General features: G+C 37.7%; 6 protein-coding genes and 1 pseudogene across 16 annotated transcripts; 1 reads left to right on the top strand and 6 right to left on the bottom strand.

Annotated features, from left to right (window-relative positions):
- The window catches only part of LOC104732961, an 11,588-nt pseudogene extending 6,894 nt beyond the window's left edge, over positions 1-4,694 (bottom strand).
- LOC104734039 (uncharacterized protein K02A2.6-like) lies at positions 19,858-21,917 on the bottom strand. Its single transcript, XM_010453550.2, has 4 exons — positions 21,447-21,917; positions 20,630-21,343; positions 20,495-20,575; positions 19,858-20,355 (listed from the first exon to the last, which is right to left on the bottom strand). The coding sequence occupies exons 1-4, from the start codon at positions 21,915-21,917 to the stop codon at positions 19,858-19,860; spliced, it is 1,764 nt and encodes a 587-aa protein (XP_010451852.2).
- LOC104732962 lies at positions 21,335-32,638 on the bottom strand. Of its 7 annotated transcripts, XM_019234209.1 has the most exons (7): positions 32,031-32,638; positions 31,748-31,922; positions 31,602-31,680; positions 31,444-31,494; positions 31,299-31,349; positions 31,100-31,186; positions 21,335-25,143 (listed from the first exon to the last, which is right to left on the bottom strand). In XM_019234209.1, the coding sequence occupies exon 7, from the start codon at positions 23,836-23,838 to the stop codon at positions 22,741-22,743; it is 1,098 nt and encodes a 365-aa protein (XP_019089754.1). In that variant the 5' UTR covers positions 23,839-25,143; positions 31,100-31,186; positions 31,299-31,349; positions 31,444-31,494; positions 31,602-31,680; positions 31,748-31,922; positions 32,031-32,638; the 3' UTR covers positions 21,335-22,740. The 7 variants fall into 7 exon arrangements, 5 of the variants coding, with proteins under 5 accessions (XP_019089754.1, XP_010450869.1, XP_010450868.1 ...); XM_010452567.2 differs by having other exon boundaries at positions 31,602-31,922; XM_010452566.2 differs by having other exon boundaries at positions 31,602-31,945.
- On the bottom strand, positions 38,510-39,094 carry LOC109128104 (protein GLUTAMINE DUMPER 7-like). Its single transcript, XM_019233890.1, has one exon. It carries the CDS (start codon positions 39,047-39,049, stop codon positions 38,747-38,749), a length of 303 nt encoding a protein of 100 aa, XP_019089435.1. The 5' UTR covers positions 39,050-39,094; the 3' UTR covers positions 38,510-38,746.
- Positions 39,871-40,624, bottom strand: LOC109128117 (late embryogenesis abundant protein 2-like). Its single transcript, XM_019233911.1, has 3 exons — positions 40,505-40,624; positions 40,297-40,365; positions 39,871-40,184 (listed from the first exon to the last, which is right to left on the bottom strand). Exons 1-3 carry the CDS (start codon positions 40,559-40,561, stop codon positions 40,110-40,112), a joined length of 201 nt encoding a protein of 66 aa, XP_019089456.1. The 5' UTR covers positions 40,562-40,624; the 3' UTR covers positions 39,871-40,109.
- Positions 40,988-42,953, bottom strand: LOC104732963 (pentatricopeptide repeat-containing protein At5g38730). Its single transcript, XM_010452571.2, has one exon. It carries the CDS (start codon positions 42,894-42,896, stop codon positions 41,106-41,108), a length of 1,791 nt encoding a protein of 596 aa, XP_010450873.1. The 5' UTR covers positions 42,897-42,953; the 3' UTR covers positions 40,988-41,105.
- LOC104732964 (ribosomal RNA-processing protein 7 homolog) lies at positions 43,299-45,660 on the top strand. 5 transcript variants are annotated; one of them, XM_010452572.2, is made up of 8 exons: positions 43,299-43,421; positions 43,709-43,858; positions 43,952-44,107; positions 44,203-44,319; positions 44,594-44,722; positions 44,838-44,935; positions 45,029-45,242; positions 45,415-45,660. In XM_010452572.2, the coding sequence occupies exons 1-8, from the start codon at positions 43,379-43,381 to the stop codon at positions 45,498-45,500; spliced, it is 993 nt and encodes a 330-aa protein (XP_010450874.1). In that variant the 5' UTR covers positions 43,299-43,378; the 3' UTR covers positions 45,501-45,660. The 5 variants fall into 5 exon arrangements, with proteins under 5 accessions (XP_010450874.1, XP_010450877.1, XP_010450878.1 ...); XM_010452575.2 differs by having other exon boundaries at positions 43,709-43,834; XM_010452576.2 differs by having other exon boundaries at positions 43,730-43,834.

Genomic DNA, 62,810 nt, shown 5'->3' on the forward strand with positions numbered 1-62,810 from the left:
GACGTGGCCATGATCTAAACCATACACATGGCCAAAAAGCAAAAGCAAAGATAAAGCAAAGCAAAGACCAATCTAACGGTCATAGAGGGATCTAGAAGAAATTCAAAAGAAAAGAAGGGAAGGGGATAGGGTGGCCACGTCATTGGCTGAACGTGGATAGGATCTTCACTTCCTTGGCTCCTAAGTCTCTCTTTAAGTGTTTCAAGATCACGAGCCAAGTGGGAACGAAGTGGAGATGCACTAGAGTCGCTGCCTCGTTAAAACCTCTTTGGTAAAACCCAATGGGACAAACCCAAAGTAGGAAAAAGAGTACAGCTCCTTCTAATGGCTTAGGGGTGTCTTCACACTGGTGTGACTGTGAAGACACGCGAATCAAGCTTCCCAAAGCTGGTCAAGACTCAAGGCTCTTCATTGGTGATGCTAGCCATGAGCCATGGGGGGGGGGGGGCTTAGGTTTAAATGTCCATTGGTGGCTTGTCTTGCTCCGCCTTGATGATCCTGGGGGGGTGAATGATGCCTCGTTAGTCGCCTACGCTAGCTCCTGGTCGCCAGTACAGGTTGTCCGAGAGTTTGAGAGGCGTCCGAGTGGTGGCCGGGTAGTGTCCGAGGGCTGCGAGTGTTCTTGGCCGAAGGACCGATCCCGTGATCACATCAGATGGTGTCTAGCACAATACCCGACCATGTCTCATACATGGCCACATCATCGGGAAAACATTCTCCTAACGCAATCATCAGTCCTTCAGGCACAAGTTCTTCAGCTCTAGCTTTAAGAAATACGCTCATGTCTTTTGTGAACTGGACCTTGTATAAGCCTTGGTAACTTCTTCTAACAAATTATTACAATGAATATAATTTTTGTTCCAAGCTGGAGATTTCTTGTCACATATGTTTTCGGGAACTTTGGAAAGCCAGTGAGTCGTGTATGAAGTATGCCCTATGTGGATGCTATTTCTTGGTAACACTTGGCCATAGAAAGAGACGGGAACCCCGACCAAGAATTATTTTTGCTCAAATGAACGAGGTAGAGTTCTAAAGAGTGTGTTGAAGTCATTGTTGGGTAGATCGTTGAAGCAAACTTGGAAGTCGAGAGGCACACACTACAAAAAAACATGGAATTGTNAAATCTAATAACCGACCCAAAATAACCCGATTATCGAATAACCCGAACCAAATTTTTAGAAAACCAAAATTTTGAAAAATCGAATAACTGAACCAAATAACCCGAAATAACCGAATGCCCAGAGCTACAAAACAGTAATNTAATTTGAGACTGATGCATAATGTCGCAGTGTAGTCGCCAATTTGGGACTAATTTGGAGACCAGTTTGACAGTCGCTAAAAATTGTGACTAAAAAGCTACTATTTAGCGACTGCTTTAATTAATTTGGGCCTTAACAAAATTTGGGCCGTAACAAAACATGAAAACCCATTTCTTATTGTTAATAGGCGCACCATATAAAATGAAAAAACCCTAGTTCTAACATTTTCTAATCTCTTTTTTTTCCTCCTCCTTCTATGTTCCCTTTTCTCATTCTCCTATGTTGTTAGTTTCATCTTCCCCACCTTTTTTATGTATCTTCTTTTCCTCTGTCGCGATATTATTTTTCACTTGTCCTCAAGAGAGAGTTGAAACGTTGTTGGCCTTGTCACCCTAATCCATAGTCATAAAAAATCCATTCCCTCCGACTACGAATCTGTGGTTAAGATTCGAAGTTTCTTGATCGTTTATCGCTGGATTCTCTATTAGTAGTTTTCTCATCACCAAACTCACGGTCAGATCTACTCGATTATTATTTTTTGTTTGTTGTTGATATCCTATTTTTCAGTTTTAGATGAGGAATTGCATGTTGTTTGTTTTGATTATTGTAGGTGATCTCGACAGGTTTCTTCACTGGGAGATCTTACTATCGGATGCCATTATCAATGCTACCGTCGCAGATCCGGCGGCTTTGGAAGAGAGCAGCGACGTGGAGTCCATGAACCCTAATTATTGATGGACTTGGTTTTTTTGTTATCTAATTTAGGCACTTGTATTGTATAGGGCCCATGATTTATTGGGTTGTAATTGTAATTTTCAAAGGTCCATTATCATAAATTGTTCTAATTCGATTCGAATAAACCGAATTAGAAAAAATTAGGTTTATTTCGGAATTGATTTTAAATCTAATAACCGACCCAAAATAACCCGATTATCGAATAACCCGAACCGAATTTTTAGAAAACCAAAATTTTGAAAAATCGAATAACTGAACCAAATAACCCGAAATAACCGAATGCCCAGAGCTACAAAACAGTAATCAAAACAGTCGCAAATGAGTAACCAGATCAGTCGCTAAAGCGTTGCAAATTCAGTCGCAACTTTAGCGACTGTTTGGCGAGGGAAGAACGACCACAATTATCAGTCGCCAATTAGTAGCTCCGTCTCGACTGTTTGGCGACTGATTATTTTAGCGACGCACGGTTTAGCGACTACGTATTTCAGTCGCCAATCAGTCGTAACTAAGTAGTTTGCGACTGTTTAGTGACTGTTTTTGTAGTCGGCATATCCATGTTTTCTTGTAGTGACATGAGTACTAATTCCTTGGCTTTCTTTCAGGTGTTTAAGTTTCACAATATCAATGATATTTTGAACAGCATGAAACGTGTTAGGGCCAATAGAACAACCAAAATCTGCAATCGTAAAAGTACTAAGATCGGGATTTAGATTCAGGAGATCAAATTTTTCTTGTATTGCCTTGCCTTTTCTTCAACCCCATCTATAACTGCTTTCTGTACGTACAACACATGTATATTAGCTATTACGTGTGCTAGATTTTTATATATATATATATATATATATATATATATATATATATATATATACTAAGATTTAACCCGCGGTACACCGCGGAATAATATTTTTAATTTTAAAAATTTTAAATTTATATTACATTTATTTGTTATTTTATTATTGTTTTATTAATTTAAAAATATATAATTTTTTACAGGTATTTGATATAAGTATTCAAAGTATACGATTTTTGTAGTGTTTTTAAGGTTTTAACCCGTGTGGTATATGTATGGTCTAGTAATACATTTATCTACTGCTACACATCTAAAAGTGTTTTAAAAAAAACAATTCCACTTAACTCCCTATATAGGATTAATGTCAACCCGTCTCACCAAAATCAAAATAAGTTTTTGTGTAAAAAAAGTTAATCAAAATAAGTTTTTTTTATTAAGTTTAATTATGTTAATTGTTTTACCAAATTAGCATATTTCTATAGTTTATAATTTTTCCATGTCAATATATATATTTTATGATAATTAATAGAATTTTATTTTTTTTGGTAATACCTCAAAAAATAAAAAATAAACCAAATTATATAGGGGATTTTCGACATATTTAATGTGACATCTATAAATTTATAAATGCAGTATCAACCCCAATCTGCTTAAGCTCACTCAACGCATGAACCTTAGCTTGACCTTTACCTTTCTTCAAAGTCCCCAAAACCTCAATAGCTCGTCCTTGAACATCCTCGGAGCGTTTCTTCATCAACACATACTTCTGAGAGAACCAAGTGTAGATGAGATGGTGAAGAGTTTTGTTAGGAGTAACCGTATCATCCCAAAGCTCCTGCATTGTAGTGGGACAAGTCAAGTGACCTAGGTTGAACCATTTGTGAATGTTGGACCTTTCGTAGGTTTGACCAGTACACAAGGTCACAGGATCTTGCATCGGCTCTAAGGAGATGGGAAAAATGAAAACAGAAGGTATATCTTGTAAATCTAGCTCTTTTACCATAGTCTTCAGATCCAATTTCTCATCAACAACACCACCACCACCATTAACACCACCCAGAACTCCATCTTTCACAGCAGTATCCAGATCTAAGACTTGCCCATCACCACCACTTTCAAATCCAATTAACCCTTCTCTCTTTAACGGCTGAAACATCCGCATTTTAGAAAAGAATCTAAAGAAACAAACAAAAAAGACTCAATTTTTCTTGTTTTTTACAGACTCTCAAAACTCACAACATTTGGGGAAACAATACCACAAAGAAAAAGCTTAAAAAAGAAACGCATGTCTTTTATAAGATCGTCGGCGGTGGTTTTGGGCAACGACGACGACGAAGAATGGGAACTAGGGTTTCGGCGAGAGAGACGAGGAGAGAGAGAGTTTTTTTTTTTTGGTTATGAACTGTGGAAACTGTTTGATTTCCCTCTTTGACATAAACAAGAAAAATTCAAGTGTTGATTCTGAAAAAAACTGTTTAGTGACATGAAAAATCGAAAATGATGTGTATTTTAATTTGCTGATGTGTATTTTTTTTTATTTTTTTACTCAAAATCGAAAAACAAAATCCAAGGAGTAAATTGTAATTACCCCAAGGCACTAAACATTTGAGTAATTTTCGAAAGATTTATAGATATGAATAATAAACCAACTTTTAGATAACATCTGAGTAATTCTTTATATATATATATATATATTTCACAAAAACTACATGATATGGTACTTACATTGTAGGAATAAAAAAATCATCATAGTTAAAATATGTATAACATATAAAGATTACAATACATACTTGGTATGAAGAATTATGAATGTAACTGTGCTGATCGTCACCGCCGCTCATCGGGTACGATTGAGAAGATGTTGACATGACTCTGTTTGTTTTGTGGAGATATGTTTTCGACCTTGAATCTCTTAAAATGTTGGCAGTCTTAGTTTCAATATTTATAAAGAAAGAGATGATAGTAAATTGCTTAATGTGCATATTTAAGCAAGGTTGGAACAGGTCAGCGGTTAATATGATAATTATTATGCGCTGGAAGTGGGAGAAAAATGTTAGTTTAAATGTTACGTACACTTCGTATAAAGAGCTTTTATAATGACAAAAGTTGACCAACTGAGTAAAGTTGCTAAACAAATCGAGAAAGAGGAAGTCTAGGGTCATCAATCACGTTGGAGACCGTGAGATCAAGGCGATAATCTAAAGAAGAAGATCTAGGGTTTCGTTTCTATGTTTTGTCGTTATTTTATTGTATAGTTGAATTGCTGGTTGCATGTTAAATTTGTTGGTATTGTTTAGTTTAACTTAGATAATTTAATTATGATAAATTGAATTTGACATTGGTAAATAATTCGTAATATTGGTTTTGACGTGTTTTCAGTTGTAGGAATTATGATTGGGAAAATAAAAAACGAGTACAATCGCTTCATTAAATTATTTTTATTTTAGTAGGTTTATAGTAATATAATTTTTAAGGTACCTATGATTATGTTCTAGGAAGTTTCAAGAAACGGCATAATGAATAATGATGAGTTAGCTAGAATATTGAGATGGACGGACCACGTTACTTTCGTACTGTATAGGTCCGAACTCGTTTTCTTTAAGCCTTGCGACTCACTTAATCTATCTCTTGTAACTCATATATATATGTGTCCAGGTAATGTTACATCAAAAATAAACAGAAAATCAATTTAATAATTTCTTTGAATTTAAAATAACTGTTTGGTTTGGAAAATATATGAATAATTTAATTATACTACACGTCTGAAAAATGCCGACCATAGACATTCACTTGTTTTATCACATATTAACATAGTATATAACTACATATTCATATCTCTTTGCCAGAATTTATCCTTATGTTGTTGGAGAGGTTTATAACAAAATATATTCTTCTCAGCAAACTGAACACGGAAAATAATAACTGTAGTGCCAAGTAAATTTTTTATAAAATCATTTAAATATTATTATACTATAATTATTGACATACAAATTAATCTTAACTAGATTCAGACCCGCACATACGTGCGGGGTTGATTTTAAAAACTAAATTTACTAACACATTTATAATTTATTACGTACATGCGGATTATGTTTGTAAACATATTTTTAATAAATGTTATTAACATTCATAATCCAAACTTTTTTTGTATCAGTTTAGTATTTGATTTATTTTTAATTCGGTTTAGACAAAAAAATGATCAAATTTGTTTTTGTTATCAGTAAAAACAATTATATTAAAAAATAGTAACAGAAATATGGTATGTCTAATTCAGGACATAAAATCCATCATGTCCTGTACCCCGCACATAACTATGGTTGACTTTTTTTTTTATCTATTATAGAACATAGTTTAATGTTTTTTCTTTTTCTTTTGAATATTTTTTTGACATTTTTGTGTTAGATAAATTGGAAAATATGTTACATAATATATTGGAAGCATTAATTTATTTTAATTCTAACATGATCCTGAATTTTGATTTTTGAAAATTTTTAATCTCATCTTATTCCTCCTTCCATCCCGTTTCCGTCCCATTATTCTTTTCTCATTTCCTCAAAATCATGTTCCTACATATTTAGCACACAAACACGTAATAGTTTGATTCAAAACAAAATAAAGTATTTGATGAAGAAAAATAATTTCTTTGAAACATTCAGTTAATAGAATCACACATACATGCCGTGTCAGTTAACATTCTTTTATCTCTTGTTTTGTACATGCTTATGCTAGATAAGCTGAAGAAAAAAAAACATATTTAAAATACTGTTGTTTTACTTTAGTTGTAACATGTTTTCGGATCCGCACATTTATGCATTGATAAAATGATAAGTTATAAGTAGTTTCAAACGTATGTATATCTTAATTCAGTATCCAAGATTTAAACATACTGTATATATGTAATACATATGTTTGAAATCATAATATAAAATCATAAATATTGTTTACAGATATCTCACAATATATAACCAAATTATATTTTTATACATATATACAATTTTGTATTTAATTGCTCGATTTTAATAGATACCGATTTAAATTATTTCTATAAACATTTAGATGATTTTGTATATTAGGTAACATCATAATTTCTTGTTTCCGGATATATCTCAAAATATAAAATCAAATTAAATAAGTTTACATATATACAATTTCGAAATTAATTGCCCAAATTAAACATATACATAAATATCAAAATTATTGTTTCCTTAAATTGTTTACGCAAAACTACTTACTTTTTTTGAATTTTATTGCAGAGATGCTTGTTTCGATTCTGTTTGGATACGGGAGTATGAAAAACAGCTCTGAACAGTTAATACATGATCCGAACAGAATTAATCCAGGGCATATAGGATCCGTGCATTTTTATTATCAAATTTACTTTAATGTCCCTTTTGTATTGTATGCTTTTTAATTTATTCAAGATCATTTTATGTCATATATTTCAGGATTCATTTTGCCTTGTAAATAATGCTTCCCTTTTAATAGTATAGATAGATTACATTTGGGCCACTCGTGGTACCATATATATACTATTAGTAATTATAGTAGTGCCGAGACTTTGTTTGTTTATATCTACTATTACTAATATTCTGACTCCGGATAAATTAAACATGATCCGAATTAGTTACACCCGGGTCAGAGAAGGATCCTGCGATTTTTACATTCCAAATTTACTTCTATGTCCTTCTTATCTTCTATGCTTTTTAATTTATACATGGTCATTTTATGTCATATATTTTAATGTTTCATTTTTGCCTTGAAATAGTGCTTCCCTTTTAATAGTATAGATTAGTTAGATCCAAATATACTATCTATACTATTAAAGCACAAGTACTTTCTAGAGTAAAAATGGACCATGACTTGGTTTTGGTAGGTTTTTCATTAAAAATGATTAGAAAATCACAAAATTTAATCTAATTAACCTATAGTTTTGATTTCATTAAATGACGAAAATACCCTCGGTCGATTACTTAAAAAATTGCCGGGTCGGGACGCGGATCCTTACATATCCGACTACAGAAGGAAAAAAACCGCAGATCTGTTTGTACTCCAGAATAATATTTTTCGGATCCAGTATATTATTTCATTCAAGATTAGTTATTTAAGATCCCAAACAGAGTTATTCGTTATAGGCAAACACTCTGATTTCATTTTCCTTTAAGGTATTTAAATGAAAACCATAAATTTTAATTACCAAAAATTCGGATATTTCCTTAATTACCGAGATTAATCTTAACATATAATCTTTTAAAAGGAATATTTAGTGATTCAGTTAAAATCTTTAAAAATGAATATTCAAGTTACCAAATCTGACTAAATTGCTTGATTTCCGATATTATAATATTTCCTTAACAAAATTTTAGTAATTAATTGTGAGTAGTATAGATAGAAAGAATTAAAAACGCAGAAATTATATATATGTAAAGTTGTAAACTAATTTACAGAAAATGTGTATATCCCACATCGACTAAATATTATGGAATATGGTTCATAATCACTATAAATATGTGACTAAAATGTTTTGAGTACAAATGAGCAGGAAGCTTGATTTATCAGGTATCCAAATTTAACAGTTTAATTTGGTTCTATATTTGAAAATATTTAAACTTTTAAAAAGTAAACATATTATAATATATTTACGTTTTTAAAAAAAGTTTAAGATATTATAAATATTTAAATTTTTTATACAATGTTTAAATTATTATAAATATTTGAACTCCGTCGAAAGTTTAAAATATTATAATATATTTAAAGTCTATAAAATATTTAAGTAATATTAATATTTTAATTCTTAAAAATTTAAAATATAAAATTTTTTTGAGTTAAATCCGTTAAAACATGTATTTTTATCAAACTATAAATTAAGCCATGGAAGCAGGGTGTGTCTATCCTCTTACAAAACTACTATCCGATATTGCGGAGTGTCTATTCTCTTACAAAACTACATACTATCTACTATTGTGGTGTGTCTGTTTCCGTGAAAAACTACATTTTACAAACTACTTACTCTATTAGGATTTCCAATTTACTGTATAACCCTAAATATACAAATAAATACTATATAAACAAAGAAAATAAATTAAAATAGAAAACTATATTACAAAAATACAAATTACAAAAAAATAACTAACAAAATATATAATCCCGTGCTGTAGCACGGGTATCACCTAGTTAACTATTAAAAATAAAGAGTAGAACGTGAAATTGTTCAACCCAATCATAGTAATTAAAAATTTGAGAAACAAAAGTGAAAATTTTAATAATACAAACACTTAATAAAAAACCAAAATATCATTGAATCTTACGGACGAAACATGGACATCTCCACTTGCAAAAACAATTCGCACTGTTTCTATTTCAGGATTTGATGATTGAACAAAATTTTCATATGTACATGGTTGTGCCACATATATGACACGTATTGGTTGAAATAAAAGAAATGAATCAAAGAGTTTATCCTTAGAGTGAACTTAAGTATTTTACAAAATAAAATAAGAAATAATAAATAAATTATTTTATTAGTGTAGTAATTTATGCTTTTTTTGTAACGTAGTAATTTATGTTTTATAAATGATAAATGATAAATGATAAATGTTTTATGTTCCACGGACTTTAACGGGTTATCGGTGTTATGTTGATGGCTCGTGGAAGGACTCTGATGTTTTTTCAGGTGCAGGATGGTGTTGTTTCTCGTCACAAGACACCTCTCTGGTGTTTGGAGCGACCAATTTCCGGCGAAGTTTATCCCCGTTGCATGCTGAAGTTGAAGCTTTCCTCTGGGCGATCCGCTGTATGATTGGCCACGACTTCAGGGATGTGGTTTTCCTTACTGACTGCTCAGACTTGGTGAAGATGGTGTCTTCCCCTACTGATTGGCCAGCATTTGCAGCATATCTCGATGACATCCAGACGGACAAGGAGGAATTCTCATCCTTTTCTTTGCTCTACGTTCCACGACGACAAAATGTACGCGCAGACTCCTTAGCACGCCAGGCGCGTGTGTCTCCGCATCATGTTTTATTTGTAGACGTTTTACCTCAAAATTGGCTCGTTTGAGCTGATTTTCTTTTGTTGACAAAAAAAAAAAAAATGATAAATGATATGCTGCTACCAGTAAAACCTTTATAAATTAATACTCTATAAATTAATAAATATTATAAATTAATAAATTTTGTTGATCCCAAATCGAACCAGTGTAAAAATTAACAAAATTCGATAAGATAATAAGATAATAATATTTTTGAAATCCCCATATAAATATGGTTCCAATAATATTATAAATTAATAATTATATACATATATATACTGATATAATAATGTATGTTTCTCCTAAACCTCATTTCTATAGAACAATTGTAATGTTGTATTTTCAAACTATAACTATATCTCTAAAATATTCTATGACATGTCATAAAAAATCAAATTTTTTAAGTTTTCAATTTTTAGATATTCATTAATTACAATTTGATAATTTGACAAAATATTAAAATAGGACAATTGATATTATTATTCATAAATTTGAATTTATGTATGTCATTTATATAAGTCATTTGTCTATAGTATTTGTAATTAATTGTCAATAATGTTTTATAAATATTACAATGATCAATAGGTCAATTAAAACCTAATGTGCACTTAACCACGATCTAGTGGTGTCGTCGTAACACTTTAGGATCGAATCCACAGAGACCAAACAATGCACAATGAAATTATATAGACCAAATATAGCTAAGGCAAAAGAAAGTTTGTGTTTCAAGTAATCAATTAAAAATCGGAAAATAAACAAAGGTTTTGAAATCAAAGAAAGATATTGGGTGTATGGAATCAGTTAGGGGATACAACCATGAAATTAGATGATAGATTAGAATGCATTAGGAACCGTTCTTGAACTCAAATCACAATTATAAAGCTAACCTACTTCCGCAGCATTAGCTAACTTTGCAAAGAAATAACTAGAGCCTAAACTTCCGTTTGAACCTAGATAAACAAACAAGCATTAAAGTTCAAGTTTGATTTGTTCACAAGGTGCCTCAACTTCAACTTCCGTCGGCTAAGGTCCACCTTTCTCACCTATGTTTCTTTCAAGCAACTCAACAACACTTTCGGTGCCACGATGAATTAAACTTAAGAGCTTAATCTAGGTGATCAATCTAGTTTAAGCATTAAGAACAACAATAGATGAAGAACAATAATATCAATCCCAAATCTAACAACCTAAGTTTAGATAATCATAAACCCCCTTTTTGAAACCCAAAACCCAATAGTAAAACTACTCAACATAGAAGTAAAAGAACAGCAAATCAAAGATGAGGGAAACATGTTTGAATTGCAAAAAGAAATAAAAGGGTTCAGAATTCTTTTCCAAAGGGTTAGAAAGGATAAGAGATCTTCTCCCAAAGCTTACAAGTACTCAAAAGCTGCGTAGAATAAAACTTATCTTTCTAGAGGCCAAGCCTCGTGCTTAAATACTAAAATAAAACCCTAAAAGTTAGTTTAAAACATAAAAGGAAAAGTTGCTTCGGGTACGGGACTGGTCGATCCTAAATGTGGATCAGCCGATCTCGGATGCTTTTCTGTGTTTGCTCCATCTGCTTGCTAGTCCGATCGGTCTTCAACCAACTTTAGCTCCAGATGCTTATTTTCATCCCAAAACACTCAGTTTCCTTCCAAAGTAGCCTAGAACCTGTACAGACTCACAAAAAGCTAAAAGGACTCTAAAAGCACACTTGGACCTAACAAAAGACTCAAGACAAGTGTAAAAACTATGGTTAAAATCCTATAAAATGCAGATACATCAATTCCCCCGGACTTGAATTTTTGCTTGTTCTCAAGCAAGAACAGACAAATTCTCAAGAACATAGAAAATGTTTGAAAGTAGAAACTCACAAATGCTTGGGAACCATTGCTTTGCACTCGTCATCAAATCAAATTAAGAACTACTTTTTGTACTCTGCCCATGATTAGGATCAACACTCCCTACTCTGAACTCCACAACCTTAAAGAACCTTCAGCATCCCCAATGTTGTCTCCTTACATCAGATTAGTGAAAATGTGTGGTCTCGCTGAGGGAATATCGATCACTGAACTTATTGACTCCTTCAACCTTTTATTGCCCAAGACTTCCTACATATGCTTCCTTTCCTCTCTCTCTTTTCTCACTTCCAAAGGATTGATTTCTCCCTAATTTTCTAGGGTATCATTGTACTTTTTTTATCAATCTCTTGCTCTTTTCTTGCGGACCGGTTTCCATGAGTTCTGAAGGATGCATGGATTTACGCACAACCTTCGGTTCACTTCTTTATTACCTATATCCACTTCTTCGTCTTTCTTTTTTCTTGTTATGTATGATTTAGTGGATGCCCATTAAGGCCCATTAATAGTCTATTAGGTTATAACCTAATGCTTGTTCACCAAGTTATATCCCCTATATATACTTTATTATATCTAATGAATGAGACAAGTTTTCCCCTTACTTTAACATATTATCAGTACGAATCTTTAATATTGACCATTTTAAGAAAAAAAAAAAAAACCCTAGTCGCCGAGTTGAATAGCAGCCGTCACCGCCTCGGACGTCTCTAGTGTCTTGTCTCTCCAGATCTCGAACGTTTCTCATCTCTTGTCTCTGGTACACATGCTCTGATCTTATATACACAATTAATTATTTAATTAGTCAATGATTACGGCTCGTTTGCTATACATATCGCAACATAGGATGCTTTACTATAATACTGCATCTTATGTTCGTGATTTTATTATATGTGTTCGTGACCTTACGTTCTCTATATTGTTTATTTAATCACTAGTATTACTCACCTATATGATACATGATATAACTTGTTTTTACAAAATTACTTATGCATATCATTATTTTTATTTGGTACCTGTGCTCGTACGTACTCATACATATTATTATTATGTAATACATGCACTCATATTACGTAATCTCATATATACATTATTATATGATATATAATATCTTACATGCACTAGCATATGTAGATACATGCACACGTTCATATGCTTATATTATAATCATATACAGTATATTTTATAATTTGAGTTATGATTGATTATTTAAAATTTTTGAGTGATCATACGCTTCATCATTATTCTATTACATAAGTTGATTTAAACTACTATGTATAATTATAGATGTATGCATAATACTTGTACGTATTATAATATAAATACATGCATGCAACTTTAGTATATGTTATTATTATTTAAATACAGGCCCGGCTCAAATATCAACTAGACCCAGTACTACTTTCTGAAAACCCCCTAAATATATACTATTCTCTTCAAAAAAGAAAAAATTACATTTAAAATTTTTTTTTTGGACCCTTGGATCCGGTGCCCTTGTACCTCTCGCACATGTCCTAAGCCGGCACTGTTTAAATAACACGTACGTATATAATAAATATATGTACGCATATTATATGTACGTATACCATATAAGATAGTAAACTGTAAATACATGCATATAAGTGTACCATATAATATAAGAAATACATGTATGCAAATTTATTATTTTTGCTATGTTCTGTCTCGAACTTATAATTATTTTTGTTCTGTATTTAGAATAACGATGAATGATGAGGATATATGCTTGGTTGATAGCGTAATAAACCACACCATTCTAAAGCATAAGAGATATTTTTCTCATCTGATTATGAAAGAGGCCCGTGTGAGCACTATTTCGGGTAATGCAAATATAATTGAAGGCTCTGGAAAAGTATATGTGTTATTGACTATGGGAACGCAACTTGAAATAGTTGATGCGTTATACTCTCCCAAGTCTAAGAAAAATCTCTTGAGTTTTAAAGATATCCAGAAGAATGGATATCATGTTGAGACTATGAATGAAGGAAATGATGAATACCTTCAGATCATAAGCATTACCCATGGCATGGCTCTAAGAAAACTGTAGAGAGATTACCCACATTCTCTATTGGTTTGTATTGTACTAAGATTAGTACAATTGAGGCAAATACTATAGTAAACCAGAAGTTTACTGAAAGTCTCAATGTTTGGCACGACCGGTTAGGCTATCTCGGTTTGATAATGATGCGAAAGATAATAATGAATTCGTGTGGACATTCATTACAGAATCAGAGGGTTCTCCCTAATGATTTCTCATGCGATGCATGTTCACAAGGAAAGCTAATCATAAGGCCTTCACCAGCCAAGATAAATTCTGAATTGATAAATTTTCTCGAACGGATACATGGAGATATTTGTGGGCCGATTCACCCACCGTGTGGAACCTTTAGATATTTTATGGTTCTAATTGACGTATCGACTAGATGGTCATATGTATCTTTGTTATCAACCCGCAACTTGGCGTTTGCGAGGTTACTTGCTCAATTGATTCGCTTAAGAGCACATTTTCCAGATTTTCCTTTAAAGACAATTCGTCTTGATAATGCTGGTGAATTCACATCCCAAACTTTTAATGATTATTGTATGTTCATTGGGATAAGTGTTGAACATCCTGTAGCATATGTTCATACACAAAATGGTTTAGCTGAATCATTGATTAAGCGGCTCCAATTGATTGCTCGACCATTACTTATGAAATCAAAACTCCCAATTTCTGCTTGGGGACATGCTATTTTGCATGCGACAGAATTAATTCGCATCAGGCCAACGAGTAATCATAAATACTCCCCCTAACAGTTGCTTTTGGGTCATGAGCCTAATATTTCCCATCTTAAAGTTTTTGGATGTGCTGTATATGTTCCAATTGCTCCACCACAGCGATCTAAGATGGGACCTCAAAGGAGGTTAGGGATATATGTTGGATATGACTCCCCATCGATAATCAAATATTTAGAGCCATCCACGGGTGATTTGTTTAAGTCCCGTTTTGCAGATTGTCATTTCAATGAATCTGTATATTCAACATTGGGGGGAGAAAATAATAAGCTGGTAGAAGAAATTCGTTGGAATGAATTATCATTATCTTATCATGATCCTCGGACTAGAGAATGTGAATCAGAAGTCCAAAAGATAATTCATTTATAGAGCTTAGCAAATCAGTTGCCAGACTCTTTCGCTGACCCAAATAGAGTGACTAAGTAACATATTCCAGCTGTTAATGCTCCAGTTAGAATTGATGTCCAAGAAGGACTGAATCAAGCTGCTACTGAGTCTAAGGCACGTTTAAAACGTGGTAGACCAATTGGTTCCAAAGATAAGCATCCTCGGAAAAGGAAAGGAGCAGAAATTGGCAATAATGTTACCAAGGATGTAAAGAATTCTGAAGGATTCTTAGAAGAGACATTAGACATGACAAAGAAGGATTCAGGTACCTGATAATGATGAGATCTCAATTAATCATGTCATGTCTGGGATAACATGGAACCGAAAGCAAATCGACGTCGATGATAATTTTGCATGCAATGTGGCACTTGATGTTATGGATGACAATGAGGATCATGAACCAAAGTCTATTATAGAGTGTACACTACGAAATGATTGGCCAAAATGGAAAGAGGCAATAGACGCTGAATTGAAATCACTCTCTGAACGAGAAGTGTTTGGACCGGTAGTCCGTAAACCTAATGGTGTTAAACCGGTGGGACATAAATGGGTCTTTGTGTGGAAAAGAAATGAAAATGGTGAAGTTGTGAGATACAAAGCACAGTTAGTTGCACAAGGTTTCTCACAAAGACCTGGAATCGATTATGAGGAGACATACTCCCATGTGGTGGATGCAACTACTTTTATATTCCTAATTACTCTGGCAGTAAAGGAAGGGCTTGACTTACGCTTGATGGACGTAGTCACAGCATACTTGTATGGTCCCCTGGACAATGAAATTTATATGAGAGTCCCAGAAGGATTTGAAATGCCACCGGCAGCAGAATCTAGTTCTCGAGAACATTATTGCATAAAGTTGAATAAATCTCTTTATGGGCTTAAACAATCAGGGCGTATGTGGTATAACCGCTTGAGTGGTTATTTACTAAGAAAAGGTTATAAGAATGACCCTATCAGCCCATGTATATTCATTAAGAGATATGCTAAAGGATTTGTTATTATTGTAGTATATGTAGATGATTTGAATATCATTGGAACTTCTGGAGAGATTTCCCATATATTGGAATACTTAAAGAAAGAATTTGAGATGAAAGATCTTGGAAAAACGAGATTCTGTCTATGATTACAGATAGAGCACCTTGCAAAAGGAATCCTTGTGCATCAAGCAACTTACACAGAAAAAGTGCTTAAACGGTTTTCTATGGATCAAGCACATCCATTGAGTAGTCCGATGGTTGTAAGGTCACTTGATGTAGACAAGGACCCATTCGGCCCTAAGAAGGATAATGAAGAAATCATTGGACCAAAAGTGCCATATTTAAGTGCAATAGGGGCATTGATGTATCTTACTAGTCATACAAGACCTGATATATCTTTTGCAGTAAATTTATTGGCATGGTTTAGCTCATGCCCAACTAAGAGGCACTGGAATGAGATTAAACATATACTTCGTTACCTCAAAGGAACGAAAGACATGGGTTTATTTTTCTCTAATCAAGCCAAAGGAGATTTGATTGGTTTTACAGATGCAGGGTACTTATCCGATCCTCATAATGCTCGATCACAGACGGGATATGTTTTCACATGTGGTGGTACAGCTATCTCCTGGAGATGTATGAAGCAAACCATTGCAGCTACTTCCTCTAACCATGCAGAGATTCTAGCTATTCATGAAGCCAGTCGTGAGTGTGTATGGTTACGGTCTGTCGTTCAACATATACGGAGAGATTGTGGGATCCTTGAAGAGAAAGAAGCTCCAATGATCATGTATGAAGACAATGCTGCATGCATCGCACAACTGAAGGAAGGATACATTAAAGGTGATAGAACGAAGCACATCCTACCAAAGTTCTTTTTCACACATGAGCTCCAGAAGAATGGAGATGTTATTGTCTTGAAGATTCCTTCGAGTGATAATCTGGCTGAGTTATTCACCAAGGCGCTTCGAACTGCTACTTTCAAGAAATTAGTTTCTCTCCTTGGACTACACCGTCTCAAGGATCTTGACGGATGCACTCATCAGGGAGAGTAAATGTGTGCTGCACTCTTTTTCTCTTAACCATGGTTTTTCCCATTGGGTTTTCCTGGTAAGGTTTTTAATGAGGCAGCATCTTACGCGCATTTACATCTATGCAATTATAATGGACATCCAAGGGGAAGTGTTATGTATGATTTAGTGGATGCCCATTAAGGCCCATTAATAGTCTATTAGGTTATAACCTAATGCTTGTTCACCAAGTTGTATCCCCTATATATACTCTATTATATCTAATGAATGAGACAAGCTTTCCCCTTACTTTAACTCTTCTTTACTTTTCTCTTTTTTTTTTATTGAGTAATGAAGGGAAGAGAGAGGTGAAGCATACTTTGTGAGGAGATGCATATCTTGTATTGCTTAAGGGAGGAGTCTTGTTCGATGTATACCAAGTCCCAAGGCAAGAAGTTAAATCCGGTTAAATCCTTTCAAAGCTAGAGACAGTCATCAGTTCAGCTTAGTGTTCTCCTTGGTGAGGGTCTTTTGGGGCGTGTTGAGACTGCTCATGTTCATTCCAAGCTTCATTCAAAAATCAAAAGTACTAAAGCAATCATAAGAGTGTTAGTTCAAAGCAAAAGATTCCTAGAAATGATCATAGTTTCCCAATTTTTCGTTATTTTTTAGATTCGACAAAATGACTCAAATAAAAGAAAAACCAAAAGAAAACAACCAAAGAAAACGACATTAGTAACTTGGAGACATCCCTTCCTCGGACTTACTTCACACCGTCAAGGTATGAAAGCAAAGCCAAGAAATAGGAACCTCCAACAACAAAAAGAGAAATAGAAAAATCCTAGAAATAGGATAACCCGTGGTGAAGTAGCAGTCTAGCGAGAAGGCGAGGAGGTCACGGAATGGTCAGAACAAAGAGGCTTAGTAGTTGTGTCATCGTCGTCACTGGCAGCAGTGGGATCCGACGGTGGGGGTGCAAAACAGGACGGAGCAAGCCCCTGAAGCCAAGTAGCCAGTCGCGTGAGAAGCAGGTTGTTCTTCCCCTGGGTGTCGTAAACCCACCTCTCGAATTCAGATTGAGATGCTTGTGTAGGCGAGTCAGCAGCGAAATGGCTCACATCGAAGGAAGGAAACGGTGGAAAGGAGCGAGCTGGATGTGAGGACTCTACGGCAGCTGCCGGCTGTGTGCTACGTGTGGGCTTGCGGGAAGCATAGCCACCCTCCTCCATCCAAACCACCTCGTCAAGGTCGCATAGTGCTAATTCAGGAGGCTCAAAGGCAATTCTCCGTCTTGCGAAGTGAAGTGCAGGATGGCATAAGGATCCGCATGTACGGAAAGTTACCAGCCTTGTCCTAAAATCTGTAGACAAAATTTTGACGCACAAGAATCTCACTGGTGAACATGTATTTGAGGTCAAGGAGCTTCTTCTTCTGGACTGAAATGGATGAAGCAATGCCACAATATTCGATGATGGGGGTCACCAAGCTACCGATGAGTATCCTCTTATTCTTTGCTTTGGCCATGTCTTTTCAGACCTGCTCAAACTCCTTAGAAAGCAAGAATCCAAAGTTAACGTCATGAGTTTGATGGTGGATCGGAGAAGTCAGAGGATGCAGGAACCGACGAAGACCGTGAAAGAACATCCACAACTCAGGTAGCTGCAATGTGCTAGTTTCAGCCCTAGCATAAATGGTGTTGCTCAAGAATTTAGTAGTGATCCGAAGGACTGGGTTGCGAATGCGGGATTGCCTGGCTCCGCGTTAGACATAGTTCCCAGCTCCAATCAGGTTCCAAACATTTGACCTATTTTCGAGCTTCTCCATCTTGCATTGCTTGTTTCGAGGGAAACCAAAAATGTTGCAGAGATCGAACATGGTGATGGTGTAATGCTTCTTGAGCAGAAAGAAACTGATCGAACAATGTTCAGCCAACGTGTCAGGACCGTCAGGCATATTCACCCTCACAGTGGCCAGAAGATCTCTTGCAAGCCGCTCATGTAAGTCTCATGCCTTCTCAGCAGAAGAACCAAACCACATGGTCTTTACCAACTCATCGAAATCAGCAAGCATGGCCATCCTCCCAAAAAGCTCTCGGTCAGGAAACCGAGTCGGCTTCATCTTACATTGACCCATAAATTTTAACCCCTTCGCATCCTCATCATTCCAAACTCGGGTTGATTGCTCGTTGGTAGGAGTTGCAGGTTCTTTACCACTGCGGCGTCTTTTAGGCATTTTCTGCAAAAGAAGAGAATTCCAATATGAGGGATTGAAATTACCTGAAAGTTCTCCTAATCAACCAACATAATTGGCAAGCCTATCGCTAAATTCAAGCCACAGCAGCCTAAATCTAGTTCCGAAATTTCCCTAGAACTATTCAACCATCAATTCGCAGCTCAATTAGGTAGGAGAATTGAAAGAATTATGGACAACCAAAATTGAACCTAGAGATTGCCGAAAATCGAACAAAAGAATGGGAAAAAGAAAAACTTACCTTGTTCGATTTTGAGTTTAACTGTGGGAATATGAAAAAGGGTGTAATCCGAGTGGATTGAATCCAAACCTCAACAAAATAAAGAAAAATCGAGAGGGAGAGAGGTGGATGTCCAAATCGGGGTCGCGAGAGGGAAGAAAAGAAGGAAGAAGATGAAATTAGGTTTAAAAATTCCGGCATTGGGCACGAATCCGGTTTAACCCGGTTCAATTTAAGTCCGATAACCAGAATAAACCAATTTCATTCTTCTTTTCTCTTTTTCCCTCGAATTCACTTACCTGGGACGGGGATCGGCTGATCCAAAATCAGATTGGCCGATCCGTAATGGTTGGGGGACGTTCTTTGATGAGAATTCGCATCTTCTCCATTTTGAACTTGTCCCATGAAGACTCAAAACCAAAACCAGCGGGTGACTCCTAAAAGAAAAACAAAACAAAATAAAAATCCTAAGGAAAACATGAAAAGATAGGGGAAAACAAAACAATCCCCACTGGGTTGCCTCCTATTAGCGCTTGTTTAAAGTCATGAGCCTGACTTTTCTTGCTGCTCATGCAGCGTGGAGATCCATCAGAGGGATGGTAGATTCCTCAGTTGGATCATGATCAGCGAGATATGGCTTTAGGCGTTGACCGTTGACAGTAAACTCTTTACCATCATGGTTCCATAGAACAATGGCTCCATAGGGCATAACCTCTTTGATGCGGAAAGGTCCAGACCAGCGAGAACGTAGCTTGCCAGGAAAGATCTTCAATCGAGAGTTGAAGAGTAGAACCAAGTCATAAGCAGCAAAATTCTTAGGAACAATTTTCTTGTCATGCATTTCTTTAGTGCGTTCCTTGTAGATTTTGGTGCTCTCATATGCATTCATGCGGATCTCATCAAGCTCATTTAGCTGAATCAGGCGTCGTTCAGCCGCGGTCTTGACGTTGAATTTCATCTGCTTTGTCGCCCAAAGTGAATTGTACTCGAACTCGACAGGTAGATGGCAGGACTTTCCATAGACCAACTTGAATGGTGTGGTGCCAATAGGTGTATTATAAGCGGTCTAATAGGCCCAAAAAGCATCATCGAGTTTAGTAGACCAATCCTTCCTTGTTGAGTTTACCATTCTCCAAGATGCTTTTAATTTCACGGTTTGAGATCTCAACTTGCCCACTAGTTTGAGGGTGATATGATGTAGCGACCTTGTGTGTTACTCCATGCTTCTTCAGAAGATTCTCAAAGAGTTTGTTGATAAAGTGAGTCCCACCATCGCTTATTACCACCTGTGGAACACCAAACTGTGGAAAAATTATATGCTTGAACATCTTAAAAACAACCTTTGAATCATTGGTGGGGCTTGCTAATGCTTCGACCCATTTGGAGACGTAATCTATTGCGACAAGTATGTATAGATTCCCATAGGAAGGTGGAAAGGGTCCCATGAAATTGATCCCCCAACAATGAAACACTTCGATGTCCAAGATAAAATTATGTGGCATCTCATTCCTTTTGCTTATGTTCCCACGTCGCTGGCAAGCATCACATCGGGAGACAAAATCATGTGCATCACGAGACAGAGTGGGCCACCAGAGGCCTGCTTGAAGTACTTTGGTCGCAGTTTTAAACGTAGCGAAGTAACCTGCGTAGTTGGATCTATGATAGTGAAAAAGAATTCCTGAAACTTCTGATTCTGGAACACATCTTATGTAAAGGCCATCGGCACAATGCTTGTAAAGGTACGGCTCATTCCAGAAGTAGCGCTGCACATCCCGCAAAAACTTCTTCTTCGCATAACCAGTAAAGTTGGGGGGATCCTCTGCAGCACACAAATAGTTTGCGATGTCAGCATACCATGGGGAGTCATCGCTGATTTGCTGGAGGACCTTAGCGTCGGCCTCATCCTTGAAACATTCCTCATATGCTGCATCTACATAGACATTCTCCTCAGGGAGCCAGTCATCGATAGGAATCTCGGCATCGATCCTCAGCCTAAAAAGGTGATCTGCCACTCCATTTGATGTCCTTGCATAACAGTTGGGTGAGTGGTCTAGCTATTTTGGAGAAATCCTTTATGAACCGTCGATAAAATCCAGCATGTCCAAGGAAGCTGTGTATATCTTTTACGGTTTTAGGCAGTTGCAGACTGGACATCACCTCGATCTTGGCCTTATCAACCTCTATCCCCTTCTCAGAAATTTGATGACCAAGGACAATCCCATCGGAGACCATGAAATGGCATTTTTCCCAATTAAGAACAAGGTGTTTGTCCACACAGCATTGAAGAACTTTGCACAGGTTAGACAAACACGAAGAGAAGGATGAGCCATAAACCGAAAAATCATCCATAAATACCTCCATAATATCCTCTATCAAGTCAGAGAAGATCGACATCATGCAACGTTGGAAGGTAGCTAGGGCATTGCATAACCCAAAAGGCATTCGTCGGTAAGCGAATGTGCCAGCGAATGTGCCGTAAGGGCAAGTGAAAGTCATTTTCTCCTGATCATCCGGGTGGATCGGAATTTGAAAGAAGCCAGAGTAACCATCTAGGAAGCAGTAATAGGGGTGATTCGCTAAAGGCTCAAGCATTTGGTCAATGAATGGAAGGGGGAAGTGATCCTTCATGGTGGCTGCATTGAGCTTGCGGTAGTCGATGCACATTCGATGTCCTGTTACTGTTCTGGTGGAGATCAACTCATTTTTTCATTTGCGACTACTGTCACCCCTCCTTTCTTTGGTACCACATGGACCGGACTCACCCAGGTGCTATCGGAGATTGGAAAAATAACTCCAGCTCCCAACAATTTCAGAATCTCCTATTTCACCACTTCCTTGAGGTTTGGATTTAGCCTTCATTGGTGTTCTATAGAAGATTTCGAAGGATCTTCAAGGTGGATGCGGTGAGAGCATAACTCCGGTGAAATACCTAAATGACATCCAAGGAATAGCCCAATGTCTTCCTATATTTTCTCAACTCGCAGAGCAAGAGTACGGTCTGAACATTATTCAGGCTAGAGTAAATAATTACTAGATATGTGGAGTTTGGTCCAAGATAAGCATACATGAGCCCTTCTGGGAGTGGCTTTAAATCCAATTTCGGAGCCTTGAAGTCGCTCCAGTTCTCCTGGTTATCTGTGGCCTCAGAGCAGAGTTCGGGATCAACTGATCCAGAAATAGGAATGGTCGTTCCACTACGTTTGTTTGTGATTTCCGCAGAGAGAGCCAGATTGGTCAATCTGATATCAGGATCGGTCAGTCCAGTTTGCAAATTGATAAAAAGGATTTCGCATTCCGAATTTGCTGCATCATCGAGTCTTTCTGCCATCCTCACAGTCTCTTCATACAAGTATCCCAACTCTAGTTCCTTCTTTGTTAATGCCACGGCCAGGTGATCACTCGAACATACTTCCTCATAGATCTCATCAGCTATTTCTCCTATGGTGTCAATCTAGAAGGTTTGGCCATCGATTGTAGGTTTCTTAGCCACTTTCTCCAGGTTGAATCTCAAAACCAAATCATCCATGTGCAAATCAATTTTTCCCTCTTGGACGTTTATCATTGCACCAGCCGTGGCCAAGAAAGGTCTTCCAAGTAGAATGGGTTCTTGGGATTCCTCGTCGAGTTTCAAAACGATGAAGTCAGTGGGTATGTAGCAGTTCCCAATTTGAACTGGTAGGTTCTCCAATACCCCTTCTGGACATCGGGTAGAGCGATCAGCGAGGACTAAGGTGACTTGGGTCTGCTTGAAGGTGTATAGACCAAGTCGTGTTGCAACGCTGAGTGGCATCAGGCTCACACTTGCCCCTGAGTCGCAGAGGCAGTTGTTGAACTTAAGATCTCCTATTGTGCAAGGCACAGTAAACGGTCCTGGATCTCCATAATTTTCTAGCATTCGATTATGGAGCATTGAGCTGCATTCCTGCGTGAGATACATTACTTCTTTCTCCAAACTGAGCTTATCGGTGAGGATCTCCTTCATATACTTCTTAAGAGATGGAACCCTCCGGACTGCCTCAATGAAAGGGAGTGTGACTTGAAGCTCTCCTACCACTGATTTCAGCTTTGCGTACTCTCGCTCTTGTATCTTTGACTTACAACGTGTGGGAAAAGAAAGCTTGGGTACATATTGCGACTGAGGTTTGCAGGGTTGTCCTCCCTCAGCATTAATTGTACCAAAGATTTCAATGCCATCAGTAGCTTTGTTAGGAACCTCATCAGAGTTGCTTTTCTGTTCTTCTATCGTGGATTGGCCGGTCTTGTTATTGGATCGATCAGTCCCTTCTTTCTGCTGTGGTTCTTTCAGTTCCCTGCCGCTTTGAAGGGTGATGACATTCAAGAATTCTTTTAGATTAGCCTCGTTTTTCCCAGGAAGTGTTCCTGGAGGTGCCTTGACTCTCGCTGCAGATTGTGCCACTTGGTTCTCTAACACTCTCATGTGAGTGTTTAATGATTCTATCCTTCCATTCAGCTCTGAATACATGCTGTCGATCTTGACATTCACCTCAGTGATGTTTTTCTTTTGATTTTCCGTCAAGACATGCATCATTTGTTCTAATTTGCTTTCTTGCGGGGCTACGGCTTGCGGTGGAGGTGCTTGATAACCTTGTGAGAAGTTGTTGACTTGAGGTTTCTGCTGGAAATTCGATCCTCCAAAACATGTCCCCTTGTTTTGGAAGCCCTGTGCAAAATTGATGTGCTGAGGTTGCGGTGGATAGACCTGATCCTGAGGATTGTCAACATTGTTACTTCTATAGGACAGGTTAGGATGATTTCTAAAATTCTGGTTAAAGCCTCGATTCTAAAACTTTCCTTGTCCTCCTATGTAGTTCATCTCCTCCGTACCCTCAAGGTATGTCTCAGCTCCGAAATTTGCATACCCCCGACTTGTTCCTCGCACAAGTTAACATTTTAGTGATTCCTTTTCAGTAGGAGATTCACCTTGGCTGTGAGGTCCTTAATAGCATCAGTTTCGACAGCATTGACCCGCACCGTACGATTGTAGTCTGTGCCATGGTTGCTATTGCTTACCGCAAGATTTTCTATCAGTGCATTGGCCTCATTTGTGGTGTTGGTGGAGAAATCTCCTCTGCTAGCTGTGTCTAACGCCATCTGGTATTTCTGTTCGATACCCCCTTAAAAAATGTTCATCAGGTTCTCTTGGGTGTAACCATGGTGAGGACAGTCTCTCAGATATTCCTTGAACCTCTCCCATGCCTCGCAAAATGTCTCCATGCCTCCTTGAGAGAATGTAGTGATTTTGCTTTGCAGTTTGGTGTAGAAGTGATTCAGGAAAGCTGCTCTACATTGTGCCCAAGTGGTGATCGATCCAGGATCCAGAAGATTCAGCCATCTCAGTGCCTTATCCGCCAAAGAAAACTGGAACAATGTCAACATGAGGTAGTCGTAAGGGACACCATTGGACCTCATCGTACTAGTCAGTCTTTCAAAAGCCTCGATGTGGTCTAGAGGACTATCTGACGGCAGACCGTTAAACACACGATTCAGAACTAGATTGATTAGACTATGTTTTATCTCATAGTCTTGCCTCGCAGGTGCTGGTGGTTGAATCGCAGATCGATTCGCAAACAGCCTATTGTGAGCATCCTCGTCCCTCAAGGTGGTTTGCCTTGCTGGTGGATTTGGTTCAACTTCGTTTCGCACCTGCTGGTCCTGCCTCTGTTACTGTTGAACAATAGCAACTTGAGGATTTTGACGAACCTCTGATTCTTCTCCGTCAGCCATAGCATTGATCTGGGCTCTTGCTTTGCGGTTTTCGTGTTCAAGCTGTGCTAACTCCTTGTTTTGCAGGTTACGCAAATCAGTGGGCTTGTGGCTTCTTGTTTGCATGCACCTGAGACGAAAGAGGAGAACACAAGAACAAATCAGTAAATTAAAGTAAAATAAACCTTAGACTAGACGTGAATCTAAAATTTCAAAATCAACGTTTGGTCCCCGGAAACGGTGCCAAATTGATCAACAGGTCAATTAAAACATAATGTGCACTCAACCACGATCTAGTGGTGTCGTCGTAACACTTTAAGATCGAATCCCCAGAGACCAAGCAATGCACTATGAAATTATATAGACCAAATATCGCTAAGGCAAAAGAAATTTTGTGTTTGAAGTAATCAATTAAAAATCAGAAAATAAACAAAGGTTTTGAAATGAAAGAAAGATATTGGGCGTAGGGAATCAGTTAGGGGATACAACCATGAAATTAGATGATAGATTGGAATGCATTAGGAACCGTTCTTGAACTCAAATCACAATTATAAAGCTAACCTACTTCCGCAGCATTAGCTAACTTTGCAAAGAAATAACTAGAGCCTAACTTCCGTTTGAACCTAGATAAACAAGAAAGCATTAAAGTTCAAGTTTGATTTGCTCACAAGGTGCCTCAACTTCAACTTCCGTTGGCTAAGGTCCACCTTGCTCACCTATGTTTCTTTCAAGCAACTCAACAACACTTTTGGTGCCACGATGAATTAAAACTAAGATCTTAATCTAGGTGATCAATCTAGCTTAAGCATTAAGAATAACAATAGATGAAGAACTATAAGATCAATCCCAAATCTAAAAACCTAAGTTTAGATAACAAAAAACCCCTTTTTGAAACCTGAAACCCAAAAGTAAAACTACTCAGACATAGAAGTAAAAGAACAGCAAATCAAAGATGAGGGAAACATGTTTGAATTGCAAAAAGAAATAAAAGGGTTCAGAATTCTTCTCCAAAGAGTTAGAAAGGATAAGAGATCTTCTCCCAAAGCTTACAAGTACTCAAAAGCTGCGTAGAATAAAAATTGTCTTTCTAAAGGCCGAGCCTCGTGCTTAAATACTAAAATAAAACCATAAAAATCGATTTAAAACATAAAAGGAAATGTTGCTTCGGTACGGGACTAGTCGATCCTAAATGTGGATCAGCCGATCTCGGATGCTTTTCTGCGTTTGCTCCATCTGCTTACTAGTCCGATCGGTCTTCAACCAACTTTAGCTCCAGATGCTTGTTTTCATCCCCAAAACACTCAGTTTCCTTCCAAAGTAGCCTAAAACCTGTACAGACTCACAAAAGGCTAAAAAGACTCTAAAAGCACACTTGGACCTAACAAAAGACTCAAGACAAGTGTAAAAACTATGGTTAAAATCTATAAAATGCAGACACATCATAAAGTTCAATTCCTAAACCATAAAATTTACAACATCCGAAAATCTAATCTTATTTTGCTAAAATTGTCTCAATTCATAATTTTAAAAAATTTAAACAATTATAAATATATCTATAAATTAATAATTATTAATTTATACTATAAAATAATTATTATTAATTTGTAGATAAATTAATATCACTATAAATTAATAAAATATCTTGGTCCCAACATTATTAATTTATAGAGGTTTACTGCATTCTTTCCGTTTAATATTACTTGTTGTGAATTTACACATATTAAACAATAATTAAAATTTGTGTTTTATCCCTTTTGTAGTAGATTATTTTATTTGATCTAAGTATCTGATAAACTAAAATTTAGGGAGAAAATTGAAAATTTGATTAATGACATTGCATTTGTAAATATAAAAAAATAATATAAAAATAATCAAAAGAAGTATCAACGAATGAGTTAAAAAAACTTCTAATTGAACAAAACTAGTTAGGCCCACTAGAAAATGGCCCAATCAATCTTTTTGGTCGCCCTTACAAATCAAACAACTAATGAATTAAGAAGTAAACTATGAGAGGATACGAGAGAAGCAAATACCCTAAGCAAAGAGACAAATCGTTGAGCTAGTGGCAAATTTAGCAATGTCAAAGTCGATATCTTCACTTCCAGATGATTTGATAGTGAGCATCTTAGCCCGTGTATCAAGAATGTATTACCGAACTATCTCCTTAGTCTCCAAGACCTTCCGTTCCTTCATTGCTTCACTAGAGCTTTACCAGACTCGATATCTCTTAGCCCTCACCGAGACTTGTTTCTATCTTTGCTTACGATTCTCTCTTGACTCAAACCCTCGTTGGTTCACTCTCTGCCCAAAACCTAAGAAGAAGAAGAAGAAGGAATCTTTTTCTTTTCTTTCTTTTTTTTCTTTTTTTTTGAACAAACAGAAGAAGGAATATTTTTTTTTGTTCCGATCCCAATCATCAACTCTCCTCCTCCTTCTGTGGAATGTTATAAAATTGTACCTGTTGATTCTCGTCTCTACGCCATTAGTAGCCAAGAACCAATCGATGTTGCTCCTCCTTGCTCCTCTAACGTCTCTTTCCTTGACTGTCGAACTCACACTTGGCTCGAAGCTTCAAGCATGAGATTGGCTCACACCAATACTCGACTTGATGGAAAAATGTATTTACCAGGAAGCTACGAGAATCCTGATTCTTTCAACTGTATTGAAGAAGTTTTCAGCAAAAAGACTCAAACTTGGAAGCCCCAGCCGCTCAAAAATTCGGCTTTACAGGATCTGCAGGGAAAGATTTACAGTCGGGAACACGTTATGGCTATAAAGCTAAAGGATATAACTAGGGAAGTGGTAGGATTTGGTATGAATGAGGCATGGGTTTATGCTTGTATTATTGAGAACATTTTCTATTTATATAGTTCTAGTGGGGAGTTTATTGTTGAGCTTTCCAAGCCCAAGCCAACTCTCCTATTAGTATGATATTGTCGGCTTTGAGCCCAGGTGGTAAAGCCCACACGGATTTCTTATTGGGCTCCTTCCCAAAAGGCCTCATACTAATTGGAGTTGGTCTTGGCTTATATATTAGAAACTTCTTTTCTAATCTTCAGATGTGGGACATTGTTTGTATCCCAACAAACCTCCCCTCAAACCATGTACCACGATCATATGGCCTCCCCTTCAGCGAAATCCAGGTACTCAGGCTCCAGTACCCCTTTTTATTCCTGAAGTATTCTTGAGGCACCCTTAATCATGTCATCTTTTTGAGAGAACCGTCCACACCGAATATAGAGCCCACACCCACTCCCCTAGGTCCACTTTTCGACCTAGGCTCTGATACCAATTGCTGGGCTTTCCAACCCAAGCCAACTCCCCTATTAGTATGATATTGTCCGCTTTGGGCCCAGGTGGTAAAGCCCGCACAGATTTCTTATTGGGCTCCTTCCCAAAAGGCCTCATACTAATTGGAGCTGGTCTTGGCTTATATATTAGAAACTTCTTTTCTAATCTTCATCATCATTGAGTGTGTGTCCCAATAACACATTAATCCAAGCAATGACGCAACATGAATTTTAAGCCTCAAATTCTTCTCTTTTTCTTTTTATTTCAGCAGCTGCAGACTCTATCATCAAGTGGATATCTTAATAAAGGCACTTGGAAGAATCAAGTTCAAGGAAATGAGGAGCTTCATTGGGATTCAAGATGTAAGTGACAGTGGCTTCAAGCTTAAGGGGAGAATGTTGGAGTAAGCTTGAAGTAGCTTAAAGTCCGAGCTAAGTATATTTGAGAGATATTCAAATATACATATTTGAGTATAGGAGTTATCTAAATAAGTTATATTTCCTAATTGGTTTTGGAAAAGTGTTTGAGATTTTTATATATATAGAGCTACCAAGGTGTGGTAAGCCTTATGAGTTTTGAGAGAGAGTTTGAGAGATTGTGTTTAAGAGATTGAGAGAGACCAAAGTTTTGAGTTATTTTCTTTGGTGATGAATAAATAAAGAGAGTTATTCTTTATTATAAGTCCTTAAACCATCCTTTTAAACTAGATTTGGTATCAGAGCTACATGTTCCGTGATCCTGAGAGAGAATTATGATGGAAGTTGCCATTGTGACTAAAAGAAGAGAAGGAAAAGCTTCTTCGATTACAATCAAAAGTATGAGAGATATTAATGTTATCAAAAAAACAAAGGAGGAAGGAAGAAAAGATCTTTCAGAAGGAGAAGAAATTTCAAAATCTGATTCAGAAGAAGAACAAGAAGACGACCTTGTTGAAAGCTACAAGGAAGTTCGTGAGGCACTGATTAATATTGGAAAGGAGAATCAAGTTTTGGAAAAAGAAAAACTTCGCCTTGATGCACTCGTTGAATCACTGCAGAATGAGTTGAAGGATGAGAAGAAAATCAATCAAAGGAGTCTGACATTGATGCAAGACAAGCTGGCTCTTGCTGCTAAAGTAGACAATCTAGAGAAGGATTTACGTAATGAGAAGGAAATATCAGCCCGACTACAATCAGAGCTTGATCAACAACACAAGAAGATTCACATGTTTGCTGGGACTAAAACTCTTGATAAAATATTGAGTTATGGAAGAATAGAGAAGTCTAACCGAGGATTAGGTTATATTGGACAAGAAGGATCTAACACAGGACAAATCAAGTTTGTGTCAGGAGGTGTCGCTCAACAAGTACAAGACAAGTCTAACCGAGGATTAGGTTATATTGGACAAGAAGGATCTAACACAGGACAAATCAAGTTTGTGTCAGGAGATGTCGCTCAACAAGTACAAGACAAATCAGAGAGTAATACAATCAAACAAACTGGATGTTACTTTTGTGGAAAGAAAGGACACATAAGAGCTTACTGCTACAAGTACTGGGAAAAAGTAAACAAACTTAGACGTCAAGGAAAATTTTCGTGGAATGGATATCGTAGTCAAATATGGGTAAAGAAATCTGATCTGTATGCATCAAAAGGTATGTCAAGAAAATCTGATCTGGATGAGGATACATCAAGAAGGTCAGGAAGTACAGGAAAGTTTGGATTTCGGTGCAATATGACAATTGTGACAAAAGAACATGGGGCTACTAGTAGTGGATATTCTCGCTATATGACAAGAACTCCTACAGCAGCACCTATAACTGCAGCAAAACCTGCAATAGAAAATGAGAGCATGACAGGAAGCATCGGTGATGAAAAATTTGCTGGAAATTACAAAGCATTGTATGAGCATTGGCTTAAATTGATTGAGGAAAATTCAGTGCTGACTAAAGAGAAAGTCATGTTAGAGATTCAAATTGTTAGAGCACAAAAGTATGCAATAGAGAAAGAAGAAGAAGCATTACAAGTTAGAATCAGACTTCAAGAAACTCAAAAGAATTTAAGAATGCTTAATAGTGGTACAGACAAATTGGATCATCTTCTGAACATTGGGAAAACAGATCGACATGGTCTTGGATTCAAGGGAAAGCCTTCAAACTCAGATTCCTATTTTGTTTATGGTGGAAAAATCACATCTACAACATGAGCTGCTACAGAGACTACAACTGGTACAGAGACCGTGAATCGATAACAGATGAAGAAAGGAAGGAGATTTTTCGATTGGTTGGAAATTTGGGTCAATGTCTGTTGAAATTAAATCAGTCCCAGAAAGAGTACAAAAGAGGAGTTAAAATTATTATGTAATGATGCTTCTAAGAGAGACAGAGAATCACAAAGATCCTTTTGGGAAATTGATGAGAACATGTCAAGAAGAAATTGTTCGCAAAGTTCATATAAGCGAATAAAGAGATCGTGTTCGTATCTAGAGTCTGCAGCTGCTGAAATAAAAAGAAAAAGAGAAGAATCTGAGGATTAAAATTCATGTCGTGTCATTGCTTGGATTAATGTGTTATTGGGACACACACTCAATGATGATGAAGAAGAGAAAGATATGCGTGATGGTGATAAATGTTTGATCAAAAGAAAAGAAGGCAAATCGTTTCGGAGATCATTACAGAAGTGTTCTATGGTTACTAAGATGAGATTTGAGATAGAACAAAAGGAGAAGAGTTTTTCACAAAAAATGGGACGTGACACTACCAAAGTTTCACACAACACAAGCGAGATTCGAGAAGTTGTTCAGAAGGAAGTGGTACCTAGTATGAAGTTCCAGCGTGGCTGTGAGCTTCTTAATATCCACTAATTGAAGAAGCAGCTCCAGGTAACTCCGGTAAGTCAATGACCTCGCAGAAAAGAGAAGAAAAGATTTAGGTGAGTTCATTATGTGAGGTAGAATCATGTGTAAGGAAGGAAAAAAACAAGTTGTTACACAAAGAGAAGGAGAAATGGAGTTACATGTGGAGTTCTGAAGCTATGAGAAGGAAATTCAAGCTTCAGGTGGAGTTTCTAGTGGTAAAAGAATCCGAGGAAGTGGATTAGTTAAGGTTCTGGAATTGCAATAAGGAGATATTGATTCTAGGTGGAGCTGTGAGAGAGTTACCTGCATTTATCGGAGCAGCAAAAGAACACGGATGGTGATTCAACGGAGAAGCTGCGGAGGAAGAAAATCAGGGAATCAAGAGTTAAGATTTCATACTTTTTCTTTAAAAAAAAAAATCAGAAATCTCAGAAGAGCTGGTAAGAGGAGCTTGAGAATACCTGAGATTACAGAGGGTAATGGTGATAGAGGAATCACCGGAGATACAAGGATTTGTGGTAGAAATTGCATCTGATTTCACTAGCAAAGAAGAAGATAACGTGTCGTATACACCGCAGGCACCATTTTAATGGGTTCATGGAGTTACCTAGAGGAGTTTTTGGAGCCGTGAAGGAGAGTGATCGGTTTTATGAAATCAAAGACATGATTTCACGGGTTTATGAAATCGTAAGTGATAAAGTGTGAAGGAGATGATCACTGTTTCAAAGGTTACTAAAGCTCATCAAAGAAGAAGAAGAACACACGTTTGTTCATCCGAGAAGCTGTGAAATGAAGAATCAAAATTCTGAAAAACTTCAGAAAATTTGTAATCCCAGAAGAAATCAAACTGAAGTCGTCATAGTAGAGATGAAGAAGAATTTGATAGGTACCGGAGTTGCAGCGATCGGTATTCGGTTTTGCCATGGAGGAAGAGAAAAACGGCGGCTTCGTCGGGTAAAGAGAAGCCTTAGAGGATTCTTAGGTGTTGGGTGTAGAGTCGGAGAAGTCTCCGGCGAACATGGAGGTGACCGGAGTTGTCGTCGTCGGAATAGCGTTCAATTTTTCAGAATTGGAGTAGAAGAGTCTCGTCAGATCGTCTCCATCGTTGGAGAAAAAAGAGAGGAAGAAAGGTTCATGGGCTGGACTTGTTGAAGTTGACAAAAGCCCATGGCGGAGATTGTGAAGTTATGGGCTTTAATCACATTTCCTGGCCCATTCAAATTAAGCTTATGGTATTCTCTGTATCCAAGTCGGCGATGACTTAAAATTAAAGGAAGAGCGACGAAGCAAAAGAAAGAAAAAAAAAACAATACGCAAGCATAAGAGAGAACAGAGCCGTAAGAAACACAAAGAAAGAGACGGTGACATTTTTTTGTGTAAGGAGGAGTTTATGGCTGTCACTAAAGCATCTAAAGAAGCAAACTGGCTTCAAGAACTATTTGATAAGGTCATCGGAGAAACATGTGAGAAGGTGACAATCCCAATGGTGGATATCTTAATAAAGGCACTTGGAAGAATCAAGTAAAAGGAATAAAAGTAAGAACTTTCAAATATAAAGAACAACTTTCTTTATTAATGTGTTTAGAAAATATCCTCTCAAAACTAAACACTCCTAAAGCTCTCTCTCAAATTCATGGCTTATGTCACAACTCAATATAGCCTTTTATATGAAAACACAAATCCTAAACCTATTAGGAAAACACCAATATATAGATTACTCCTAAATATTCCTTGAGCTTATCTTCTCTCTTATTCTTAACAGTCCATTGTAAGAATAATTTGGGCCTTAAGGTTCAAAGCTTATCCAACAGTCTCCCCCTTAAGCTTTGAATCTTCTCTTGTAACATCGTGAACTCCCAGCAAACTTCTCATCTCCACAAACTGAATCTTTGCCAATGCCTTTGTCAGTATGTCTGCCTTCTGATCAGCTCCAGGAATGTGATCAACATAAATGAGCTCCCTCTCAACACATTCACGAATGAAGTGAAATCTCTTGTGAATGTGTTTACTCTTGCCGTGAAAAATAGGGTTCCTTGTGAGTGTTATAGCTGCCTTGTTATCAACATACAACATGATCTGCTTGCTCTTCCAACCTGTAACTTCACTTAGGAGATCCTGAAGCCAAATCGCTTGCTTAGCTCCCTCTGTTGCAGCCATAAACTCAGCCTCACATGATGACATCGCAACAGTGTCCTGTTTCTGCGAACACCAAGTAACAGGGGTGCTTCCAAAGAAAAACACATGACCAGTTGTGTTCCTTCCATCATCCTGATCAACATTGTGACTACTGTCACTGAATCCGACAAGCTCCTTTGATCCTCCTCGCCTGTACTTCAGTCTGTATGAAGCTGTTCCTCTTAGATATCGCAAAATTTGCTTCATAAGTTCACCATGCGACTTGAGTGGACTCTGCATATACCTGCTAATAATTCCAACAGCAAACGCAAGGTCGGGGCGAGTGTGTACTAAATACCTTAGGCAACCAACAAATCTTCTATATCGAGTGGAATCAATCTCTGCTTCATCGAGAGATTTTGATACCTGCAGTCCGAACTCCATCGGTATCAAGGTCGGATTGCAGCTTTCTAATCCAGCCTCTACTAATATCCTTCTCGCATATCCTTCTTGTTTGATTGTAATTCCATCTTTCTCTTGTTTCACTTCAATACCAAGGTAATACGTAAGTTTACCAAGGTCTGTCATCTCAAACTTTGCAGACATACCTTTCTTGAAATCAATTATAGCCGAAAGATTGTTTCCAGTCACCAACAAATCATCGACATAAACTGCAACCAAGAGCAACTCACTATTATTTGATCTTCGATACACAGAAGCTTCCTTAACGCACCTTTTAAAACCCATCTCTTTCAAAATCTGATCCAGCTTTGTGTTCCAAGCTCTTGGAGCCTGTCGCAGGCCATACAAAGCTTTAGACAATTTATAAACTCTGTGTTCTTGATCCTTGATCTCGAAACCTTCAGGCTGATCTACATACACGTCTTCCTTTAATTCACCGTGTAAGAAGGCTGTCTTCACATCTAAGTGATGGATTTCCCATCCATCTGTTGCAGCTAAAGCAATCAAAAGTCGAATAGTCTCCAAACGTGCCACTAGAGCGAATGCTTCACAAAAGTCTACTCCACTCTCTTGCACATACTCTTTTGCCACAAGCCTGGCTTTGTGCTTACTCATAGATCCATCAGCATTCCTTTTAATCTTAAATACCCATTTAAGACCAATTACCTTCACTCCTCTTGGCCTATCAACAAGATTCCATGTCTTGTTTTTGTTGATGGACTCTATCTCCTCTCTGCACGCGATTCTCCACACTTGTTGATCTTTAGCTTCCTTGTAGTACCTCGGTTCATTGTTTATTAAGAAAAGAAGTGTCTCACTTTCGATTGTTGCTAGCATGACATAGTCTTCGAACCGTTTTGGCTTTTGAGTCTGACGTGTAGTCCTTCTTAAAGGCAGCTGCTGAATCTCTTGTATGACATCACCCTCATGATCGTCTACATTCTCTTGTGATGTAACACTCTCTGTTTCATCTCCCCCTGCATTCTCTGCATTGTTTTCAGTTACTACTGGTCCTTCTCCAATATCCTCTACTTCTCCCCATCGCATGTAAAACATACCAGGTTCCCTATTTGCATTATCTCTAGTCGTACTCCACGACCATTTGTCTTTCTCACTGAACACCACATCTCGGCTAACAGTGATTCTTCGAGTAGAGGGATCAAATAATCTATAAGCCTTCGATCCAGGCTCAATTCCAAGGTGTAATAGAGGCTTTGACCGATCATCAAGCTTCTTTAGAAGCGTATTGTCAACCTTTGCATACGCAACACAGCCAAACACTCTTAAGTGTTCTATATTAGGCTTCCTTCCTCGCAGACTCTCGTAGGGTGTCATATTGTCAAGAGCTTTCGTAGGCACCCTATTTATCAAATAAGTAGCATGACGGACTCCTTTTCCCCAAAGATAGTTTGGCACCTCCATACCTTTAAGAAGACTTCTTGTCATCTCCATTAAAGTCATGTTCCTCCTCTCAACCACACCATTCTGTTGAGGGGTGTATGGAGCTGTTAAATGTCTTGTGATTCCAACAGATTCACAAAAATCATTAAACTCTCCTGATGTAAACTCTCCCCCCCCCTGTCAGTTCTCAAAGTCTTGATAACCCTACCAAGATCCCTTTCTACTACATTCTTGAATCCTTTGAAGCTTCCAAAAGCTTCACTCTTCTCCTTAATCAAGATGGACCACATGTACCTTGAGTAGTCATCAATAATCACAAATATATACCTGTTATTTGCGAGAGTTGCAGGAGATATGGGACCACACAGGTCCGCATGTAGTAGTTCAAGTGGTTTGGAGATATGGGACCAAACTGAGTGGCTTTTGGGAATACGTGTCGAGTCTGCTTACCAACCAAACAAGATTGACATAGCAGCTTTTCATCTCTTACATCCGATAAGCCATGAACCATATTCTGCAGGTACATTGCCTTAATTGTCTTGAAACTTATGTGTCCTAACCTAGCATGCCACTTCCAGGTATTGTCATCAAGTCGAGATAGCAATGAGATCGGTCTCCCTATCTTGAGATTGATCTTGTAGAGACGATTAGCAGAACGCATGACTCTTACCAACAGTCTTTCGCTTGGATCATGTACCGTGAGATAGTCACGTCTCATACGGACATCACAACCTACCTCTGTTGCCTGTCCTAGACTCAGTATATTACTCTTGAGGTCAGGGATATAGTAAATATCAGACACAAGAATCTGTTCTCCATTCTTGCTTTCAAACAAAATCGATCCTTTCCCAACAATGTCTACACACAAACCATCTCCAAACTTTACTTGTCCTTTTATGTTCCTGTTAAGCTCTGAAAAATAAGTTTCTTGTCCTGTCATATGATTACTTGCCCCATTGTCTAGATACCACATGCCTTCTTCTCTGCTGTAGTTCTTAGGGATAAGCTTGTCTTCATTTAAAAACACAACTTCATGCATATACAGAGTTTGATCAGCCTTCTCTGTTTCTTCTGCTTCGACCTTGTTCGATTCTTGCTGTTTTTGTGTTTTCTCGGGACAAGAGGAGGCATAGTGACCAATCTTGTCACATCTAAAACAAGTTATTACCTTCTCTTTCTTTTCCTGAGTTTGGTTTTGATTTGTGTATCCATCAGTTCGATCCTGTCCATTGTATCTTCCCCTGCCTCGTCCTCTACCGTGACCTCTATAGCCACTGCCACCACGGCCACGACCTCTTCCTCTGAAGTTGTTAAAACTTTGATTATAGTTCGACTGTGTTTGATAGTCAGAACCCGTAAACAGCAACTTTCCTTGTGTGTCATCTTGTTTATCTTCTCCTTGTATTCTCTCCTCAAAGGCTTTGAGTCTACCAACAATCTCTTGGTAACTAGTAGTATTGAGATTCAATACTTGTTCTAGAGAGGCAACAAGATGAATAAACTTGTTCCTTGGCACACTGTTGAGTAATTTCTTTACCAGCCTGGGTTCATCGATCGGTTGTCCAAGTGATGTTGCCTGTGTTGCGATTTCAGATAGCTTTCCAGCAAAACTATCGACTTTCTCTGAGTCACTCATCCGTAGCTTCTCAAAGTCAGACATTAAAGTCTGTAATCGAGCTTCCTTAACACGGTCTGCTCCCATGTTTCTCGATTTAATTGATTCCCAAATATCTTTAGGTGAGGCAAGATCACCAACTTGAAAAATAAGCGACTCAGGGATTGACTGAAACAGCAGGGCTGTTGCAATATCTTTCTTATCTTCATCCGTAGAGCCTGGTTCAATGGTTTCCCAAACCTTTTGAATTCGGAGTATCACCTTCATCTTCATTGACCAAACTGTATAGTTTGAAGAGGTGAGTTGAGGACATTGAATCGAGACTGATTTCTCAACGTCCTTTTGTCGAGTATTCGTCGACAGTTCGCTCATGTTGAATCAAAAATCCGGTCCTTTGGATTGATTCAAACCAAGCTCTGATACCAAATAAAAGGAATAAAAGTAAGAACTTTCAAATATAAAGAACAACTTTCTTTATTAATGTGTTTAGAAAATATCCTCTCAAAACTAAACACTCCTAAAGCTCTCTCTCAAACTCATGGCTTATGTCACAACTCAACATAGCCTTTTATATGAAAACACAAATCCTAAACCTATTAGGAAAACACCAATATTTAGATTACTCCTAAATATTCCTTGAGCTTATCTTCTCTTTTATTCTTAACAGTCCATTGTAAGAATAACTTGGGCCTTAAGGTTCAAAGCTTATCCAACATCAAGTTCAAGAAAATGAGGAGCTTCATTGGGATTCAAGATGTAAGTGACAGTGGCTTCAATCTTATGGGGGAGAATGTTGGAGTAAGCTTGAAGTAGCTTAAAGTCCAAGCTAAGTATGTTTGAGAGATATTCAAATATACATATTTGAGTATAGGAGTTATCTAAATAAGTTATATTTCCTAATTGGTTTTGGAAAAGTGTCTTTGAGATTTTTATATATATAGAGCTACCAAGGTGTGGTAAGCCTTATGAGTTTTGGGAGAGAGTTTGAGAGATTGTGTTTAAGAGATTGAGAGAGACCAAAGTTTTGAGTTATTTTTTTTGGTGATGAATAAATAAAGAGAATTATTCTTTATTATAAGTCCTTAAACCATCCTTTTAAACTAGATTTATGTGGCTCGACAATCTTATCAGTAATAATGATGAAGTTGATGCGAGAAAATTGATAGTGATAGTGATATTAGATTGGTGAATTATGGTGGTAACTTGATGCTTTTGTGGGACCAAAATTTTCTTGCAAGTGAGTCTGAAGAGAAGAGGATGATTTGGTGTGCCGAGATCACGCTTGACAAACGCAACAATCACGAGATTTGGGGCAAGGTCGAGTTGTTTGACTCTGTGCTTACAGTCCCTAAAGCTTATGAATTTGTGTGTGCTACTGCTGCTACTGTTTGATAAATGAATCCGGAGAGAGGTTATGTATGAAGAGAAGATAATTTTTGGTGTGCTGAGATGAAGAGATTTGGGGCAAGGTTGAGTGGTTTGATTTTTTGCTTACAGTCCTTGAAGCTTATCAATTCGTGTGTGCTATTGCTTCTACTGTTTGATATATGACTCATGAGACAGGTTATGTTTTGTCGCCTTTTTTTTATGGTATTGTCACATTTTTTATGTATTCTGCTGATTTCTTATTTAAACTCGATTAATTCGGCTTTAGATGATAAATATTTGTTGTTATTTAGATGATCCTTTATGTTTATGTATTGACAATTGTTTTCTCTTATAAATGTTCATAATCATCTAAAAGGATTCTGTTAAAAAAATAGCGGTGCTTAGCTGTCATATAAATATCGGCTCTCATTCCAATATGTTCAAAGGAGGATCATCTAAATAACAACAAATGTTTATCATCTAAAGCCGAACTAATCGAGTTTAAATAAGAAATCAGCAGAATACTAGTGAAGGAATACATAAATAGTGGCGTCCTGTGCATCGAACCCGATTAACAAGCATAACAAAAGAAACACAAAACACTAATCTAGTGATTTTAAACTTTATCATTTGAGACAATATCAGTCATGCATTGATCTTAGTTGGCTTAGCCAAGAAGGTAGGGTTATCATTACCAGCCATTATAACAACAATCTTTGGTTCCATATCTAATGGCTTCAACACTTGCTTCTTTCCTTGTTTCTCTTGCTCTTCGATGCAAGAATTCGAAGCGTTTTGCTTGTGGTAGCAAGCATAAGCCATAGCGATCAATGAAACTGCCAAGAGCCCAAACATTACGCCCCACGCACAAATCTTAGAGAGAACAGGAGAGTGCAAGTTCTCTAGCCCGGAGTTAACTGGGACCATTGAATTGCTATCCAGACTCATTTCCTCGTTGATAGCTTGAAATCTGATCTTCCCTGCCTATTTCACCACTTTATGCTTCTCGAGTTTGTGGGCTTTATTTATAATTATAAATATAAATAAAGTGAAAGGTTTTGCACAGTATTTTTAGATGCCAAGTTGCCTTCTGAGTTTTAGTCCTAAAAGGATTTATTCTTTCTTGAACACTTGAGAAATTCTTGTCTCGCTTTTCTTATCAACCTTATGTCCTTTGTGTTTGTGAAGATAATATTTTCTTATTCTTATTATCTTATAATCAGTTTATCAAAAAAAAAAACATATTTTCTTATTATATATCGATGTGAATTGATATTGATTCTATCGAGTTTTTGTACAAGACATAAAATTACGGTAGTTTTCTTGTTATATAAGTGACGAAAATAATTTTTCTAACTTCGTCTTAATTTGCAAAGTGTAAATTTTTGTTTTTGTACAATTAGAGCCAAAACTATTTTTTTTTTTTTGGTACAATCACAGAAAAAGAAAAAAGAGCTAACCAAAACTAAGTCATAAATCAAATTGTCACCCGCAAAAAATTAGGCCGGTTCTGATTGTAACGAAAGCAAAATTTTAAAAACCACAAGAAATTTTGTTTTGGTATAATCAGAGTCGGCATGGAGTTTTACAGATGACAATTCGGTTTATTTTGGTTTCAGTTAGTTTTTTTCGTTGTAATTTAACTTTCTTGATTTTAAAAAAAAATTGTAACTAATTTAGTTTGGTTAATTTTGATAAAATTTTGGGGTGGTTTGATTTCAGGCAAGCAAATTAACTAAAAATTGCATAATTAATTAAATAATGTTTCAATTTATATGCTATTTTATGAAAGAAATCCAAAAATGAGAAAGGATCACAAAGAATACATGATCATGAGATTAAAAAAAAAAACAGAAGCAAAATCCATTACAAGTAGCAATAAATATTTTTTTAAAAACAACAGTCTGAATAATCAAACTATTAAACCTAATCTTTAGGTTCAAAAAATGAATTATTGTTTTTATTCGTCAAAAAAAAGTTGCATCATGGAAATGGAATGATACTGTCTTCATTTGTTAATGCCGGTGGCATTCTTCACTGATTCGGTAGCTCCTTGTGCCTTCTCCTTGATCTGCTGGCCCGTCTGTATGAAACAATTTAATTCCAAGTTATTATTTACATAAGAATACTTACTTAATATTTTTATTTAGGTGGGATCTATTCTAATTCATGAATACTAGATGGATTTTACAAACCTCTTGGAGGGACTCCTTGGCAGATTGGGCAGCGTTGCTAGCCTTGTCCATCATGGTGCTAGCCTTCTCCTGAACACCAGTTTATAACAAATAATTATATTATCATGCATGTTAAATTTTTTTTTTTTTTTTTTTCACTTGAAGAGATCCCTATTAATTATGGATCAGCTCTTGTGATAATATTATAGTTGAAGTAATTTAGGATTACCTGAGTTTGACCTTTGGCCTGGCCGGCTTGGAAGCTAATGTTCTGGTTGCTTGACATTTTCAAATAGCTTGGTTAAGAGAAAGATAAGTTTTGTTTTCAAATTAAAGTGAGATTGTAGGATTTGAATTGAGTGAAGTGTTTCCTCCAAAGGTTCCATTGTTTATATAGCTCCCATGAAGCTTTCATTTTCTGACACTTGTCATTAAAGAGTTGGTATTATGAGGTGTTCCGGATCAAGTGGAGATTAGAATGACTTAATCCGTATTTAGTTCAGATCAGAGTTATATGGGATATTTTTAGCTCGATTGACTCATTCTAATGATTGTTATGATCTCGTCTCTTTAGTTTTGGTACTGTTTTTTGATTTGATTAATTCAGCTTTATTATTACAAGGATTGCATCTTTTTAGGATTTGAAGTTTGAATCCAATTAAAATTGCTCAGAGGAAACTCAAACCCTCTTGAAAGCATTAGGTGAGAAAATGATTCTTCATAAAAATCTGATATGTCACCTACAAGGTCAAGAGACTCCAAAGTCTAACCAAGTATTTCAACATTGACATGATCAGTACTGAGCTTATACAGGCACTCACTAGTTAACTTCACAAGACCTCACTTCTATTCATTTCTTGTAAAATACTCTTCGATATAAGACATCTATCACCTACGTGACTCCAAAAGAACTTCAAAACATCTTCATCACCAGCGTAAGAGGCACTGATGGATTTATACAGTTTCAAGTTTACCATCAACCGTCGATTATACATTGTATCGAACAAAGCAGAAGCTTCAGTGACATTCCCTGTTCTCCAATACGCATAAGCCATGCTAGTGTATATTACGCTATCTCCCACTAAACCCTTCTTTTCCATTGACTCGAATAACACTTTGGCGTAATTCACTTGTTCTAACTTACAAAGCCTTCTTATTAATCCTCTGTATAGAGCAACATCAGGACAAAGACCTCTTTTCTCAAACTCCTCTGGGAATTTTACGGTTTCTTCTTGCTTGTTCTGGTTGTAAAATCCATCAACGAGCCAAGAATAGGCTGAATATCCTGGAGACAAGCCTTTCTCTAGCATAGAGAACAGTTCCTCCTTTGCATTGTCCAGTTCCAGCACTTTACAAAACCCGTGAACCAATGCTTTGTATGAATACATGTCAAGTCTTAGCCCCGATTCAATCATCTTCTTCTTTACCTTCACAGCAGATACCATGTCCCCGATTTTGCAATATGCGTTGATCAAAGTATTGCAAGTGATATTATCAGGTTCTATCTTTTTCCCACTCATCTCACTCAAAAACCTGTTAGATTCTCGTATTCTTCCATCTTCACATAACTTACGTAGAATCGAGTTATAGGTCACGACTCCAGGAGTAAACCCTCTTGACTCCATCACCTCACGTAACCTCAAAGCTTCATCTATATCATTCATTCTACAATACCCATCAATCAAAGTAGTATAAGTAACATGGTTCGCAGTAACAACTCCTTTGATCTCCCGAAACAGCCTTGTCGCTTCCCTCATTCTACCTTCTCTACTAAACCCATGTATGAGTGAGTTATAAGTGACGATATCAGGAGCAACCCCACTTCTCTCCATCCTATCTTGCACAGATAAAGCCTCATAATGCATACCCTTTTTGCAGTACACCGAGATCAACGTGTTGTAGGTAAAAAGATCAGGAAACACACCTTTTTCTTCCATCTCACTCAAAAATTTCTCAGCTTTCTCAGGATCTCCGGATTTAGAACAAGCATGAACCAATACATTATACACATGAATGTTAGCCACAACACCTAACTTAACCATCTTCTTGAAAACTTTCCAAACTGTATCAGTCAATCTCTCTTTAACCAGACTATTCAGTAACACAGTACAAGCTTGCAAATGAGGCTTCAATCCACAACTCCTAATCTGCTCAAACACCTCAATAGAATCACTGACCATCCCGGATTTAGCATAATATATAATCAACCAGCTAAAAACGTGAGATAAAACTTCTGGGTCTTCTGAAACACCTCCAAGTAAAGATCTCAAAACAAGTGGAGATGACAAAAGCTCTCTCTGAGACAATTTATCGAGCAGTTGGTGTGCAGTTTTGAAATGCTTGTGTTTCGTTAAAATCAAAATCATTCTCCAAGATGATTGTAAACTATGCTTACAACTTGGTAACGAATCAGTCCAGGTATAAAAACTCCATGAAAGAGAAGGTCCGCCGTAACCAGAATACAAAGAAAGCTCTGAGATTACCTGAGTGATGATCGCTGATTTCAATAACCCAGAATCAACTTTGTGTTTCAGAACATTTTTCCAGTTTCCTTTCAACACAGCTCCACAGATGCTTTGTGCAATCAAGGCTTCTCCATTTGCAGACAACAAATTCACCATTGTTGTTTTGTTGCTCAGGTGTTGCAGCAACAGAGATGATTCATGTGCAGCAACGAGTTTGAGAAGCCGTAAACCGTTTCAAATTTCTCCATTAGTAGAACCAGACCGGATTATTTACCAATAGTGAGTAAACAACCGAATTTAAAACCGGAACTGAGTCGATTGTGTTGTAATAACCGGGTATGGACCGGTTTATGATAAATACGTTTTGGAAACCGAATCGAATCTTTCGGATCAAAATAATTCGAAACCAAACCGAGTTCATAAATTTAATTACCGAACCGAATCGAATGTAACTGAATCAAACCGAGAACGGACCGGGTTATGAGAAATACGTATATGTCCTCCCGTCTTGCTGCTATTAACGACTTTACCCTTGTATCTGCTTCAGTTCAAAACCTCACAAAACCCTAATTTTAATATCGTCGTGCCCTGACTTAATCCCAATTTTTCCGATAGCGTCGACGCCGATAGAAAAGAAGATGAAAGAGACGCGAAAGCTGAAAAAGAGTAATCCTCACCAAGGTAGGATTTAATTTTCTCGCTTTTGTTTGTTTCTTTCATGCTTAATTGGGTTTCACGATTTTTGAATTGATTTGTGAGGTAAGACCTTATAAGAGTTTGCACTGTATTGTATTTGTGTTGATGAGTGTTTTATGTGTACTAAGATTTGTGTTCTTAGAGTTAGCGTAATTGATTTCGAAACTTTGAGAGCTTTAATTTGGAATGACATTGAACTCAATTACAAAGGGTTTAATCTTTGTGCAGCTGAAGTTAGTTGCTTTTGTAAATTTTTGTTTGTCTAATTGAAGTGACGGGTAAAGTCAATGCAGAAGAGACTGATGGGAAGAGAGTTGGAAAAAAAATTCAGAGGAAGAAGAAAGTGAAAGTGAGCAATGTCGACTTAAGCGAGGATCCTCAGGCTACAGAGCTCCAAGGTGCTCAGACTACAGAGCTCCAAGGTGAATGTTTTGGCTTTGATGGCATTAGATATTCTTAGTGTTATAAGATGTGTTGTGGTGTTGAATTTAGTACCTTTTATTACTGGCTTACAGCTATTTCAAGTGAGAAACTCAAAACAAAGAAGAAGAAGAAGATTCAGAAGAGTAAGGAAATAGATAGCTCTCCAGCTGATGGGAAGGTCAGTGGGAAGATGAAGAAGAGAAAAGAGAAAGAAGGCAATGTTGATATAAGCGAACCAAATCTGGAAGGTGAATTTTAATTTATTTTTGGCAGAGCAATCTGAATTTACTACCCAGTTATTAGGTTCTGGTATTGAGTTTAGTATCTTTGGTTCTTGTTACAGCTATTCCAACTGAGAAAGTCAAAGTAAAGAAGGGAAAATTGAACAAGACAAAGAAGAAAAGGAAGGCCGAGGAAATAAGTAGCGCTTCAGTCGAAGATGATCATCTGAAAAGAGAAGGTGAGTAGTTCAGGCTTGTCTAATCATATGTAGTTAACTCATTCATTTGCATGAAGAACCTTAGCTAGTTTCAAGTCTTTGTGTAATATATTCTTTTAGCAGTATGTGAACTTTACTGTCTATCTAACTCTATCATATGATATTAATGTGAGATTTATATGAATATTATTTGTGTTTGGCATGGCCGTCGTGGAACTGAAATAAGTAACCGGTAGTACAGAGCTGCTTGGTGCTGTCATCGTTTTTCTAATAAAGTAAGTCGTTTTTTTTGTAGGCAAGTCTAAGAAATCGAAGAAGAACAAAAAGATTGACATTACCTCTACGAAAGAGAACAAAATTGAAGAGGAGGAAGATGTTTATGAAATTTCTTCAGGCGATGAGGATTGCACAAGGGGAATGAAAAGTATGAATGATTGCTGTTTCTTCCATTAGTTAGCTGGATATTAGTCAGATAAGCCTGAACACTCTTGAATCTGTTTCTGCCTTAACTTGATAAGTCCTCTTTCAAACTACTGCAGAGTGGGTTACTGATTACTATGAGAGTAGACCTGGTTTAGACGAGCTGCAAAAGAGAATCGATGACTTTATGACTGCTCACGAAGAGCGCCTTGAACAGGTTCTTCTTTCCGTCCTATATTTTTGAGCGTACATGTCTGTTATCTAAGTGAGTACACTGTTTTTGTCTAATGCTGTCATATGTGTTGAACAGGAGAAAAAAGATAGAGAAGCTAAAGCTGCAGAAGGTGGATGGACTGTGGTCGTGCATCACAAAGGAAGGAAAAAGACAACCGAAACTGAAACTGGAACAGCCGTTGGATCTTTCTCGCAGGCTGCGGTGGAGGATAAGATTGCTAAGAAGAAACAGAGTGAGCCCGTCGCTCATGGTTTCTACCGTTTCCAAAGGCGAGAAGCACAACGCAACGGTAAGTCTTGGCTTTTTCTATATCCAAGGCTTCAAACTTGGTTTTGTGTCAGTTTCGGTTTGGCTCCAATCAGATTTTATACGCACCCCTAGTTACAAGTGGCCCTTTGATCTGTCTGCCCTTATTCTGATAGATTTATTCTTGGTTTTGTGTGTTTCTTGTTTGTTGACAGAAATCTTGGCGCTTCAGAGTAAGTTTGAGCAAGACAAGAAGAGAATACAACAACTTCGAGCTGCTCGTAGGTTTAAGCCTTTCTAAGAAACAAGAAAAAAAGATAACCCACATGGAACAACATGAGTATTTTTTTTGAATGTGGGTTTAGCCTCATGAAACTCAGGAGCAATATTATGAATGTGTTTTATGATCAAATTTTGTAATTGACAATTTCAGGCTGATAAACAAAAAAGAAATATTTTTTTCCTTTCCCTTGGAAGATTAGATTGGATCAACTTATGAAATCGCGTTCAAAAATGTCAGGATTAACAAAAAAAGAGAAATACGAAAATACTGAATGTTGTAGTGTACAATAATGATGGAGGCAACATAGTTTGATATTTTGTACAGAAACAAGGATTTTAATCAAATCTTTGACCCATAATTTTTTTTTTTTAATTGGTAAATGATATTTTACTCTTCAATTTCCTTTAATTTTAAAAGGACTATTTTGCCCCTCATTAATTAAATTGATAAAGCTAAAAAATCACAAAATTGAGTTTCTGGTCATCAAATTCAGGTTCGATTGGTTTTGAATACAAACACAAACCATTATACTAGGTTTGAATCTTACGAATATGTTACAATTTTATTATATATATAATATTAGATACAAACGCAAATCCGATTTTCTGATTAATTGCTAGACCCTCCCTGACTAACGCCTAACGATTTTTAAAATAGAAATATTAACTCATTTCTCAATCGCCGGAACCTTCTTATACTTATTGTTTGCCGACTTTTCAAAATACATCATTGGAGACCAGCGTAGTTCACTTTAGTGATGATGGAGAAAGAATTATCGAATATGAAAAGGCACGATCACCTTGGCCCTTGTCTATCGCCTCAGAGACAAACGGTTCGCAATGGTGTTTTGTTTGGTTCAAATGTAAAATTTGTTATTAAAATACATAAAATAATAAGATTGATGTACATTTTGATATTTAAATATATTAAAATTGTCATAAATACCACTAAAATAATTTTTTCTAAAAATACTATTTATAGTTTTATTTTTTAATATTATTAAAACATATACTTTTTCTCAAAAATACCACAAAACTAAATTTTCAACATTTAAAAAATAAACCATATATCCTTAATACTAAATTTTACCTCCTCTAAATTATACCGTAAATGTAAAATAGTTTACCCAATCAAAGAAAATCCATGCAGCATACCTTTTTCGACTGCACCTTTGCTCATGAGGTTTGGTATTTCTTCCCTTCTAAACCCATGTTGTTTCTCCTATTTTGTTTGAGGATGGACTTAAATGGATGACGTCACTATTACTGACATCACACCTCCATGTTCATCTTTGTCCCTTTTTTTATTTCATTTCTTTACATTACCAAACTACGTAACCATTACCTTGGTAGCCTTCAATATCCAAGATAATTTCTTTTTTTCTGAAAAAATGTGAATATCATATTAAAATATGTAGGGTTTGGTTATACAAAAGATTAACCTATAGAATGTAACCTTGCCAAAAAAAATAAAAACAAGGGTTACAAAATAGAGTGTTGGTGTCAACAACACAGAGTTAGCGGATCCACAGAACCATAAGATTCCTGCAAAAACTTTCGGTTTTGTCTCACAATAACGGTATTCCGGACTTCCCTATCAATATCGTTGAAAAGTGTCAATGGGGGAAGGAGAGAGCCATTATGCACCATGTTGTTTCGCTGTTTCCAGAGGAGGTAGACCGTAGCTTAAACAACGATCTTGCGAAGGATGGTAGGAGCCTGGTCTGATGTCATCATCATCCACGCTAGGAAAGAGTCCCACGAGATGAAGATATAGGGTTGTAGACGAAGTCTCAGTTGGACAAACCTCCAAATCTACGAGCTGTATCCACACCAGAGGAGCAGGTGGTCCCTGGTTTCTTCAAAGTCTGCACATAACCGCAAGAGGAGGGGGATCTGCAATCCCCAAGAGGCAAGTCTATCCCTCGTTGGTAGCCTGTTGAGGTTTGCGATCCAAATTATAAAAGAATTCCTTGGAGTGGCTCCTTTAAACCAAACAGCCTGTGCCCAGTCTTTAGTTGCCGTCGCGGTCTGATGGCGTTCCAAGTTGCTGCAGTCGGGAAAACTTGAGTTCGAGAGCCACATAGAACCCAGCTGTATAAGTCATCATGTAGAGGACTGAACCTGAGAGAGGAAATAAAGTCCTGCAAATCTTGCACCAGAGGGGGAGGATTATTGACAATGCTCCAATGAACGAGATTGCAGCCGATGGCCATAGTCGCATTTATGGGGATCGCCAAAACTGCAGGACCGTGATGTTGCAGAGCCTTAATTAGAAGACCAAGAGGGGGCCAGTTATCAAACCAGAAGCTTGCAGATTGTCCATTCCCCACTTTGCATTCAACAAACGATTCAACAATATGCCTCAAGCGCAGGAGGCATCGCCAGTTCCAAGGAGAGCGAGTAGACTCTTTCAGAGACCAGAAACTCTTCCCTTTGATGTGGTGATGATGATTCCACGCAACCCAAAGTGAGCCACTTCCAGAGAAGAGGAGCCACACTAACTTTAGGCACAGGGTTGAGTTCCAGATGCGTATCCTTCGCAAACCTAGTCCACCTTCTGCTTTAGGGAAGAGGACGTCTGACCAGGCGACCTTAGCACCATGGGGGTTGTCTATAGTGCCAGACCAGAGGAAACAAGAACAGAGAGACTCCATTTTTTTAATGCACGCTTTCGGCAAGATAAAGGTAGATGCCCAAAAGTTTATGAGGCCATAGATAACAGACTTGATCAGTTGTAGCCTCCCCACATAGGATAGCGACGAGACAGCCCAGGATTTAAAGGTCTTGGTCATTTTGTCAATGAGAGGAGAGTATTCGGAGACCCGTAGTTTCCTGCTCATCAGTGGCAGTCCCAGATATCTGATTGGAAGTCGACTAATGGAAAAACCAAGATCATGCAAGGTAGCGGCCTCAAATAGCTCCAAACCTTCTGTAAACAGCTGAGTATGTCACAGTTCATTCGCAACCCCGACCAGCTTGCGAAGAGGTCCATAGTGTCAGAGGTACCCTGAAGAGAAGAGAGAGAGCCATCAAAGAAAACCATAACGTCGTCAGCGAACATCAGATGGGAGATGTCAAGCTCTTCCGTTTTTGGATGATACTTGATGAACCCCGCGGCGAATGATGAGCTCATGAGCTTGCTGAAAACCTCCATAGCCATAACTAATATATACGGGGAGAGGGGGTCACCCTGTCTCAGTCCTCGCACACTTTTGAAGTAGCCAGAGGATTGACCATTGACTGAGACAGAAAACTGCGGAGTGGAGATGCATTGAGAAATCCAGGTTATAAAATGATCCGGGAAGTGCAGGGCACGCATTGTGGCTATTACGAAAACCCATTTGACAGAGTCAAAAGCCTTCTTTAAGTCAACCTTAAGCATACCTCGCGGACCAATGTTTTTCCTGCCATAGCCTTCCACAAGTTCAGTAGCTAAAAAAACGTTCTCCGCTAGGAGCCTACCTGGAAGGAAAGCTGATTGAGCGGAAGAGATCAAGGTCGGGAGAAGAGCCTTAAGCCGATCATCCAGTAGCTTTGAGATGATTTTGTAGACCGTATTGCAGAGGGAGATAGGTCTAAACTTTGAAGTTGTAGAGGCGTTTGGGACTTTGGGAGTGAGAACAATTGTAGTGGCATTCCATTGGTTGAGAAGTTGTCCTGATCGGAAGAATTCCAAGACTGCATATGTGACCTCTGGCGCGTCCTTGATGATGAGCATTGTAGAAAAGAGATTACTGATCTCAATTCCAAAGTGGTGCGTCCTTGATCTCAACAAATTCCATTACGACGAAGAAAAAATTCATCCCGATAAAGAGATTCAAGATATGCTTGTCAAGATGTTACAATTTTATTGTTCAAAAGTTTTTTTAGATTTGGATCAATTATACTGTATAATTTGTATATATGGTGATTTCAATGATGTTGAATTTTCTACAATGCTCATCAATATGTTTGTTCTCCAATATATATATATACCATATATAATAAAACGGAAGTACATAAACTTTTTTGGTATACTATATAATTTTTATAAGTTGGTTACAAAATAAGTTATAGATTAAATATAAATTGGTTACACAAAAATGTTATAGATTAACTGGTCAATCTATGTGCTATATGAATATACTTAAAAATATCCCAAAGAATTCCAAAATAATTCTCTTAAAGAAAATATTCTAATGATTTATACAATTTCCAAAATAAAATCTTTAGTATTCAATTTATTGTTACAAAATATATACTGTTAAGCATAAAATATATTGTTAAGCATAAAAAGGAATAAAATTTTGACAATTTATTACACTTAATCATCTTATTGTGCAGTGAAAATAAAATCTAACACATTCACCAAACATGTTCAAAAATTAAAATAAAAACAAACAACAAACATAATCATTTCTCATACATAAAATTACAAAATTAACAATATAAACTTACAAAATAATTATTTTTTTCAAGCCATCATATTTAGCATATAATTTTATTGCATAATATTTTAACCAAAAAAAACTTTTAAAAATAATCATATAAATTATATTATATTCTAAAATTATAATATAAATAAAAGAAATTTTAACCCGTACTATAGCACATATCCTATTCTAGTATATATATAAGATAATCTGGTATAGTAGACAACACTATAAAATATACTCAAGAGGAGCAACAAAATATAAAGTAAAACAATTCAACAAAATAGCTAGAATGGCTTATGAGAAAGAAGAAAGGGAATCTCCAAGACTTGCTTCTGGTGGTTTCGAAACTTTACCTTTTAAGAGCAGTTTTTGTATCTTTTAGTTATTGTACCGGGTTTGTTCACCCAGAGTTCTTTGTCATAGGGGCACTCATTTTCTACCTATGTTATCAAACCTAAGTTATATAACACTAGAAATTTTAAGAAAAAAAATGTTTGCTCTCCAATTAATCATGGAGTGATGAAATTTTGCTACCAAAAACTTAGCTATTATTTTACTTTATATTATAAACCAGTTAAGGATGGACTCCATAACCAAGCCTATACACGGTCCATAGGCTGTCCAAGACTTGAAGCCCATCGACCAAGGCCCGTCAGCTATAAGCCTTAGTCTATGTCGGTCTAACTCTTATGTATTTCCCATTGTAATAAGGCCTAGACTTTACTATATATATGTAACCTCGGTTCAACTCTATCAATAAGAATAAGAGATTACTTCGAATCCTCTTGTTTTACAACACGTTATCAGCACGAAACTCTTAAACCAGCTGAGAAAAACCATTACCCTAAAACCCTAAAACCGCCGCCTCTTTCCCTTGTTCGTAGTTACTATCGGCGATCGGTTCTTGCTCAAAGATACATCCGAGTTTGGTCCCGGGTGAGTTCTGTTCGTGATTCTGTCCGAGAGATCCGGTTCCTGCTCGTGTTCGTGATCGAGTCCTGTCCGGTTCCTGCTCGTGTCGTGATCGGTTCCTGCTTATGTTCTGTTTGATTCCTGTCCGAGGTTCGTGATCGAGGGAGAGGTACAACCGAGGTCTGTTAGCTCCCGGTTCATATCCAGTCAGACTCCAATCGGTGAAAAGTAATCAATGATCAAACCCTCTTAGAACCTATGAATCGAACTTGATCTGTTAAAAATTATTGGAACCTTAAGAAATCTACAAGCAAACAAACCAACTAGCAAAAGCTTAAGATCCCTAAACTGTAAAACTTTAAAATCGGATTATGTGATGTTTAGGGTTGTTAGATTGATTGCAAATTGAACCTATTAATCATGATTAAATTTGGTTGGTTGTTATTGCTTGACTGTTTCATGTATTGCATATATCATTAAGACTAAAATCGAACCTTGCTTAAAATTATGAATCGATTGTAACATAAATGATTTCTGTAAACTTTCGGCTGCATGAAACATAAAACTCGAGCACATAGACTTGTTCTTAGGTTGTTAAAATTGTTAGGATAACTTCCAAATAAATTTTAGTAATTATCCTAAAACTTAAGATATTTACTAAAACTTGTCATAATCCTAATTGGAATAGGAAAACTTAAGAAAAGGAAATTCTATCTAGTAAAAAGTAAATTGTTGCATGCTAGTTTCTATCTAGGTTTGTTTGTTTTCCATGCATACCAAAGCCGAAAATAATGAGTAAAAGGCAAGGCATGTTTCGGTCTCAAATACCGCATAGCCTAAGGCATGTTTCGGTCTCCAATACCGCATGACCTAAGTTTAATATTTATTGCATGGATCGGTTTCTTATTACCGCATGCTAATGAAAGGATGTCTATTTCTGTATTATGCAGATGGCAAGGCTCAACAATCTAGAATATGCTGCCTTGAATGCCTCTGGAGACAATTACTTGCAATGGGCATTGGACACTAAGATCATGCTGAAGTCAAAGGACTTGTTTGAATGCGTTGAGGAAGATTATGACTGTTCTGACAAACAAAAGTACAAGGCCATTATGCATATGCACCATCACCTTGCTGAGAGTCTCAAGAATCAGTACCTCACCATAGAAGATCCTCTTGGCCTTTGGACAGAGCTTAAACGCAGATACGGACACCAACAGACGGTGCTCCTACCAAAGGCTCAATTTGATTGGAAAAACCTAAGGATCCATGACTAAAAATCTGTGGATGAGTATAACTCAGAGCTTTTTAGGATTGTCTCACTCCTTAGGTTGTGTGGTACTGAGGTGACCGAGAAAGAGCTGCTAGAGAAGACATTGTCTACTTTTAGCACTAACAACATACTGCTTCAGCAACAGTATCGTGAAAGGGTTTTAAAACCTATGGGGACCTAATCTCGTGTTTGCTGCTAGATGAGCAGAACAATGAGCTGTTGATGATGAATAGTGCTATGAGACCTCATGGTACAGCCCCATTACCAGAAGCACACAAGGTTGATTTGGCAAAGAAAAATCCTATAGAGCCTAAAGAGCCGAGACCAACTATGTCCACAGAGAAAGACACTATGGCCGTGGCCGTGGTGGTCGTGGACAATACCAAGCTAGCCGTTTTGATGGTTATGGCCGTGGAGGCCGTGGCCGTGGTGGTAGGGGCCGTGGGTCCTTTAAACCACAATTCAAGGCTAAATCGGTTTGTCACCGATGTGGTATGTCTAACCATTGGGCCAAGAATTGCAGAACACCCAAGCATCTTATTGATGCATATCAAGAGATTTTGAAAAAGAACCCAGAAGCCAACTATGTGCATCTCGATGGTGAAGGTGACTTCGACCATGAGAATGATGATTCACTAGCATATGAGACTTCCGATTGCCTTAAGGATGATGACTAAATTTTGGTTTTTGCTTTGGTTTAATTTCTATGTTTTTATGCTTTAAATTGCGGTTATGTATTGGATAATTATTTTGGTTTAAATTCAAAGATTTTATTTTATATAATCGATTGTCTTATTAAAGTCAAAACACAAATAATTGTCCTATATAGAAATGGCCGAGGACATGAGTGTACTAGTGGTGGACAGTGGATCCAGCCACACAATATTGAAGGACAAGAGATATTTCATAAACCTCATAATGAAAAGTGCCAATGTTAGTACACTTGCGGGTATAGCAAGCTTAATAGAAGGCTACAGCCAAGCTCACATATTATTACCTAATGGCACACATATTGAACTAAGTGATGTCTTGTACTCACCCAGCTCTAAGAGAAGTTTATTGAACTTTAAGGACATTCGATTGAATGGTTATCATATTGAAACAAAGGGTGAAGGAAACAAAGAATTTATATACATTATTGAAATCGTGAATGGGCATAAGAAGGTCCTAGAGACTATACCTGCACTAGCCACTGGTTTATACCATGCTAAGATTAACACGATAGGAGCTAATTTGGCAAAGAATAAAATGTTCAATGAACAGTTCACTCTATGGCATGACCGGCTTGGCCATCCGGGTTCGAACATGATGCGTAAATTGATTAAGAATTCGAATGGGCACACTCTTAAAGAGAGAAAAGTTATCCCTAAAAATCTCACGTGTGTAGCATGTGCACAAGGGAAACTTATCATAAGGCCATCACCTGTAAAGGTCAATAAAGAGACTTTAAACTTTCTGCAAAGGATACAAGGTGACATATGTGGACCAATACACCCACCTTGTGGGTCGTTTAGATATTTTATGGTTATGATCGATGCATCAACCAGATGGTCACACATTTGCTTGTTATCCACGAGAAACCTAGCCTTCGCTAGGATGTTGGCTCAAATTATAAGGCTAAGAGCACACTTTCCAGATTTTCCACTTAAGACTATACGTCTAGACAGTGCTGGTGAATTTACATCCCAAGCGTTTAATGATCACTGTATGTCCATGAGGGTGAGTGTGGAACATCCTGTGGCACATGTCCATACACAAAATGGTTTGGCAGAATCTTTCATTAAACAGATACAATTGATAGCTCGGCCATTGCTAATGAGGTCGAAGCTCCCTGTGTCGGCTTGGGGACATGCAGTCTTACATGCAGCAGAACTTATACGCATCAGGCCATCTAGTGAACACAGATATTCACCATCCCAACTATTAACGGGTCATGAGCCAGACATATCCCATCTCAAAACATTCGGGTGTGCCGTTTATGTACCTATTGCTCCACCACAGAGAACTAAGATGGGACCTCACAGGAGGATGGGAATATATGTTGGATATGAGTCTCCCACTATTATAAAGTATCTTGAGCCGACCACAGAAGATTTATTTAAGGCCAGATACGCGGACTGTCACTTTGTTGAGTCCGAATTCCCTATGTTAGGTGGTGAGACTAGCAAGCTGGTTAAGGAATTAACATGGAATCAAACATCCTTAAATTGGCAAGATCCTCGGACTCTAGCATGTGATGCAGAGGTCCAAAGAATTATTCATTTGCAAAAGCTAGCTAATCAATTACCAGATTCTTTTGCTGACCCAAAGAGAGTAACAAAATCGTACATACCAGCTTGTAATGCACCAGTATGTATTGATGTTCAAAAGGAACACAATCAAGTTGCTACAGAGTCTAAGCCACGTTTGAAACGAGGTAGACCATTAGGTTCCAAAGATAAGAACCCTCGGAAATCTAAGAAATGTGCAAAACAAACCGAGGTTAAAGAATTAACAGACATGGCCGCAGCAAATCCTAAGGTACCAAATGAGGTTTGGGACGCTGAACCTCAAGGACCTGATGGTATTTATAATAATGAGATCTCAATAAATTATATCATGTCTGGAATTCAATGGAACCGTAAGGATGTCGACATCAATGAAATATTTGCATACAAGGTAGCACTTGAGATAAATGAGGATCATGAACTCACGTCTATATTAGAGTGCACTCAAAGTAAAGATTGGTTAAAATGGAAAGAAGCCATTGACGTGGAGTTAAACTCTTTAGAGAAGAGAAGTGTGTTTGGTCCAATCATAAGAACAACACCTAATATAAAGCCAGTTGGACATAAATGGGTCTTTGTAAGGAAGAGAAATGAGAGTAATGAAATCGTGAGATATAAGGCACGGCTTGTAGCACAAGGATTCTCTCAAAGACCAGGAATAGACTATGAGGAGACATACTCCCCTGTGATGGATGCAACAACATTTAGGTACTTAATAAGTCTGGCTATAAGAGAAAAACTAGATATGCGGTTAATGGATGTTGTAACCGCATACTTATATGGTCCACTGGATAATGAAATTTATATGAGATTACCAGAGGGTATTGAGCTCAAAGATAAGAGTGGTTCTCGAGAACAGTATTGCATTAGGCTGAACAAATCCCTTTATGGACTGAAACAGAGTGGTCGAATGTGATATAATCGATTAAGTGAGTATTTAACTAAAGAAGGCTATAGGAATGACCTGATCAGTCCATGTATTTTTATTAAGAAGTTTGCAAACAAAGGGTTTGTTATTATAGCAGTGTATGTTGATGATTTAAATATACTTGGAACCCCTGGTGAAATCGCCCAAACAGTAGAGTATTTAAAGAGAGAATTTGAAATGAAAGACATAGGTAAAACTAAGTTCTGTTTGGGGCTTCAACTTGAGTACATAAATAATGGAATCCTTGTGCATCAAATGGCATATACTGAAAAGGTACTCAAGAGGTTTAATATGGACCAGGCTCACCCATTGACCAGCCCAATGGTTGTGAGAAGCCTTGACTTGGATAAAGATCCATTTGGTCCAAAGAAGGACAATGAAGAAGTTCTTGGTCCTGAAGTGCCATATCTCAGTGCTATAGGAGCTTTAATGTTCTTGGCTAGCCACACTAGACCAGACATATGTTTTGCCGTGAACCTCCTAGCAAGATTTAGTTCTTGTCCGACTAAAAGGCACTGGAACGGTATTAAGCATGTTCTGCGTTACCTACAAGGAACGACAGACTTTGGTTTATTTTATACTAACCATAACAAGGAAGGTTTAGTTGATTTTGCTGCAGGTTACTTATCGGATCCGCACAACTCAAGGTCTCAAACCGGCTATGTGTTTACACACTGTGGTACGACANTTGCAAACAAAGGGTTTGTTATTATAGCAGTGTATGTTGATGATTTAAATATACTTGGAACCCCTGGTGAAATCGCCCAAACAGTAGAGTATTTAAAGAGAGAATTTGAAATGAAAGACATAGGTAAAACTAAGTTCTGTTTGGGGCTTCAACTTGAGTACATAAATAATGGAATCCTTGTGCATCAAATGGCATATACAGAAAAGGTACTCAAGAGGTTTAATATGGACCAGGCTCACCCATTGACCAGCCCAATGGTTGTGAGAAGCCTTGACTTGGATAAAGATCCATTTGGTCCAAAGAAGGACAATGAAGAAGTTCTTGGTCCTGAAGTGCCATATCTCAGTGCTATAGGAGCTTTAATGTTCTTGGCTAGCCACACTAGACCAGACATATGTTTTGCCGTGAACCTCCTAGCAAGATTTAGTTCTTGTCCGACTAAAAGGCACTGGAACGGTATTAAGCATGTTCTGCGTTACCTACAAGGAACGACAGACTTTGGTTTATTTTATACTAACCATAACAAGGAAGGTTTAGTTGATTTTGCTGCAGGTTACTTATCGGATCCGCACAACTCAAGGTCTCAAACCGGCTATGTGTTTACACACTGTGGTACGACAATCTCGTGGCGTTCTATGAAGCAAAGTATTGTGGCCACTTCGTCTAACCATGCGGAGATCCTAGCAATTCATGAAGCCAGACGAGAGTGTGTATGGTTGAGGTCGATGACTCAACATATCAGGACGGATTGCGGTATGGTCGAAGACAAAGAGCCAACCGTTATCTATGAAGACAATGCAGCCTGCATCGCACAGCTCAAGGAAGGTTACATCAAGGGAGATCGGACGAAGCACATTCTCCCGAAGTTCTTCTTCACACATGAACTACAAGAGACTGGAGAAGTTCAAGTGGTGCAAGTTCAATCATGCGACAACTCAGCCGATCTCTTCACCAAAGCACTGCCGACAACAACATTCAAGAAGCTCATGCACCAGATTGGGATGCGGAGACTTAAGGACTTCAGGGATGCTTAGAACAGGGGGAGCAATGTGTGATGTACTCTTTTTCCTTCACCATGGTTTTGTCCCACTGGATTTTCCTGGTAAGGTTTTAATGAGGCAGCATCCCCAAGCACATTGCATCGATCCTTTAGCATCAGCATGGTTATGTCATCCAAGGGGGAGTGTTATAAACCACTTAAGGATGGACTCCATAACCAAGCCTATACACGGTCCATAGGCTGTCTAAGACTTGAAGCCCATCGACCAAGGCCCGTCGGCTATAAGCCTTAGTCTATGTCGGTCTAACTCTTATGTATTTCCCATTGTGATAAGATCTAAACTTTACTATATATATGTAACCTCGGTTCAACTCTATCAATAAGAATAAGAGATTACTTCGAATCCTCTTGTTTTACAACACTTTATATTTTGTTGAATTGTTTTGATCGTTATATCACTTTATGCCGTAAGTGAACCGAATCGTACCCGGTTTCTTATTAAGAACACACATGCAAAAGTCAACAACTTTTCACTCAAAAGTACAACTGTTACGCGCAAGTGTTACCAACTTTTTTAATACACGAGAAGAATAATTGTCTCGTCACACACATAACTCATTAAGTCATTATATTATAAATTATATATTATATAGATATGTTATTCAATTAATTTTCTAAAGTAAGTAGCAAAGTGGTTTGAGTTTCACCCAAAGATGGTCAAAGTAAAAAATTCGGCTCCACCTAAAGTAATAACAATCTGCACATACTAATAATTTTTACTGGATTAATTAACAAATTTAAAGCTAAAATTTTATATAACAAGATATTAATATGTTATTTTTTAAATGGTTAAATTCGACTGCAAGATAAAGATAAAGCTCTACGGTGGTGGATGCAATTGGTAAGTGGATGCAATTGGTAAGTGGATTCACAACAAAGCAAAGCCGGACGAGGACGAAGAAGCATAGTTATATTGGCTCAATGGACTCAAGATTGATAAATTGTCTAACTTGTCTAAGCCCAAGTCAAGTCCCATTAGTATGATATTGTCTGTTTTTGGTCGAAATAGCAAAGCTCACACAGATTTATTATTGGGTTCTTTTTCTAAAGGTCTCACACTAAATAGGTTTGGACTTGACTTTCAACGAAATCTTGTCACCAAGAACTCGATGCTTCCTTATTCGCAAGGTACCCTTCTTATCGTGTCACATTGAAGGGCTTCTCCCACACTAATCATTAAGCCCATACCCACTTCTTAGGTCCATCTATTTCAACCTAGCTCTGATACCAATTGTTGGGCTTAGAAATTTCAACCTGGCTCTGATATCAATTGTTGGGCTTTCTAAGCCTAAGTCAAGTCCCCATTAGTATGATATTGTCCGGTTTGGACCGAGATGGCAAAGTCCGCACGAATTTGTTATTGGGTTCCTTCCCAAAAGGCCTCATACTAAGTAGGTTTGGACTTGACTTTTATATTAGAAACTTCTTTTCTAATCTTCCGATGTGGGACGTTGGTTTGTACCCAACATAACTATCCAGTTTCAGACGAACCCGAGAGAGATCTTATTATATAAAGTTTGGTTCTCAAAGTTAGTAACTCAGCAGATCGTAACATGTGTTAGTTTTAACGATTAGAGATCAAAGTTAAAAACTCACCAAATCGTGACACGTGTCAGTTTTAACGACTAAATATTCAAGTTAATAACTCATCAGATCGTGACACGTGTCAATTTTAACAATCAGAAATCACATATCAAAGTAACTCATCAGATCGTGTCACGTGTCAAATTTTGTAAAACGATGCATAAGATAATTGTAATCTTATTATATAAAAAAAAATTTTTGTTAATCCTAAAAGCAAAAGGATTGTAAATACACCTCTTTATACAAGCGAATAGATGATGACATAATTTTCACCAAACAAAATAATTTCGACTAACTTTGTTTTTCTTGGTAAAATTTTATTCTTTGTCTTTTATTAACCTTTTGTTTGACACATCATCATTATTGAACAAGTCTCGAAGGAAATTTGTTTATTGTCTAATCGAAGCAACTATATAAAAAGATTCCTAGATATTATCGCGTGTTTTCGTCGCCGTTTCATTGAATTTTGTTTCGTTTCTCAATTTTATAATGCATACTATGCAATCTTTGACTTTGAAGTGTTAACAAAGTTTCTTATGCATAATAACTAAGGTTATTGAGATTAACAAATTTATCACGGTGTTACTATTATTTATATTAATTTGCAGGACAGGTAGCATAAAAAAAATGAATACACAAATGCAATACAACAACATAGATTATATAACACTTGATCAACTAAATAGAAAGCATTCTTCTCGTGATAGTACATCTTACAAGAAAGTGGGAAGCAATAATTTTTTAAAAAAACAATTGGCTCATTGAAATTAATTTTCTCATAAATTAGAAAAAGGATTAAGAAAAATATACAGAAAATTATTAATTCTAAAAAATGTAATACTCACTTCTATATAAACATAGATCGTCTCATATTATTCATCTAAAAAAATAATTTATTCATAAATATTGCTTTCAACTTTGTTCTATTGGTCAAACTTTTTTAATGGAAGCAAATTTTCCTTATTTTTTAAAATCAAAATATACTCCTACTTTCTATTTTTTCAGTTTGGAATAGGTAAGATTAATATGTTGATCCAAAAAAAAAATAGAAGATTAAGATATGCATCTTCTTTTTCTAATAATGTATTTTAAAATTTATTGTAGTAGTTTAGATTGTTTTATTTAATTTATATTTTCATCTTTGAATTATTTGAGATTCATATATTACTGTTCTTATAATTTTCTATTATTTTATTAATAATGTCAAATTAAATTTTGTTGATGTCCCTTTCGGTCACAATTAGTATGTTTAGTTCGGTCAAAGAGGGTCGAAGTTCTCTTCTATTATATTGATGTCGAAACACAAAAGACGGGCTACAACGCGACTTAAACGGGTTACAAAAGTAGACGAAGATAGTAGACGAGCTAATCTCTCGTCGATTCTTCGAGCTATGAGCTTAGAACCGTTGACTTTTGCTTGGACGAGCTAAGCTCTTGTACTTGCTGTACGACTTCTCCTGCTTTTCTTCGATCCCCTTTTCTAAAGGCCGTACGCCCGTATTTACAGGGAATCGTGTCGGTTCTTCTAGGAAAAATACCATAATACCCTTCTCTCTCGAAAGGGATATTTATGGGGTTTTTCCTGGGCCGGGCCCTTTTGTTGGGGTTGGATCTACCCCTAACAATAGTCCCCCCCTTCGCCTCTAGTTCGTAGTCTTTAGGCGAAGGACCGCGCGTGGGATGATACAGAGTAGCGCGTGAAGGTGCGGTTTCCAACGTTGAGGGTCGAATCGTCGCGTTCGGTGCTTGAAGCGCGTGAAATCCGGAAGTTGTATCGTCATTGAGCGCGTGCTGCAATGATGACGTTTCTGGATTCTTCTTTCCTCCCCTATAAACATCACTTCCTCTCTAATCTTGTTATCTTCTCGTGTTTTTGGTGCTCCCGTCGTTCATGTATTTTTCCTTTCTTCTATCTCATCGTTATATTGCTTTTAGTGTGTCGTCGCTTTTTCATTATGAATTCTCCTCGATCCGCGTCATCCAATCCCTCTGCCGGAAGTCACCTTCGACGAGCGACGACTTCTGAATCTAGCGGCTCTACCAGATCTGTTCGCCGTCGAACTCGTTCTCTAAGATCCTCTGACTCGTCTTCGACGGATTCGGATGCGGCTCGATTCGAAGAGATAAAGCGTCGTCTTGCTCCTGGATCTGCAGTCCCTAGCTCCTCAGGGCTTACTTTCAAGACTCCCTCCTTGATAGACGAGCCTTTGAACGATGGCCCGTCTTCTCCTAATTTGGACGATGTCCCTTTGCCAACCGTGAATCTCTTCAATCATATGCCGGCGACGTCGATAAAAATTGATGCGGCAGTTGACGCAGTTCGTATCGGGAAATTAAGAGTTGACGTGACAGTTGTTGCGGATTGTCCCAGGAAACTGAACACGAAGCCGAAGATTTTGATTCCGAACGCCTTTCAACGTCCCTGGGATGCACCTTCTGGTTTTATTTGTCTTTCGGAGAAATACTTCACCGAGTGCGGACTCACCTTTCCTCTTCCGTCTTTTTTGATGACGTATTTTGCTCGTCGAAAGGCGGCTGTTTCCCAATTTGCCCCGGCGACCTTTCGAAATGCTGTCGGTCTTTCGATCATGGCCGAGGCTGCAAGGGTCAAGCTTACTTGTGATCACTTTGAAGAGTTGACGTGTCTGAATCCGTCGAGTCGGGAGAAGACTCCCGGGCTTTATTACGTAGCCTCGGGAAAGAAGACGACGCTCGTCGAGGGTGCCAAGGGTAAAACGTATAACTGGAAAGGCTCGTATTTCTTTTTGGAAGTTGCCGCGGGGGTTATGGAGGATCCGTCGATCCCTTGGTTTTCTGGGTGGAACCCTTCACCCGGTAGCCGACCCTTCTTGATTAGTTATCTTCACTTGCTTCCTTTGTTTTTTTTTTTTAAACCTCCCCCTTTTTTTTAAAATTTTCAGTTGTTATTCCGAGGTGTTTGCTTCCATACCCTTCTTCTTTCCGAGCCGAAATAGACGCGATTAAGCTCCGTTGCCCCTTCGTTTGGCCGGGAACCGAGGGTAGAAAGGATCGTCCACGGAAGTCAGCATCCAACCGAAGACCAAGAGGTACTATATTTTTTTTATTATATTTTTTTTTGGTAGTACATACATACGTTGCAAGCTTTGTTTTGATGTTGTCCCCGTCTTATTATTTTTTTTAGCTGAGACTATGGGGAAACTGAACTTGAACGTCCCTAATGCATCCGCTCGCTATCGCCAAGCTTCAGAGCCGTCGTCTCGGTCGGCTCCCCGTCGGGATGTTCGTCGAGGTTCCGATCCCCCTGCTGCAGGTTCGTCCAAAAAGGTCCCCCTTTCCCCTCGTCGAGCTGTGGATGATCCTTCACGGATGCATCAAAGGTCCCCCCCGCCTAACCGCCACACCGGCCCTGAGGAGACGCTTCCAAGGAGGAAGGTGGACGGGACTTCTGGTCGCATTGCCGACCCTCCACAAAGGTCGCATAAAAGGAAGGATGGCCCTGAACAAGAGCCGTCTGTCCCACTGAAGAAGTCGAAGCCGACCGACTTCAGTTGGGATTTTGCTCATTCATANGTTGGAATTTAACGAGCCTTCCAATGCCGATCTAGGAATTGAATGACTTATTTTCCGTTGTTGTAGCTCTTTCCTCTCCTTTTATTATANGTCCCTTTCCATCTGACTCGCAGTCTTGTGCCGAGTTGTTTCGGAAGATTCATTATGGCGAAGGTCGTCTCCCTTCTATTGAGAGGATGAAAGAGGCCGACGCTGTCACCGAAGTTGCTCAAGCATCTTTTGAGGTTCGTCGGTTAAATCAATTCGCTTCGCAGATCTTCCTTGAATGTATTAAACTTTTTTTTTTTTAAACAGTTTATTGCGTGTATTAACCGCATGGCCACCCGCTACGAACGTCGTGTTCGAGACATGGAACGTTCAGGAGCGTCAAATGAGAGGATTGAGCGACTCGAGGCTCAATTGGGAGAGGCAGTTCGGTCCAACCAGAGGCTTAGCGACCTTGTGGCCAAGCTCGAACATCACCGGAGTGGGCTTATCAAAGAGTGGGATTCTCTCTCGACGAAGCTTAAGGAGTCCGAAGCTTCCTGCAATGGTCTGAAGCTCACCCTTAGCTCGGAGACGAGAAGGCTCAGGGATCGGCGTGATGAATATGGGCACCATGAGCGAATCAATGCCTTTCACGAGGTGGCCGGTCGCGTGCAGAGGCT

The sequence above is a fragment of the Camelina sativa genome, chromosome 12 (assembly GCF_000633955.1).
Source record: "Camelina sativa cultivar DH55 chromosome 12, Cs, whole genome shotgun sequence".
Classification (NCBI taxonomy): Eukaryota; Viridiplantae; Streptophyta; class Magnoliopsida; order Brassicales; family Brassicaceae; genus Camelina; species Camelina sativa.

Bases quoted from the DNA above. Each gene is read 5' to 3' on its own strand.
- LOC104734039 (XM_010453550.2), bottom strand. From the start codon at position 21,917: ATGAAGGATCACTTCCCCCTTCCATTCATTGACCAAATGCTTGAGCCT. The intron at 20,576-20,629 runs GTTGTTTTTAAG...GGTGTTCCACAG, and splicing joins GCCCCACCAATGATTCAAAG to GTGGTAATAAGCGATGGTGG. The intron at 20,356-20,494 runs GTCGCTACATCA...TGGGCCTATTAG, and splicing joins AGCATGGAGTAACACACAAG to ACCGCTTATAATACACCTAT.
- LOC104732962 (XM_019234209.1), bottom strand. From the start codon at position 23,838: ATGATGCATGTCTTGACGGAAAATCAAAAGAAAAACATCACTGAGGTG.
- LOC109128104 (XM_019233890.1), bottom strand. From the start codon at position 39,049: ATGAGTCTGGATAGCAATTCAATGGTCCCAGTTAACTCCGGGCTAGAG.
- LOC109128117 (XM_019233911.1), bottom strand. From the start codon at position 40,561: ATGTCAAGCAACCAGAACATTAGCTTCCAAGCCGGCCAGGCCAAAGGT. The intron at 40,366-40,504 runs GTAATCCTAAAT...ACTGGTGTTCAG, and splicing joins AGGCCAAAGGTCAAACTCAG to GAGAAGGCTAGCACCATGAT. The intron at 40,185-40,296 runs GTTTGTAAAATC...TGTTTCATACAG, and splicing joins CCAAGGAGTCCCTCCAAGAG to ACGGGCCAGCAGATCAAGGA.
- LOC104732963 (XM_010452571.2), bottom strand. From the start codon at position 42,896: ATGGTGAATTTGTTGTCTGCAAATGGAGAAGCCTTGATTGCACAAAGC.
- LOC104732964 (XM_010452572.2), top strand. From the start codon at position 43,379: ATGAAAGAGACGCGAAAGCTGAAAAAGAGTAATCCTCACCAAG. The intron at 44,108-44,202 runs GTGAATTTTAAT...TTCTTGTTACAG, and splicing joins AAGCGAACCAAATCTGGAAG to CTATTCCAACTGAGAAAGTC. The intron at 45,243-45,414 runs GTAAGTCTTGGC...GTTTGTTGACAG, and splicing joins GCGAGAAGCACAACGCAACG to AAATCTTGGCGCTTCAGAGT.